At 38.1% G+C, this 72,089-nt stretch overlaps 1 pseudogene; it reads right to left on the reverse strand.

Moving 5' to 3' along the window:
- Nucleotides 1-10,703: 10,703 nt before the first annotated feature.
- On the reverse strand, nucleotides 10,704-28,975 carry LOC117078412 (annotated as a pseudogene).
- Nucleotides 28,976-72,089: the final 43,114 nt, after the last annotated feature.

A 72,089-nucleotide genomic window follows, 5' to 3' on the forward strand; every position in this document is an offset into this window, starting at 1 on the left:
CTTTGCAGTTCCTGGCATCTCCAAGCTTTTGGGTGTCACTGCATTCCCTGGTGTCAGCCATGGAAGCTTCTTATGGTATGCCTGGTCCAGCCACAGCCTTGAAGGGAGCCAGAGCCCATGCTGGCACCTGGAGCTGCCTGCCCCACTGCAGCCAGCGTGCCTGGCTGTGTGCAGCAGCTGAACCCCATGCTCGCTCACACACCCCTCATTGCTCCGTGCCTTGGAATATGTGGGATCCAGGCTGGTAGCATAAGCCAACGACAGCCTGCCAGGCCGAGTGGGCAGAATGATTCCAGCAGGCCAGAGCTAAACTCAGGCAAAGGCACCGCTGGCCACAGCGGTTACTGGCTGGTGAAGTGAGACTCGCAAAGATCCTGTAACAACTCCATTCTGCTAAAATGCAATATTTTATAATGTAATATAAGCACTTGAGTGACTCTGCCATCACCTTTGCCATATTTTATTGGTTAGAAGGAAGTCACAGGTTCTGCCCATAAGAAAAAGACTGAATTATACACGGGCATGTGCCTCATTGAGTGCCATCTTAGGGAATGCTGCCTAACACAAAATCTTTCTCCTACAATTTACTCTTCCCCAGGTTGGCTTTAGATTTTGGCTTGTAATTCTGCTATCTTGGCGAGAGTATTCTAATCTGGCCTGCCAATAATGTAGATTACATTTGGAGGTTGCAAAAGATCTTGCAGGACCAACGGAAGAGAACAGCCTCCTCACCTCCCTTTGTAGGGGCCTGGACTTTTATTGCTACTGCTTCCTGATACTGTCACATGATTTTCTCTGCTTAAAAAAATAATCAAGAAATAATAGATCAAATATGGGTCTATCGGAAGCTGGTGCTAAATTGTTGGCAAGGGCGAACTTTCTCAAGGAAGAATGCAAGGCTTACAGCCCTTGGAGACCAGTTTCTCTTTTCCTAGGTATCTCAGGAAGAGCTGCATAAGCTATTATTTTCAAATCTTGAATGTCGCTGTTGGTTTTCAGTTACTTTCTAAGAAAGGCAAAAATAAAAATGTATCCTGGCATTTTAAGCATTTCCCGGCAACTGATTTTTAAATTATTTATAGATTTGCTGTCTTATTTAATTAACGTTTTTTGTTTGTTTGGCACCAACCAAACTGTATGGTTTTTTTCTTGTCTTCCTGTTGTGCCTGAGCTCTGATATTCCAGACAGTATTTGAAATAAATCTTATAACTCTGATGTCTCAAAGTAGGCAGCAGAGATAACTGGCATGTCAGTAGTATTATTTCTTTCACTGCATAGCACTCACAAACGCTAAGCTCACTTTTCACATAACTGGTAATAATCTGTACCGTTTGTTGTGTATTATACATATAGATTAGCTATCAAGTCTCTCAGGGGATAATTCCCTTCATTTTGACATAAACTGATTTAGCGAATATAAATCTCAGCCCAAATATTCAAGTATGCAAAAAAAAATCATTTTTAAAATTTTCCTTAAACCAATTTAATGCTGACATTGAGGCCACATGTTTCGGGTTGGTGTGAAATTCCATCTCAATCATTATTGTGAGGTTGTTCTTCACTGAAAATAGTAGGAGAATTTAGAAGACTTTAGTTTGCCTCAAAAATAATAATTATAACCACCAACAACATGACCACCATCACCACCACCACCACCACAATAGCTGTTGTATATATAGCAAGTCCTTTGTGCCAGGCACTGTTGTATGCAATTTAAGTGAGGGAATGGGTGGTTCATTATTGTGGGCACTAAATCTTGTTTCAGAACTCTCTGTTTAAGAACCCTTAGACCTAACTTTTACTAACTGAGGGCGGGGCAGAATTGCTTCCTTTTCAGTGGACTTCTCTCTCTTGCTTTTCTGTCTTAGTCTGTTTGTGCTGCTTAGAACAAAATTCCATAAACTGACAACAGAAATTTGTTTCTTACATTTCTAGATTGTTGGAAGTCCAAGATAAAGGACCAAGAAGATTCAATGTCTGGGGAATGTCCTCTTTCTTGTAACTGGTACCTTCTATTTCTTTCTTCGCATATCAGAAGGGCCGAGGCATCTCTCTGAGGTCTCCTTTATGAGGGCACTAACCTCATTCATATGAAGGCACCACCCTCATGACCTAATTACCTCACCTTCTAATACTATCACATTAGGAATATGCTCCTTCCAGAGCACAAACTCTAATAAAATAGAACCTTCTTTATTTTTGACACTCGGCCTGTTTAACTTTTCTAGACAAGGACTTACACAACCATGGTGTGGTAAGTTATAGTATGTTATGTTAGGCTGATATGATGTGATTTTGAAATGAAACTTAAGACAATGAATCTGGCAAAATAAACTTTAGCATTTGTTTATGTATATTTAATTTATATATATATATATATATAATTTTCTCTGTTCTACTCACCACCCTCATCACATTTCAGCCAGTGATCATCATAGATTCTTTCAATCTTAGGTTCTTAGAGAATATGTAGCCCAGTATTTTCAGTTTAATGTTGAGAAGCTAAGATTTGAACAGTTGACCTGCTCAAGGGCGCGTAGAACATTGACTGAAGACCAGGAACACTTGGATTTCATATGAAAATGGGGTGGAGATGGGGTGGGCAAGGGAGGAAACAGTGGTAGAGCAAACACCAATTGAAACAAGTTCTTATAATGGTATCTGATGCTTTAGTTTCCCAATAACCCTGCAGCTTAATTTTATTGTGTCTATCTTAAAGATTTTAAAGCATAGAGAAAAAGAGCTAATACTCAGCGTTTGACTTATCTAAAGTCATATGGCTACATAAAAGTAGTATAGATTCTAACTTAGGTCTGTTGGGCTCTGTAATCGGCTGAATTGTATCCCCTAAAATTCGTATGTTGAAGTGTTAAAATCATGTAATTGTTTTCTGAAAGAGGAATCCACACTTGTATCAGTCACTACACATTTATAATTTTGCCTTCTTTTTCTAAAAGAACAAACTTATTTCTTTGTTCTCTTTTGAGAACATTACTATAAGCTTAGAGACATGTGAAAATCTTCAACAAGATTATGGTATACAAGCTATGTCATCCTTGTAATGATTTAGCTCTGAGTGGCTCTTGAATAAGATTTTAATCTATAGATGTGGGTGATGTGCAGTTCATTGTGTGTTATGCTTGGCAATTTTTAAAAGATACCTTAAGGTACTGCTGATTGACAAATGAGATGTTATTCATTTGAAGAAGAAAGCTGTATTAGTGTGCTGTTAATGTCAGAAGAGTGGTGGGCTATTTTTAATTACATATATAAAGAGATACCTGATAACAAGGAATGGCTAACAGAAGATGAGACTGAACCATTTACACGTATATATAAAGCTATCTGGATGGTTCAGGAATGTGTTAAAGACAAATTTCTCATTTCTGTTATTTTTGGGAACAAAAAAAGGTTGCAAAGTCATGAATTAACTTTCCAATCTGTCAGTACTATATTACAGAGAGATTTGGAAGGCTCAAAGCAATATTGTGCTCTCTGCTGAAAATCCAAATGAAGGGCACATTCCCATGCTTCTATTTCGTATGATTAGTCCAGCAGTAGAGCGTGGCATACTGTTTTTATGGTATAGTTTTAGGTGGATTATTGATGAAAAACAAGTCAGAATGCGGAAATATGAACTATAAAAGTGCTCTGATATTCTTATAAAGAACTCATTAACTGAAAGGAAGTAAATGACATTCTTTTACTATCATGGTGAAACTATTCTATTGTCTTTCTAAATCAGTTTAAAGAAGGCAGAATTTTCTACCACGTAACACTTATAGCTACCACCATGCCCTGACATTTTATTTTTATTTTTATTTTTTTCCGTATAGATTTGTTGCAGTCATTGATTGATCTATTCATTCCACAAATATTTATGAGAGCCTAAGATATTCCAGATATTATGCTGGGTTCTGGGGATTCATCAATACGTATTATAGATACAGGTTTGGAACTAATGTAATTGTGCCCTTGTGCAAAAGACTGGTTTTAATAGTCACAAGGATCAATATAAAATAACAGTGCCACATGGCATGATGCTAAGTGATATGATCAGTAGATCCCAACAGCATGATTTAAATTAGTGTCTTCATTAGGATTCTCAGAAATAATTTTCTCTTGGTGCTAGGACCCCCAAAGCAAATGCCATTTTACAGAAGACTGTTTTGTGTGGTGTGTGTGTGTGTGTGTGTGGTGTGTGTGTGTGTTTAATCTCCAGTACTTTCTCTGAATTAGTTGAAGATTTTACCTCTGAAATATGAAACTGGTTTGTGCACCTTGATTATAATATAGGTTTAATTCCAGTGTCGATTCCATATTTGAAACAATAATGAATGATTGCTTTTTAAAAATTATTTCATTGAAATATTAATGGAAGAAAGTGCACATATAATAATATATCTCAATGAACTATAAAAAAATACACATACTCATTTAACCAGCACCCAAATAAAGAAATAAAAGATGACAGAATGGAAAGCTTCACTGATTGTCCCCTCTACAAAGACACCAAATTAACAACTATCTTCACAGAAAAAAAAAACCTTCAGAAGAACCACAATTAAGGTGAGCACTCATACTACCTAGTTTTAACAATATGTCATTGAAAAAGGGACAAAAGATAAAAATCAGTCCTGAACCACAAGGCAACCAGAAAACAAATAACAAAATTACAGGAGTAAGTATTTACTTACTCCTATATATTATTCAATAGTAATGTTGAGTGGAAATGAACTAATTCTCATATAGACTGGCTGAATGGATTGAAGAAAACAAGATCTGTTGACCTGTTGCCTACAAGAAACATACTTCACCTATAAAGATACACATAGACTAAAAATAAATGAATGCAAAAAAAATTCCATTCCAATGGAAACTAAAAAAAAGCAGGAGATGCCATACTTACTCAGACAAAATTGATTTCAAAAAAGTCTATAAGAAGAGGCAAAAAAGTTCAATATAATGTTAAAGGGGTCAATTAAGCAAGAGGATATAACAATTTTAAATATATATGCACCCAATACTGGAGCATGTAAATATATAAAGGAAATATTATTTGAGCCAAATAGAGAGATAGGCCCCAATAAAATAATAGCTGGAGATTTCAACACCTCACTTTCAGCATTAGATAGATCTTTCAGGCAGAAAGTCAGTAACAACAACAACAAACATACTTAATCTGCACTATAGGCCAAATAGATCCAATAAATATTTATAGAACATTTCATCCAAGAGGTACAGAATACACATTCTTTTCCACAGCACATGGATTATTCTCAAGGATAGATCATATGTTAGGTCACAAAACAAGTCTTTAAATATTGAAAAACCTGAAATAAATATCAAGCATCTTCCCTGACCACAATGGAATAAAACTATACATTAATTACAAGAGGAATTTTGGAAACTATACAAATAAATGAAAATTAAACAGTATGCTCCTGAATGACCAGAGGTCCAATGCAAACCTTAAGAAAAAAAATTTTAAATGTCTTTAAATGAAAGTGGAAATACATTGTACAAAAACTTATGTTATATGGCAAAAGCACTACTCAGAAAAAAGTTTGTATCTATCAGTGCCTACATCAAAAAGAGAGAAAGCTTCAAATCAACAATCTAATGATGCAACTTTAACATAAAAGCAAGAGCAAACCAAATGCAAAATTGTTGGAAGAAAAGAAATAATAAAGATCTGACCAAAAATAAATAAAATGCAAATGAAAATACACAAGATCAGTGAAACAAGTTGATTTTTTAAAAGTCAAAATTGACAGATTAACTGAAAAACAAAAAAAAAAGATATAAATCAATAAAATCAGAAATTTAAAAAAGAGATGTTACTACTGATACTGCAGAAATTCAAAGGGTCATTATTGGCTACTATGAGTAACTATATGCTAATAAATTGAAAAACTGAGAAGAAATTGACAATTTCCTAGTTACATACAACTTACCATGAGTCAGAAAGAATTAGAAAACCTGAACAGACCAATAACAAGTAATAAGATCTAAGCAGTAATAAAATGTTTCCCAGTAACAGCAAGCCCAGGACATGTTAGCTTCACTGCCAAATTCTGCCAAACTTCTAAAGAAACTATAGAACTATATATGTGTCTTTAAAAGAATCCTATTTAAACTCTTCAGAAAAATAGAAGAGGAGACAGTACTTCAAAACTCGTTATACCAGGCCAGAATTACCCCGATACCAAAAACAGACAAAGACACATCAAAAAAAGAAAGCTACAGGCCAATATCACTGATGAAGATTAATACAAAAGTCTTCAACAGAATTATGACAAATATAATTAAAACATTAGAAAGATCGTTATGACCAAGTAGAATTTATTCCATGAATGCAAGGATGATTAAACATACACAAATTAATCAATGTGATACATCATAACAGAATAAAAGACAAAAACTTTATGATCAATTCAATTGATGCTTAAAAAGCATTGGATAAAAGTAAACATCCCCTCATGATAAAAAAAACCCTCAAAAAACTGGGTATGTAATAAAATCCATAGATGACAGATCACAGCTAGTGTCATACCAAATGGGGAAAAGCTGAAAGCCTTTTTCTAAGATCTGGAACATAGCAAGAATGCCCATTGTTACCACTGTTATTCAACATAGTACTGGAAGCTCTAGCTATCCTTGTTTGCAGATGATATGAGTTTACATTTGGGAAAACCTCAAAACTTCACAGGAAAACTATTGAACTGATAAACGAATTAACTAAAGTTGCAGAATACAAAATTAACATATAAAAATCAGCAGTATTTCTATATGCCAAGAGTGAACTATCTGAAAAAGTAAAAAGGTAATCTCATATACAATAACCATGCATATAATTAGATACCTGGGAATTAACTAAACCAAAAAAGTAAACTATCTCTATAACGAAAACAATAAAATAATGATGAAGGACATTAAAGAGGAGAGCAAAAAATGAAAAAATATTCTATGTTCACATATTGAACAAATTAATGTTTTTTAAATGTTCATACTACCCAAAGAAGTCAAAAGATTCAATACAATTCCTATCAAAATACCAATGACATTCTTCATATAAATTTTAAAAAGACTCTCAAATGTACGTAGAACCACAAAGTATCCAGATTAGACCAAGCTATCCTAAGCAAAAGAACAAAATGGAGGAATCACATTACGTGACTTCAAATTCCACTACAGAGATATAGTAACCAAAACAGTGTGGCACTGGCCTAAAAACAGATACATAGACTAATGAAATAGAATAGAAAACCCAGAAATGAATCCACGCACCTACAGTGAACTCATTTTTGACAAAGGTGCCAAAAACTTATGCTGGCAAAAAGACAGTTTTTTCAATAAATTGTGCTGGGAAAACTGGATATTCATAGGCAGAAGAATGAAACTAGACCCCTATCTCTTACAATATACAAATATCAAATCAAAATGGATTAAAAACTTAAATCTAAGGCCTCAAACTATGAAACAACTTTAAGAAAACATTGGGGAAAATCTTCAGGACATTAGTTGGGGCAATGATTTTTTGATCAATACCCACAAGCACAGACAACCAAAGCAAACCAGACACAGACAAATATTGCATGTTCTCAAATATTTATGGGGTCTAGAAATAAAATCAATTGAACTCATGGACACAGAGAGTAGATATATGGTTACCAGAGGCTGGAAAGGGTAGTTGGGTATTTGGAGGAAAGTGGAAATCGTTAATGTGTCCAAAAAAAGTAGAAAGAATAAGACCTACTTTTTGATATCCCAATAGGGTAATGTAATAATAACTTAATTGTATATTTTAAAATAAATAATGTAACTGGATTGTTTGTAACACAAAGGACAAATGTTTGATGGAATAGAAACCTCATTCTCCATGATGTTCTTATTTCACCTTGCATGCCTGTATCATGTACCCCATAAGTATTACACCTATTGTGTACCTCAATTTTTAAAATATAATTTTTAAAAATTAGAAAACAAGAAATAGAACATTATCCATTTCCCAGAAGCCCCCTTTATGCCACCTCTGACTATATATCTTCAAAACAAATTGGTGAGCATTTGTCTTAGAAAATTAGCCCACCAATGTCTAATCACCCTCATTGGCTCCTGAGCAACACAGTCGTTGCTTTCCTGGTCATACTTACCTGGTCAGAGGAGTAGTTTGTAGATATTTTCCCCCATTCAGAGTCAGGATGGCACTGAGCTTATTCTGTAACAGGCAGGCAGGATAGATGTCACCGTGGAGTAGCCTAAGGCGCCACGTCCATGTGGTTGATGTGGCAGTCCTTAGACCAGCTGACGGCTATTCCACCTCTGACCAAACAAGAAAGGACCCTATTTCCTTGAGAAATCATAAGCTGTGGTGATGGCTTCATCTGGCTTTCTTGGAGGTGAATGGCTCCAAACTCTAATTGGAATGGGAAATATTTGTAATCTTTAACTAATTGATTTGCTTAGGGATCCTATTCTCTCTTCTCCATACAGCCGTGAGAAGTTAAAGGTAATATCTGAGAGTGCACAATCTTTATGTGTTCCCTATGATTTTATTCTCTGCCTGAAGTTCAGCTCATTAGAAGTAAAACAGTATGTTCCTATCTCCACCAATGCAACTGAAAAATTAGTTCTTGAGCAATTTGATACACCTAGTTAGATAACTCAGGGAATAATCCTTAAGTATGACATTCAAAGTGAGGTCAGAAGGATGAGCAAACTTTAAGAAGGCAAATTGGGAGGGAAGAACATTCTATAAAGAAAAATAGCTCATGCAAAAGCCTTATGGCAGGAGAGAGAAGAGTCCATGAACAGATATTATTAGAGGAAAGAATGATGTGAGATGAAGCTGTTACAAGTTAGATGCTAGACTATGTAGGGCTTTGTAGGTCATGTAATAATTTTTCCCCTTTATTCTAAGCATAATGGAAGCCTCCTCTTTAATAGAGGAAGGAACAATTATGTGAAGTGAAGTGACCAAATTTATATTTTAAAAAAGATCAACCTGGCTACAGTGTGAAGAATACAATGTCAGGGCATAAGTGCAGAACTAGTAATAGCTAACAAGGAGGCAGTAAATGGAGGTGATAAAGGTAATAAGTATCAAAGCCAGGATTTGAACCCAGGCACACTGGCTACAAGATCGATGCATTTAAACACTGTGCAAACTATATTTGGCTAGTCATTTAGTAAGAAACGAATCACATTTAGTAAGAGATGATAGTGACTTGGATTTAAAAGGATGTGGTAGAGACAGAAAAAAGTAGACCAATTTGAAAAACTGTTAGAAGATAAAAACGATAGAATATGGTGACCAGTTAAGGAAAGGGGAGTTAGAGGTGCATAATAATGACTTTTTAGGTTTGGAATGTGCAAATGTATCTGTGCTGGTATCATGCACTGATACAGGGAATGCCGGATGAACACCAGGTTCAGGAGAGAGAATTATTTTACTCTGGAATATCTTGAGTTTGAGAGAGCCATGAAACAATTGGCAGAAAAGTGATGTCACATGAGCAATAGTCTATATGGGCCTCGGGCTCAGGGACTGAATATATCAATGTGTGAATCATCAGCATACATTATATTAATTACCCACATCTGAGACTTCAGAAACTTTAATATTGAACGTTCAGGTAGAAGAGGATAAACCTACATAAAACACAGAACAAGAGCAGACAGAGTGGTGAGAACAGGAGAGAAAGATCAGGAGAACAGGAGCGTCGTGTTAAGTCCCAGCAGTCAGAGTATGGGTGTCTGGGTAAAAAACTTTGATTGAAAAATGTCTTTATCTTATACAGTCATAGTTTGGTGAGGTGATGGGGATGCAAGTCTAACAGCAAAACTTAAGAGTGTCACAAAAAAAAGTACAACAAATTTAAAGATTTTAATTGGCTTTATTTGTGATTCTAGATTCAGGCAACATTTTATTCCATAAAATAGAGTAAGTCTTCCAATGAGCCAAGCAGAGGAGTTTGGCTTTAGAAACCTGGGAGAGCTGGAGAAATCAAAACCAGGATAAAAAGCAGATTGGTCCTTTCAAGTTACTGTCCTTGTAAGGCAGAAAAGGGGAAACGGAATCATAGAGAAACAACTGATTGGTTTACATCAGCTTTTTAAAATGCGTTTATAGATAGGGTCTCACTCTGTGGCACAGGCTGGAGTGCAGTGGTATAATCAGAACTCACTGCAGCCTCGATCTCTCAGGCTCAGATTATCCTCCCCACTCAGCCTCCCAAGTAGCTGAGAGTACAGGCACATACTAGGATGCCTGCCCAATTTAAAATATATGTCTGTGTGTGTGCGTGTGTGTGTGTGTGTGTGTGTGTGTGTGTGTGTGTGTGTTAGTAGAGACTATGGCTGGCTATGTTGCCCAGGCTGGTCTTGTACTGCTGAACTCAAGCAATCCTGCCACCTTGGCTTCCCAAAGTGCTGGGATGACAGGCATGAGCCACTGCACCCAGCCTAGGTAACCTTTTTGTTGTAAGAATTAAAGCAGAGGAAACTTCATTGTCATGTCTATTGAAAGTGGCCTGTTTGAGAAATTAGGCTGTTGTCTCTCCCTCTCTCTTCCCATCTCTCAGTTTTAGTTTGATGATGTGGAACTTCAGCATGAGTGACTCTATTCTGATTTTTCATCTGGTCTTTTTGATCCTAATGCAGAATCTAAGTCCACCACAGTGACCTTTTATTGTTTTATTTAACAGGAGTAGTTAGGAGTTGAGGAAACAAAACGAAAAAAAGTAGGCAGCTTTTGGATGTTGGCCTATGAAAGGAAGAAGAGAAATTGGAAAGTACTGAAGGATGATGATAAGTTTGTTTTAGACTGGGTGTGGTGGCTCACTCCTGTAATCCTAACATTTTGGGAGGCCGAGGTGGGTGAATCACCTAAGGTCAGGAGTTCAAGACCAGCCTGGCTAACATGGTAAAACACTGTCTCTACTAAAAATACAAAAATTACCTGGGCGTGGTGGCAGGGACTTGTAATCTCAGCTACTTGGGAAGCTGAGGCATGAGAATCACTTGAGCCCAGGAAGCGGAGGTTGCAGTGAGCCAAGACTGTGCCACTGCACTCCAGCCTGGGGGATAGAGTGAGCTGTCTCAAAAAAAAAAAAAAAAAAAAAAAAAAAAAGTTTTAGAGTTGTTTTAATGAAATACTTGAGTAGGCTTAATAAATAAAAAGAGGAAGATTTTGAATAGACACCACCTCTATTTTTTGTACTATCCTTTACCAAAGTTACATTTCTTTCCCTAATGAGTGAAAGTCATTGAAAAAATAGAGTAGGGTTGCCTGACAAATGGATAGAAAGGAGAGTTTGCCTGTTTTAGAAGACTTTAAATAATAACAATATTAATACTACTAAAAACACCACCAATGGCATCTAGGATGGTTTGGATTTTTATCCCCACCCAAGTCTCATGTTGAAATGTAATCCTCAATGCTGGAGGTGGGAGGTCATTGGATCATGGCGGCAGTTTCTCATGGTTTAATATCACTCCCCCTTGGTGCTCTCATCACAATAGTGAGTTCTTACAAAATCTGGTTGTTAAAAAGTGTGTAGCTCCTCCCCGCCCCACCCCCTTCCTCCTAGTCTGGTCATGAAAAAAGCCTCACTCCCCCTTGTTCTTCCACCACAAGTAAAAGCTTCCTCAGGCCACACCAGAAACAGATACCACTATGCTTCCTATACAGACTGTGAAACTGTGAGCCAATTAAACCTCTTTTCTTTATAAATGACTCAGTCTCAGATATTTCTTTATAGCAATGAGAGAATGAACTAATACAGAAAATGGATATCAGAGGTGGGGCATTGCTATGAATATACCTGGAAATGTGGACATGACCTTGGAATTGGGTGACAGACAGAGGTTAGAAGAGTGTCATGGGCTCAGAAGAAGTCAGGAAGATAAGGACAACTTTGGAACTTCCTAGACAATTGTTGAATAGTTGAGCAACATGCTGATAGTGATAGGCACAATGAAGTCTAGGCTGAGGTGGTCACAGATGGAGATGAGAAACGTATTCAGAACTGAAGCACTTTTGTTATGCTTGTTATGCTTTAGCAAAGAACTTGGAAACATTTGCCCCTGCCATAGGAATCTGTGAAACTTTGACCTTGCAAATGATGATTTAGGGTATGTGGTAGAAGAAATTTCTAAGCAGCAAAATGTTCAAGATGTGGCCTGCTGCTTCTGACAACCTATACCTGAAAATTCCTGAAACTGGAACGCCTATGTAAAAGGGAAGTATAGCATAAAAGTTGGAAAATTTGCAGCCTCACCATGTGGTAGAAAAGAAAAAGCCCATTTTCAGGGGAGAAATTCAAGCAGGCTCCAGAAATGTGCATGAGAAAAAAAAGAAGCCAAGTGTTAATATCCAAGACAATGGAGAAAATGCCTCAGAGGCATTTCAGAGATCTTTGCAACAGCCCCTTCCATCACAGACCCAGAGGCCTAGGAAAAAAGAATAGTTTCATGGTCTAGGCACAGGGCCTTGCTGCCTGGTGCAGCCTTGGGAAACTGCTCCCTGCACCCCGGCTGCACTAGATCCAGTTATGACCAAAAGGGACTCAGGTACAGCTCAGGCTGCTGCTTCAGAGGATGCAAGCTGTAAGCCTTGATGGCTTCCACATAGTGTTAAGGCTGCAGGTACACAGAATGCAAGAGTTGAGGCTTGGGAGGCTCTGCCTAGATTTCAGAGGAAGTGTGGAAAACCCTTGATATCCAGGCAGAAGCCTGGTGCAGAGGTGGAACCTTCATGGAGAACCTTTACTAGGGCAGTAAAGGTTCCTCATGGAGAAACTCTAGTAGAGCAGTAGGGGGAAAATGTCAGGTAAGATACCCCACACAGTGTCCCCACTGGGATACTACCTAGTGGAGCTGTGAAAAGAGGGCCACTATCCTCCAGACTCCAGAAAAGTAGATTCACCAATAGCTTGCACCCCACACCTGCAAAGCCACAGGTACTCAGTGCCAGCCCATGAAAGCAGCTGTGGGGGCTGAACCCTGTAAAGCCACAGAAGCAGAGCTGCCCAATGCTTTGGGAGCCACCCCTTGTGCCATGGCGTCCTGCATGTAAGACATGGAGTTAAAGGGGATTATTTTGGTGTTTTAAGATGTAATGACTGCCCTGCTGGTTTTTGGACTTGCGTGAGGCCTGTAGCTCCTTTATTTTGGCAGATTTCTCCTTTTTGGAATGGGAGCATTTACTCGATGCCGATACCCCCATTGTATCTTGAAAGTTACTAATTTGTTTTTTGTTGGTGTCTTTGTTTTATTTTTATTTTAGAGGCTCATAGGTGTAAGGGACTTACCTTGTCTCAGATGAGACTTTGAACTTTCGACTTTTGAGTTAATGCTGGAGTGAGTTAATACTTTTAGGGACTGTTGGGAAGGCATAATTGTATCTTGCAATGGGAGAAGGACATGAGATTTTGGAGGGGCCAAGACAGAATAATATGGTTTTGATCTGTGTCCTCATCGAATAGTTTGGTGACGTATAATCCCCAGTGCTGGAGGTGGGGCCTGGTGGGAGGTGATTAGATCATGGGGGCAGTTTCTCATGATTTAATACCATCACCCCTTGGTGCTGTCATCTTGGTATTGTGTTCTCATGAGATCTGGTTGTTTAAAAGTGTGTAGCACCTGCCCCCTCTCTCTTCCTCCTATTCTAACCATGTGAACATGTGAAGTGACTCACTCCTGCATTGCCTTCCACCATGTGTGAAAGCTACCTGAGGCCTCCCCAGAAGCAGATGCCACCATGCTTCCTGTACAGCCTGGAGAACCATGAGTCAATTAAACCTCTTTTCTTGATAAATTACTCAGTCTTAAATATTTTTATAGCAATGTTATAATGGACAAATATAACATCTATATATACAATATATATGAAAAGCATGTGAAAAGCTATGTGTGTGTGTGTGTGTATGTTTATACTTATATACAGGTACACATATATGTGTGTTTATATACACACACACATATATATATACATATAAATTTTCACATGCTTTCCCTTTATAAAATCCTCACAAGTTAATTGATAGTTTTAGGCATCATTAAATATGATTAAGAAACTTACCAAATATCACATAACTAACATATCTTTGAGTCAGAATAAAAACACTATAACCATGACTTAATTTTTTAATCAAGAACTTTTATTCATCACAAGCACAGTAAAAATGTTTAAAGTCACAAATTAAGAGAAGATGTTTTATATACATATACACACACATGCGTACACACACACACCAAAGAATCTTATCCAGAATATTTAAATAATTAGCACAATTTAATAATAAATGAAAAATGAATAGAAAAATTGGCAAAAGAACTCTTCAGAGAAGAGAAAACACAAGTGGCCATAAACATTTGAAAAGACATTCAGTCTTATTATTATTACTATTATTTATTTATTTCTTCTTAAAAAAAATAGGGATACATGTGTAGAACGTGCAGATTTGTTATATAAGTATACGTGTGCCATGGTGGTTTGCTGCACCTATTGACCCATCCTCTAAGTTCCCTCTTCTCACCCACATCCCCCAACAGGCTCTGGTGTGTGTTGTTCCCCTCTCTCTGTCCATGTTCTCATTGTTCAACTCCCATTTATGAGTGAGAACATGTGTTACTTTGTTTTCTATTCTAGTTTGCTGAGGATGATGACTTCCAGTTTCATCCATGTGCCTGAAAAGGATTTGATTTCAATCCTTGTTGTGGCTGCATTGTATTCCTTGGTATACATGTACCACATTTTCTTTATCCAGTCTATCATTGATGGGCATTTGGGTTGGTTCCATGTCTTTGCTATTTTAAATAGTGCTGCAGTAACCATACATGTGCATGTGTCTTTATAGTAGAATGATTTATATTCCTTTGGATATATACCCAGTAATGGGATTGCTGGGTCAAATGGTATTTCTGGTTCTAGACCCTTGAGGAATCACCACACTGTCTTCCACAATGGTTGAATTAATTTACATTCCCACCAACAATAGTAAGGCATTCCTATTTCTCCACGGCCTCACCAGCATCTATTGTTTCCTGATTTTTTAATAATCACCATTCTGGCTGGTGTGAGATGGTGTCTCATGGTGGTTTTGATTTGCATTTCTCTGATTATCAGTGATGTTGAGCTTTTTGTCATATGTGTGTTGGCCATGTAAATGTCTTCCACTGAGAACTGTCTGTTCATATTCTTTGCCCACTTTTTGATGGGGTTGTTTGTTTTTTCTTATAAATTTGTTTAAGTTCCTTGTAAATACTGGGTGTTAGACTTTTGTCAGATGGGTAGATTGCAAAAATTCTCTCACATTCTGTAGGTTGCCTGTTCACTCTGACCCTAGTTTCTTTGGCTGTGCAGAAGCTCTTTCATTTAATTAGATCCAATTTTTAAATTTTGGCTTTTGTTGCAATTGTTTTTCGTGTCTTCGTCATGAAGTCTTTGCACATGCCTATGTCCTGAATGGTATCACCTAGGTTTTCTTCTAGGATTTTTATGGTTTTGGGTTTTACATTTAAGTGTTTAGTCCATTTTGAGTTAATTTTTGTATACGGTGTTAGGAAGGGGTCCAGTTTCAGTTTTCTGTATATTGCTAGCCAGTTTCCCCAGCACTACTTATTGAATAGGACATCTTTCCCCATTGCTTGTTTTTGTCAGGTTTGTTGAAGATCAGATGGTTGTAGATGTGTGGTGTTATTTCTGACGTCTCTCTTCTGTTCCATTGGTCTATATATCTGTTTTGGTACCAGTACTATGCTGTTCTGATTACTGTGGCCTTGTAATATAGTTTGAAGTCAGGTAGCAGGATGCCTCCAGCTTTGTTCTTTTTGCTTAGGATTGTCTTGGCTATACAGGGTCATCTTTGATTCCATAGAAAATTTAAAATAGTTTTTTCTAGTTCTGTGCAGAATGGCAATGGTAGTTTGATGGGAATAACATTGAATCCATAAATTACTTTGGGCAGTGTAGCCATTTTTATGATATTGATTCTTCCTATTCATGAGGATGGAATGTTTTTCCATTTGTGTGTGTCCTCTCTTATTTCCTTGATCAGTGGCTTGTAGTTATACTTGAAGAGGTCCTTCACATCCCTTGGAAGTTATATTACTAGGTATTTTATTCTCTTTGTAGCAATAGTGAATGAGAGTTCACTTATGATTTGGCCCTCTTCCTGTCTATTGTTGGTGTAAAAGAATGCTTGTGACTTTTGCACATTGATTTTGTATCCTGAAACTTTGCTGAATTTGCTTATTAGTTTTATGAGTTTTTAGGCTGAGATAATGGGATTTTCTGAATATAAAATCATGTTGTCTGCAAACAGAGGCAATTTGACTTCCTGTCTTCCTATTCGAATATGTTTATTTCTTTCTCTTGCCTGATTGACCTGGCCAGAACTTCCAATACTATGTTGAATAGGAGTGGTGAGAGAGGGCATCCCTGTCTTGTACCAGTTTTCAAAGGGAAGGCTTCTAGCTTTTGCCCATTCAATATGATATTGTCTGTGGGTTTGTCATAAATAACTCTTATTATTTTGAGATATGTTTCATCTATATCTAGTTTATTGAGCGTCTTTAACATGAAGGGATGTTGAATTTTATCAAAGGCCCTTTCTATGTCTATTGAGATAATCATGTGTTTTTTGTCTTTGGTTCTGTTTATGTGATCGATTATGTTTATTGATTTGCCTATGTTGAACCAGCTGTTGATCCCAGGGATGAAGCTGACTTTAAATAACAAAATAGTAAACCTAAACCAATAGTTATAAAATACTATATTACATTGAATGGATTAAACATTTACATTTAAAAAGCAGAGAAGATTCAGAAATAAACCCATGCATTTATGGCCAATTGTTTTTGTTTTTGTTTTCACATTTACTAGTTTGTTATAAAAGATGCAACTTAGGGATAGCCAAATTGAAAAGATGCGTGGGGCAAGGCATGGGGAGGGGTGGTATACAGAGTTCCCATGCCCTTTCCAGCACCTGGGTGTGTTCTGCAACTTGGAAGGTCACTGAATCTCATTGTTCAAGAGTTTTTGTGTAGCCTGCTCTCCAGCCTGCTCTCCTCCACTTCCCAGAGGTCAATGGGGTGGGTCTTAAAGTTTCAACCGTCTAATAACTAGGTCTTTTCAGTGATCAGCCCCAACCTGAGGCTATCTTGATTGCCCACCTTGTCACCTAATTAGCAAAAACTAAGGTGTGAATGAAAGGGCCTCATTATGAACAACAAAAGACACTTTTGTCACTCAGGAAATTCTAAGAGCTTTAAAAACTCTGTGCCAGGAAGTGGGAATGAAGACCAAGCATATTTCTTATTATAACAGAGTTTACCCCTTAGTTTTTGACCATGGATCCCATGTAGCAAAATGTGAAATGTTACAAGATATATATTACTAGAGACCTATTCAGTCATTAATAATTAGTATAGTTCAACATTATAATGTATGAAAATACTTCCTAAGGAGAGTTTACTCAGGTTTGTGGGCTTCTATTTGATCTTGTCAGGTTCCGAAAGCAGAGGTGGTTTCAGTAATATATAGCCTCACCCTTTCAGGCATCTGATATGATTGAACTAAGAGGAAATGTCATCTCTTGCTCTGAACCTCTTTCGAGGTGTTAATGTAGTATTAGATTTCCCTCATTACATAGCCTGTTATTCATTCCTTTACACTTAGCAACTATTGTTCCTTTTCTCCATTTATACCCAACTTTTTAAACTTTGGAAGGCACATTAGATTTGGCCACTGTGCTGATCTAGATTGCAAATAACAATAGCAGTCTAGAAAGTTTCTTCCCTTCAGTCCGTTTTCATTTATATATAGTAGATTTACATACATACAAAACTAGTGGGATATCTTGACCTCCAGGTACCACAGAAGCATTCACTGTAAACCCCAGTTTTGCCAGATGGGGTAAAAATAAACTTGATGCATCAGTTCCTTAGGAATTCTGACATGAAGGTTTAAAAATATAGTTAGAGTTTCTTGCTTAGAAATTATTTCTGTTTTGGCATTTGTAGCTGCATCAGTTCCTGTGATCGCTGCATCAGGTAGAAAAAAGAAAGTTGAGGAAATGTGGGCAAAAAAGGAAAAAAATATAAATATAGTCATCATAGCAGCAAGCTCCATTACACCTTTCTCTCCAGTTCCACCAGGAAAGCAGAGGAATGTGTCTAATATGGATAGACCTTTGGTCTCGCTCATGTTGAGCATGAGCACACACTCATGAAGGCGTGTAAGCCAGACCTTCGTGTCTTTATCTGTCTATCTTGGCAATCAATATATTAATTTCCCATTCCTAGTCTATATCAAACTATTACCCTGAGGAGAAGATCTCACTGCCTATTGATGACCATTATGGGCTGTAAAGTGCATTTCTTGATCTAAAGACATGTGACTCGGCAGTCTAAATTGGTGCAACATCATCTGTTCTGGTTATTGTATAGCACTCTGAAAGTTTGTATTTCCTACTTGGTAAGCAAAGTCCAGTTCACTTTCAGTGTCTGTCATGGTCAAGACCCATTTATAGCTACCCTGAGGCTACTGGCATCAGTTTGACTTGTAAGCTATGTTCAGGCCTTTCCCCTGGGAAATCTGCCACATAGCCATGTGCATTCTTTCTTTTGCAGGCAGTAAAAACAAGTATTATTGTCATTTTCTACCTCAGAGGATGCAAGGGGAGTAGGTCGAGATTCAGTCCATCTCTGTACTGCTGTGGTACCTCCATATCCATTTTTCATGGACTCATGGAACACAGTGAGCACACAGGGATGTGATTTCAATCACCATTCAAACCTGAAAGGGAGTTCTGATGGACATCAATATGTTCTAATTTAATGCACCCCTCAAATGCCCATCAGGTCATGCCCCATATGGACATCCCTTTAATAGACCAGTTTTCTGACATCTTTTTGCCTGACCATATGGCCAGATAGGTTAAAAAAAAAAAAAAAATCAAAACATTGTTGCAAGCAGCACACAGTTCAGCCTACTGAGCTGATTTGTTTATACCTTCTTCTATCGAAGTGGTGGTCTTCCAAACAGGATATTATCTATTCCCTTAGAACTACTCTTCATAAACCAAGTAGTTCTTTGTAGTTTGTCAAGAGCAGTTTATAGGGCACTGTCCAATTGACAGCAGAATCCAGCAGCAACTCAAGCACTTCCAAAATCAGTCCTAGAGGTAAAGAAACTTCAAGCTCATGAGTATCTCCCCATTGCGTTCTCTCAGTAGCATAATCCTCTATAAAACATTTCAATTCTATTTGGCAATTCTTGGCAGTAATGTTCCCATCAGATAGTTTCTCTTATATCACCCAAGACTTAATGAGTATTTTGGGTTTTAGGATTATTTTTTGCCCATTAATTATAGGAGCAGTGTTAACTAATACTTATAGTAAGCTCGTAATTGCTCCTCAAATGGAAATTTTCTAGTCCAAAGTCCCAAAGTCCCAATAGTTCTCACCAGAAGTATAATATATAAGCCCCATTCCAAGCTCATTATGAAGTTACTACACAGAGAATGTGTCTGTGCCAGCACTCCAGCCTCTAATCTCTACTGGATGGGCTCAGACAATCTTATTCATTCCCATTTAGCATGCCCAGTTAATATTGCTTGAGTGGTGAATCTATACTCCTTCTGTTCTACAGAAACAGTTCCTCAGTCAGACATAATATGCAACCCCATAGTACACCCAGGTAAATGAGATACAACCCCTTCACATAAAGCCTGTTCAAATATACCAATTCCCCTCAAAACTTTCACTTTAACCCTATCAACCCTAATATTCTTAATTGTAATCTCCATTCAGAATTCATCAACAAGTTTTTCTTTACAATACTAGGTAGAAGTATTCTCCAGTCAAATGTAATATTCGTTCACATAAAACATTCAGTAAAGGAGAAATAACCTGTTCACACTGTAAATATTCCAACTTTTATAATCTTACATTTCTGTATTCTCTTAACTAAATGAAAGCCTGCATTAGGCTTTCATCAGTTGGGTTGATACCATCGTGTAAGGGGATCCCATGTAAAGAAGTCCTCAAAACTTCTCTTCCTCCTTGTGACCATTTTACCCACCCAGTGTTTACAGATTTGAGTCCCCAGAGAGGAAGTTGAGCCAAGGGATGCTGGCTCTTTTGTCAATCTTTATCTGATTAATCTGCCTGATTATTGCCCCAAGTGATTTACAGGCCAAGTTTCTCATTGCAAATTCTGCCATTTGGCTTTTTAAATTTCTCTATACTTTAAGGTATATGATGACTTTTCTGAAGCCCTTTAATATTGAGAGAACAGCAGGGATCTTTTGGTCCGCTGTATTACTCTATTTTCATACCGTTATAAAGAAATATCTGAGACTGGATAATTTATAAAGAAAAAGAGATTGAATGGACTCACATTTCCACATGGCTGGGGAGGCCTCACAATCATGGTGAAAGGCAAAAGAGGAACAAAGGCACATCTTACACGTTGGCAGGCAAGAGAGCATGTGCAGGGAAACTGCCCTTTATAAAACCATCATATCTCATGAGACATATTCACTATCATGAGAACAGCATGAAAAAAACCCACCCCCATAATTCAGTTACCTCCCACTAGGTCCATCTCTTAACATGTTCAGATTATGGGAGATACAATTCAAGATGAAATTTGGGTGGGAACACAGCCAAACCATATCATCCACTCAACCTTCAATAGTGCTGTATTAAGGTCTTTGCTTCAACCCTGTCAGTATTTGTTTGGCATATCTCATTTCTTAATAACCATTGTGAGAGGAAAATAAATCTTGGGACCTCAAAACCACTAAGCCAAAGAGAAAAGTGAAGCTGGGAACTCCTTAGGGCAAAACCTTCCTCGCATTCTATTCCTTACAAAGATGGCTACTAAGATAAAAAAGCTACATACCTCCCTCACAAGGAGTTTCCTTGCGGACAAAGGAAAGATAGAACTAAATGTTATCCATCTGCTCACTGAGATAAATGCATATCTAATTGCCTCTTTTGGAAAGGCTAATCAGAAACTCAAAAAAAGGCAACGGTTTGTCTCTTATCTACCTATAACCTGGAATCCCCCTCCCTGCTTCACATTGTTTCACCTTTCTGGACAGAACTAATGTACATCTTTCATATATTGATTGATGTCTCATGTCTTCTTAAAATGTATAAAACCAGGCTGTGCCTTGACCACCTTGGGCACATGTTGTCAGGACCTCCTGAGGCTGTGTCATGGGTGCACATCATTAAATTTGGCAAAATAAACTTCATAAATTGTCTGAGACCTGTCTCAGATATTTTGGCTTCACATTTGGCAACCATGGCGGGATTCTGAGTGGAGGTGCCCTTTACCTTTCGCAAATCTCTTATCAGTGTTTGGTATCAGATTGAGCTATCTTTATGGCTCAAACCAATAGGACAGTTTGCTGAGGACTGGAAGCACCCTCTCCAGAGAATCCCTGATATCCTAAAATTTGGTCAAGATCTAAAGTTCATTTTGCTGTACAACTCCATTTATGCCACTTTTACTTGCTTCCAACAAGGAAGGCTTCCATAATGATTAAAGGTAGGTTACTTATTTCTGGAGTTTGAGTTCTCTTCCAACAGGGAAGGTGAGTTTGAGTTATTTCCTGCTTCTAGTATAGTAGAGAGCAGTCTTTAGTCTGAGACCCATCCCTAGGTAAGCAGCTGAATTGGAGTTTTGTTTTGGCTAAAGACTAACAACCAGCTGGTCTTAGTATCTTTTTACCATTAGAGCACTCAGTAATCACATTGATAGGTTTTTGTTGTTTTTGTTTGTTCTGGTCTTTCTCTCATCAGATTTGACCAACTCTACCTGGCTTAATCAAATCTGAATGAGAATTCCAAATTATGGTAATAAGGCCTCTCTGAATTGGCTAGAATTTCTTGCAGCTGCAAAAGGGAGAACAAACACGCTTGTTTTCTGTGTTTGCTTCCTGTCTTAAATTTTTTTTTCTTTCATTTACTTTTCTTCTACTCTATAACCCCTACCCCGTTCACCATCTTCAGTGCCAAGAAAAATCTAGAGAAGGCTTCTAATGACTAGAACCCCTTAAATAACTCAGAACAAAGGTACCCCTCTCCCCTGTTGGGGTATTTGGTTTTCTCTGAGGATTTTTAAGAGTCACGGGCAGATTCTTTTTAGGTCTAAAGCTCTGCTCTCCTGTTTTACATTACCTGACCTCCTTGGCTTTGGGGGTACCAGAGAGTGCCTTGTACTGTGAGAGGATATGACATTCGCTTATGTAACGGTGGGTGAGATCTACAAAGTTACAGGTGGCTGAGAACAGTTTACAGGAAGTGTTCCTGGCTGGATTTTTTTGTCTTCTAGGATGTCATTATTTAGGATTCTAATGCTAGTTCAGAGGTGTATTGTAAATATTCATTTTTATTGCCTTTTTATACTGAAATTAATTTTGATTGGCTTGTCTGTACATTTGTGTGAGGAACTGAACTGTTGTTTTCATAAGTAAATAAGATAATGAGTTTCTTTAGCTCTGAAGAGAAAGGACATTTTGCTCCTCCTAGCCGAAAGGCACCTCTGGGTGACTAGAGGCCTAATGGGAATGTCTGAGGGGTTGGTCCCCCATGATATGCAGTGACACTACAGGGAACCCCCAACAAAATTAGTTTAGAAAGGTTTTTCCAGGAAGCACATGTAGAAACTGTTAACTCCAAATCATTTTGAGCCTTCTATGAGGTCTAGACCTCTGGAGAGAGAACCTGAGATATGTAAGAGGGAGGAAATGACTCAGTGGTGACACACTGTGGAGTCCCACCCACAACTAGCACTTTTTGACCCACTCCACTGAACCCTAGGCCGTAGTTCATTCCTCCCTTTAAAAAAGTGGGAAACAAATAATCTAAGAATGAGGAAAAACAAGGCAAATGACCCCTTTCAGGCACCCCTTTGGTTTTATGGTGCCTCTTCTTGCAAATGTTTGTGTGAAATTGATGTATGTGGTCTTTTTGTGCACAATTACATCAAGGAAAATTCAGAGCCCAAAGGTTAACCTGAAAGTATAAAGTTCCCAAGTTCTCTCTCTGCTTTCTTTTCTGCCTTCTTTAATTCTGCTGTTACATTTCTACTGAGATAAAATTTACTGTATGCATCCAACCATTTCTTTTGTTACTGCTTCTGCAGACCAATTAATTTGTAGTAATATCTCATGACTAGAGTTATGAAGTAAAAGCTAAAGGATATTTGGTTATATGAGTGTATGTGTGTGTTTATGTATACGTACATGTATTTTGTTATGTTTTTGGCCATAAGGTACCAAATTGGCTTAAAGAGTACTCATAAATTCAATAATAATCCCAAATGTTTTTCAAGTTCACATGACTTAAGTAAACTCTTTAATAAGCTAGCTTTAAAATGATTGGTTAAGTGACATTAGAAATGTCTTAAGAATTTCCAGCATACATTTTTGCTTGCATTTATTAAGATATTTCATACCTATCCCTGCCAAATACTATATGGTGTCAAAATTTGGCATAAGAATTACAAAACTATGAACCCAGCCCAAAACAGAATAATCTTTGCTTGTGTAATTTTTGATAAATAAGACATTAATATTGATTTAATGAGAATAACTAAATCTTGAATTATTTAGTAAATTAACTACATATTTAATCCTAAGATTTTTACTTAAATAAACACCTGAAATCCACAGTCTATAAAATGTCTGGCTGGAAAATAATTGTAACCACCCAACAGGTTCACCTTGTCTGTTGCCTATACAGAGCCAATTTATCAAGATGGGGGAAGTGCAATAAAGAGAAATTCATGCAGGGCCAACTCTGCAGGTGACCAGAGTTTTATTATTATGCAAACCATTTTCCTGAGAATTTGGAGATCAGAGATTTTTAAGGATAATTTGGTGAGTAGGGGTCCAGTGAGTAAGCAGTTCTGATTGGTTGGGTTGGAGATGAAATCATAGGGAGTGGAGGCTGTTCTCTTGTGCTGAGTCAGTTCCTGGGTGAGGGCTGCAAGAACAGATGAGTCAGTTTATCAATCTGAGTGGTTCCAGCTGATCCATTGAGTGCAGGGTCTGCAAAATATCTCAAGCACTAATCTTACATTTTACAGTGATGATATTATCCCCAGGAACAATTTGGAGATATTTAAAAGTTTGCAGCCTCTGGCTGCATGACTCCTAAACCATAATTTCTAATCTTGTGGCTTTAGGCAGTCTAGTTCCCAGACAGAAAAGGGGTTTGTTTTGGAAAATGACTGTTAGAGTCTTTGTTTCAAAGCTAAACTAAAAACTAGTTCTTTCCAAAGTTAGCTCAGCCTATGCCAAAAAATGAACAAAGACTGTTTGGAGGTTAGAAGCAAGATGGAGTCACTTAGGTCATATGTCTTTCACTGTCTTAGTTATACTTTTGCAATTGCAGTTTTATAACTTTAAATGGTGACTATAACAGTTTTCATAAATACTTTAGGTAATCTATTAATATAATTAGGTAAAGTACTGAGATAAATACTTGTAGACAAACTTGTCATAATTTAGAATCTAAGTTGTATTAACTTAAATAACGGAAATTTCATTAATTGGATGTTTTCCAATAAAAATATTATAGGCAAACATTCTTTCTAAAAAGAAGTGTGTATTTTTTAAAAGGTGTATGATGTTTTCTCTAATTCAAAACTTATTTGTAGGTTATGTATAAAACAAGGTGAAAGGAACCAGGAAATAAGAGAGATATAAAGAATGCTACAGAAATAAAGAGGTGTTTTGCTAAGAAAGCTTAAAGAAAAATAACTTCATATGAGAAAGAATATTGTATAGTAAATTTTTTCCTAAAATAAATGGTTGTTTAAGAAAGGTGGATGTTCAGGACAAGCCAGAAAGTCGAAGCATGTCAAGAATGGTCTGTGTAAGTCATAGTAAGAGGATTTATATAAAAAGAGAACCTTTTATATGATCAAATTATCTATAATTAAAGGGGAATTATAGTGGTCTTTCTATAGACTGGGTTTTGATTCTTAAAAAACACTTATACACTAAAGAATTGGTTCAAACTACAAATTTTCTTAAGGTTATTGCTTTACTCTTAACAAATTACAAGACATTCAATTTTTTTTATACATCAACTTTTATTGCATCTCACTGTTTTCAGCTTTCTTTCCCATTTTAAATGGACTGAAATAATAACTCTATTTTTCAATTCATATTTCAGCTCCTGTGATTTTTTTTTCTTTTGGGGTCTAACTGTAGTGGCCTGATGCTACACACACACAAAAAAAAAAGGAAAAAAAGTTTTATTCTTTGAGGCCTAAAGGAAATGTTTCCTTTCCACATAATATTTCCTATACTGAACAGCAGTCACACTGCCGAAGGTCTATTTTTTGCCTTTGGGTAACTGGCTTAATAAACAGATCATATGCTTTATTGAAATAATTTCTACATAATTATTACTAAGTTTGATTTGCTTAGAGAAAACTGAGATTAAATTTATTTTTAAATTAAAGTTATTACATCCGTGCAACTTTCTGTATGTGCTTTTAAAATTGTTGTGCCATTAAGTTACTGGGCATTAACCCCTGGGTCTAAAAAGGATACCAATCCTGCTAAATCTGAAACACCGACAGCAGTTAAAACCTCATTTTCAGACCCAGAGGAAGATGCCCATCAAAATAAACTGTGTTTGTGAGACACAGGGCCTGAAATTAAAATTATTCAACCCCCCAAGGCCCAGGGACTATTACAGAAGAGGTGGTCACATGAGATTGTAAGGGCCAATTTTGAGAGATAAAATAAGTTCAGTTTCTCCATAAATTAACCATTAATGTTGAATGCATGCTGATGCAAAACCAGCATATGGGTCTCTGTGTCAGATTAACAAGATTTTCTTGAAGCATTACCCCACTGGTTAATAAAGATTATTAAGGTTGCAAAAAGGTTTATGGAAATTCTATCTCATGGTCAAGATAATTACAATTTTATATATTGTTTATAAAATTTTGAAAAACAAATTGGCCTCATGTTGTTTTCATTAGGGCTTATTGTTTGGAAAATTAAGTCTGCTTTTCAAAGAATAAAGATTTTCACTTTTTTTTTAATCTCTGAGTTATCACTTTGATTAAATGAATGACTTATTTTACAATGGCCTGTGATCCTATTATATGATATCAAGAGTTTTAAACTTTTCATATTTGACAAACTCTCCAAAGTCAAATTCTAACTTTGGTCCTCATTAATGTTAGTCCCCTAAAGTCCAAAAGAGACATATTCAGCTTATTTAATATAATAAAATTATACAGGAAACATTGTCAAATATAAAAGTGTTTACCCTTCTTTGGATTATATTTATATAAATGTGTTATTAGTATGTGTTCCAGAATTCTGTATTTCTGTGATTCTGACATGTTTTAGTGTATGTTAGAAGCAGCAATTATGATTATTATGTAAAATTGCTGTATGCCACAGAAGTAACTAAGTTTCCTTGTCAACTCTGACTGTTTTATGACTTTTGCCATCCACAGTTGTTTTACTTTTATCGTTTTAGCATGGTGCTCTTATAATTAGCATGGGACTCTAACAGGTGCTCTGGAATGCAGGTTTTGAAGACTAAAACAGAGAAAATACTAAGACTCCCATGGAGAGCTGCAATGTTCATGAATATTAAGTAGTACAAGAGGTAACTGCATGGACAGAACTAATAAAAGACAGAAATAATACTTCTATGACTTTTTGGTAAAAACATTGCTGATTATTTCTTTGTTTTTCGGAGCAAAGTAAACTTTTCTTTTCAGCTATTTACAGCTTTTAACAATTGAGTACAGTATACTACTGTAAACAAAATTTGGAGCACATATCTCTCTACCTAATTTCTCCAAAGTTTGGAAACTGGTTGTGAGTATTCTTAACTTATGGCAATATAGTTATTTGCATAAGTGCAATAAGAATCTATTTTTTTGTAACAGGACACAATTGGAGATACTGGTTATTTTACCAAGGTTTTGACTGGAATGACTTGCTATCAGATACAGACTTTTATAAGGAATCAAAGTTGACATAGAGCCAATAAAAGCCCCTTGTGAAAGCTGACCTCATACCTTGTCTACCCATTCCCTGCATAGGTCCCTGAACTATGGTAAGTCAAGAATGTCACTTTCTGACAGGCTCAGGAGCCCCACATTTTCTTGGGACTTCGAGGTGGGAAATTCACCCAATTAATATAGGTGTTTGCAGGCACAGGCTGGGCTTAAGGCATTAAAGTCAAATTTGAGATTCCTGAAAGAATAAAGTTCCAGCAAAGCTGTTTTTTCAAGGAGGTACCTATGTGGCAAATAATTATTTTTGCTGACTTTATGCAAATTATCCATCCTAGTATAATAAGACTAAAACTTATTTGGCAAATGAACTTGTTTTTTGATTCATCTCTAGTAAAAATAAGTGCTGGAGAGAGTGAAATTATGTTTGGAAATGAACTATAGTACATCTGTTGTTCTAGTGTTGTCTAATGTTTTCCAATTTGTATTATTTTCTATGTTTTGGAAAGAATTTGACAATTTTTTCTGGCTGCAAATTTCCAAAATAATGTTTACATTTTTTTTTTTTTCTTTCTTTGCCCCGCCCCCATTTTTTCTGATTCAAAATCACTAAAATTTAAGCTGTGCTCTCTTAAAGCCATGGGAACTGAAGCTAGACAACTTAAACTTTAGAAGAAAATAACAGCATTCTATTTACATACACATGCCACTTTCATACCTGCCTACTGATGTATGGACTTCAGAATAATATAGGCTATCCTGATTTTCTGAGAAATACTGACTGGTAGTAAGTATAGCGGATAGAAGGATACGTGGGTTGGGGACTACCAGGTGTCAGGGAATTATAATATTGTTTATTGGTCTCAAGTCTTGTACAAATTTTCATCCTCTCCTTTTTTGTTTGTTTCTTTTCTTGTATTACAGAGAATATAGGGCTGTTGCAGGGGCTAGTACAGGGAATAGTGAGCCTCTTTTTGAGATAATCTTGTGTGATAGTGGCAATTTCATCTATGGCTTTCTGCCATCGAGGATATTGTTTATGGTCAAGTAGGGGTTTCTTTGCATTTATTTCAATCTTTATTGGAGTGGCTGAGAATATTTTCCCTATGTCTGTATTTGCCTGGGACCATAAGTGAGAAGGGACACCCATAAGCAAATGCTCTGCTTCTGGGTTTGAAAGGAAGATCGGGGAGGCTAAAAGGAGTTTCGCCATTCCCTGCTTTTTATTCCAAAGTTGTGGGAAGTCAGGGACCCTGAACGGAGGGACCGGCTGAAGCCATGGCAGAATAATATAAATTGTGAAGATTTCTTTTTTTTTTTTCATCTTTACTATTTATTATTACTGTTTTTGAGACGGAGCCTCACTCTGTTGACCAAGCTGGAGTGTAGTAGAACGATGTCTGCTCACTGCAACCTCTGCTTCCTAGATTCAAGTGATTCTCCTGCCTCAGCCTCCAGAGTAGCTGGGACTGTGGGGTTTTTCCAGAGCTCGGCAGCATGCGTGTTCAAGGGACTATCAATGTGGGTTCTCCTAGAAGGCTCTGGATGGAGAGCAAAATGGTCCTGACGTCATATAGGGCAGACCACTTGTCCTTCAGGACGTCCAGGCATATGTTACCCTGGGTGTCCACGTTGGGGTGGTAGCAGGGTGTGAGGAATTTCACCGTGGGCGCATTGTAAGGGTAGCCACTGGGGAACTCTAGTGAGAGCTTATACCTTAGGTCTTCATATACTGTTCCAGCTGCTCCATGGATGGTCCCTACCCATTTGAAGAGGTTGTCTGATTCAGGGAAGGCAGAAATCCCTTTATCGCCAGACATCATGAGGGTCATCAGCTCCTGCTGTAGCCTTTTGCCCACAGGACCCTGGGCGGCGCCCCCACTTGGCTCGGCTCCTTTACGGGCGGCGGTGACACTTGTGGCTCCTGGGTCGCGGTTTTGGGAAGCCATCTGGGCGGCGTTGGCAGAGAGACAGGAACTCGGAGAACATGACTGCAACTGCCAAATTGTGAAGATTTCATGGACAGTTATTAGTTCCCCAAATTAATACTTTTATAATTTCTTACACCTGTCTTTACTGCAATCTCTGAACATAAATTGTGAAGATTTCCTGGACATTTATCCCTTCCCCAATCAATACTCTTATAATTTCCTATGCCTGTCTTTACTTTAATCTCTTTATCCATCATCTTCATAAGCTGAGGATGAATGTCACCTCAGGACCCTGTGATGATTGCGTTAACTGCACAAATTGTTTGTAGAGCATGTGTATTTGAACAATATGAAATCTGGCACCTTAAGAACAGGATAACAGCGATTTTCAGGGAACAAGGGAGATAACCTTAAAGTCTGGCTGCCTGTGGGCCGGGCAGGACAGAGCCATGTTTCTCTTATTACTAAAAACAGGTAAGATAAATATCACTGAATTCTTCCCCAGTAAGGAATATTAATAATTAACAGCCCTGGGAAAAGAATGCATTCCCAGAGGAGGCCTCTGAAATGGCCGCTCTGGGGGTGTCTGCCTTATGCACATGTAGGTAGGGATGAAACACGCCCTAGTCTCCTGCAGTGCCCCCAGGCTTGCTAGAATTAGGAAATTCCAGCCTGGCAAATTCTAGTCAGACTGGTTCTCTGCTCTTGAACCTTGTTTATCAATGACAATGTGTGCACAGCTGGACATGGAAGTTAATTAGTGATTCTAGTTTCACCCTGACCTTGTGATCTCGCCATGACCTCCTGCCTTGTGATCTTTTGTCGTCCTTGAAGCATGTGATCTCTGTGACTCACACCCTATTCACACACTCCCTCCCTTTTGAAAATTGCTAATAAAAACTTGCTGGTTTTATGGCTCAGGGGGGACATCATGGAACCTGCTGACATGTGATGTCTCCCCTGGACACCCAGCTTTAAAATTGCTCTTTTGTACTCTTTCCCTTCATTTCTCAGACCAGCCAACACTTAGGGAAAATAGAAAAGAACTTACGTGAATTATTGGGGGCGGGTTCCCCTGATATTCCAATGTTCTCTCTTCTCCTCTAATATTTTTTCTTCTGTCTCCATTTTACCTTCCAAGTCACAAGATGATGTTTTAACATCGCTAGGATTAAATTGTGGTATATTACCAGGATGATTTTAATTGGATTTTTTGTTGTTGTTGTTTTTCTTTTTTTTAGTCTTCTGGTTCCAGTTCTAAAAAAGTTCACTTTTTGATGAAAAAGAGATATGGGCATTATGGATATTGTGGAGATCACAGCTCACAAAATTGACAGGGGCCCTAGGGCATATTAGGAACACATGGAACCTACTGAGTACGTCACATTTAGAGCCTTCAGAGGAAAAATAAATCCAATGAAATGGTAAGGTATAGGTTTGGATTTAAAAGATGAGATAGTTTTATTAAAAACACCTACCATGTTAATCTTTTCATTATTCCAAGGAATGGAGTTTCTAAATAAGTTGGGATTTATAACAGATATAGTTCTTCTTGTGTCAGTTAAGGCAGTTGAAAGCTCATGGTTTATTATATAATCTCTCCCAATTGTTTCTCAGGGTAGTATATTTGGAGAGGCGAAACCCTTTAACTTCCTTAGAGCACTCCGAGTCTTTCTGAATTGCACCTTCCTGCTGTTGCTTCTGTTTCAGCCTAAGTCAGTCCCTTTTAAGGTGTCCCAGTCTTTTACATTAGTAAAACACTAGGAGGGAAGAATCCTCAGACCAAGGGGGCTTAACATTTTTCTGAGGGGAAAGGTTTGAGAAATGAATTGCTTTAACTATAAATGCATAACTCAGGCAGTCTTTTGTTTTCACTATTTTAACATAGTGCAGGATAATTGATCAGTTTGCTAGTTTATTACGTCCTGCTATGGCCCAATTTGTCATGTGGCATTTGACAAGGGTGAATGAATCATGATTTAGTCCATTTTAAAAACTGGTATTTAATAATGTATCTTTATTATTTTCAAAGCAATCAGCTGGCATCTCAGATATTGTCTCTAAGTTATATCAAAAGGTATAACATAATGTAAAGCTGATTCATTTGGATTCTGGCAGCATTTGCTGGATTTTATTACAATCCACAACCCTTTGGAACACTAAGGGAATGATATTTAACACAGCAATAGCTCAATCCTATGCATTTTTACTCCTGTCTTTTGGAATTTTGGGGACTGGTTGTTGTGGCTGTGTTGGGTCTTCAGGGGTCAAGTCTGCTAAAGGGTCTGACCACTGTGCTTTTTCCGGATATTCCTTAGCTTTAGCTTCTGAGACCAACATGTGAACCAGCTGGTAAAGGTCTGAAAGACCTGGGTTATAGGTTCTGATAATGAGTTCAAATTCATGGGCAGCCCAGTTGCATCTTTATGGGGGTCAGGAAATTATTTAACTATGTTCCAAAACTCAGCCTTTGAACAAGGTTGATAGACAATCACCAGGGTTCCCGTATCTTTCACCAGTTGTTCTAGTAACAGGGTGATCATGAGAGATTTCACTCCAGGGTCCCTTTCTCTGCATCTTCCAGATAAGAGGCTGCCACTGGGGCTACCAGGGAATTGGCAGGAGGTAGGATCTTGGAAGTTAGACTCTCTGCTGCCTTCTGTTTAGTGAGTGTCAGCCTAGGAGGGGAAGATGGTAGATTGAAACATGCAGAAGAAGGAGGAAACAGTGCTGGTCCAGGAAGCTCAGAGAGATCAGGGTAAAGTGTGGGTGTAAGTTGAGGTCGGGAAGGTGCCAGGGAAAAAGTAAGGAATTCTGAGGATTTCTTTAAGAGAGATTGATATGGTTTGGCTGTGTCCCCACCCATATCTCATCTTGAACTATAGCTCCCATAATCCCCACGTGTAGTAGGAAGTACTCAGTGTGAGGTAATTGAATCATGGGGGTGGTTACCTCCTTACTGTTCTCATGATAGTGAGTGAGATCTCACAAATATGATGGTTTTACAAGGGTCTTTCCTCTAACTTGGTACTGCAGTTCTCCTTGCTGCTGCCATGTGAAGAAGGACGTATTTGCTTTCCCTTCCACCGTGATTATAAGTTTCCCGAGGCCTCCCCAGCCCTGTAGAACTGTGAGTCAATTAAATCTCTTTTCTTTATAAATTACCCCGTCTCGGGTATATTCTTATAGCAGCGCGAGAATGGGCTAATGCAGTAAATTGGTACCACAGAGAGTGATGTGCTGCTGTAAAGATACCTGAAAATGCAGAAGTGACTTTGGAACTGAGAAACAGGCGGAAGGTGAAACCATTTGGAGGACTCAGAAGAAGTTAGGAAAATGTGGGAGTGTTTGGAACTTCCTAGAGACTTGGAGGTCTCAGAAGACAGGAAGATGTGGGAGAGTTTGGAACTTCTAGAGATTCGTTGAATGGCTCTGACCAAAATGCTGAGTGATATGGACAATGAAGCCCAGGCTGAGGTGGTCTCAGATGGAGATGAGGAACTTCCTGGAACTGAAGCAAAGACTGGTAGCATCTTAGCAGAGACTGGTAGCATTTTGCCCTGGTCTTAGAGATCTGTGGAACCTTCAACTTTAGAGAGATGATCTGAAACTGTCACTTAACGTTTAAAAGGAAAGCAGAGCATAAAAGTTTGGAAAATTTGCAGACTGACTATGTGATAGAACAGAAAAACCCATTTTTTTCTGGGGACAATGGGGAGAATATCTCCAGGGCGTGTCAGAGACCTTCACAGCAGCTTCTCCCATCACAGGCCCAGAGGCCTAGTAGGAAAAAAAAAATGGTTTTGGGAGCAGGGCCCAGGGCTCTCCTGCTCTGTGCAGTCTCACTACATGGTGTCCTGTGTCCCAGCTGTTTCAGCTCAAGCTGTGGCTAAAGGGGACCAATGTACAGCTCAGGCCATGGCTTCAGAGGGTGCAAGCCCCAAGCCGTGGCAGCTTCCATGTGGTGTGCAGTCTGCAGGTACACAGAAGTCAAGAATGAAGGTTTAGAAACCTCCACCTAGATTTCAGAGGATGTATGGAAATGGTAGGTTGTCCAGACAGAAGTTTGCTGCAGAGGCATCATGGGGAACATCTGCTAGGGCAGTGCAGAAAGGAAATGTGAGGTTGAAGCCCCCACACAGAGTCCCCACTGGGACACTGCCTAGTGGAGCTGTGAGAGGAAGGCCACCATACTCCAGAACCCAGAATTATAGATCCACCGACAGCTTGCACTGTACACCTGGAAAATTTACAGACACTCGATGTCAGCCTGTGAAAGCAGCTGGGAGGGAGGATGTACCCTGCAAAGCCACAGGGGTGGAGCTGCCCAATGCTGTGGGAGGCCACCTCTTGCATCAGTGTGATCTGGATGAGACATGGAGTCAAAGGAAATCATTTTGGATATTTAAGGTTTAATGACTGCCTTATTGGATTTTGGATTTGCATGGGGCCTCTAGCCTCTTTCTTTTGGCCAATTTTTCCCATTTGGAATGGGTGTATTTACCCAATACCTGTACCACCATTGTTTCTAGGAAGTAATTGACTTGCTTTTGATTTTACAGGCTCATAGGCAGTAGGGAGTTTCCTTGTCTCAGAAGAGACTTCAGGATTTGAAATTCTGGGTTAATGCTGTAATGAGTTAAGATTTTGTGAGACTGTTGGAAGGGCATAATTGTGTTTTGAAATGTGAGGACATGGGATTTGGGAGGGGCCGGGGGCAAAATGATACGGTTTGGCTGTGTCTCCACCCAAATCTCATCTTAAACTATAGTTCCAATAATCCCCACAAGTCATAGGAAGGACCTGGTGAGAGGTAATTGAATCATAGGAGTGGTTACCTCCATGCTGTTCTTGTGATAGTGAGTGAGTTCTCACGAGTTCTAATGGTTTCATAAAATGCTTCCCCATACCCTGCTTTGTTCCGCACTTCTCCTTGCTGCTTCTATGTAAAGAAGGACGTGTTTGCTTCCCCTTCTGCCATGATTGTAAGTTTCCTGAGGCCTCCCCAGTCCTGTGGAACTATGAGTCAGTTAAGTCTCTTTCCTTTGTAAATTACCCTGTCTTGGGTATGTCCTTATAGCAGTGTGAAGCTGGAGTGATACACAGATAAAACATTAGAGAGTTCCTGGTTAACATTTCTTAGTTAATTGTTGGCCTCCTGTAATGAGATGAGGCAATCTTCCCCCTTGTTGCTACTCTCTAAGTGCCATTTTATTTTATTTTTTTTATTTTTTTTATTTTTTGAGGCGGAGTCTCGCTCTGTCACCCAGACTGGAGTGCAGTGGCGCAATCTCGGCTCACTGCAAGTTCCGCCTCCCGGGTTCGCGCCATTCTCCTGCCTCAGCCTCCCGAGTAGCTGGGACTACAGGCGCCCGCCACCTCGCCCGGCTAGTTTTTTGTATTTTTAGTAGAGACGGGGTTTCACCATGTTAGCCAGGATGGTCTCGATCTCCTGACCTCGTGATCCGCCGGTCTCGGCCTCCCAAAGTGCTGGGATTACAGGCTTGAGCCACCGCGCCCGGCCCTAAGTGCCATTTTAAATAGCTTTCCCATTCTGATTGTTTAGATTTTATGCCTGCATTTTGTATCCTAGATCACTAATTTGGGCATATCAAAAGATCCCCATCTAGGTGTTGTAACTTAGAATCCTTTTGTGTATACTGGTCCACTTGATTAAATATCTTCATGACAATTCACCATGAGTATTTTGCATATTCCCCGCCAGAGTTTCTAAAGGTAGAACTTTTTGTTCCTCAGCTCTGGAAGTTTTAGCCAGCTTTGGGGCCTCATTATCCATAATTTAAAGTTCTCCTTCAGATTTGACCAACTTGGGGAGTATGTCAGACATAAAATGTGCTGCTTGAGGATCTAACTTTTCAGGGCCATTACTCCCTGGAAAGGTTTGGTCCACCCATGTCGTGGCTACCTGGCATAGTATGTCAGAGGCTTAAGGTGCAGGAGGGGCCAGCTCCTTGTATGTACCCACTGGCCCTGAGTGTGTTCTTCTGCGGGGGGAACCTACTCAAAGCTTCTGCACTTCTTATGGAGTGTTTCTCCCAGGCACCCTCATGGGATCCTCAGTCATCTGAGAATGCCTCTACAGGCGTAAAGGAGCAAAGAGCTTTTATTTCTTTGAAGTGCAAAATTCCATGATCATAAGCTAGAGGGTTTAGAGTTGGTCAAGCCCAATTAAGAGAAGGAGTGAAACATACAAAAACAAAACAAAACCAAAAAAAGCACAAGACAGAAGCAAATAAACAAAACAGCTAAGCAAAATGAACAATGATCACGCAAATTGTACGATTTCTGGGCGCTCTACATGTAAGGAGAAATTAAGACCAGTTGGTTGTTAACACTAACTTAAATCACTAAGGAGAATTTGCAAGATGACAGTATCCCAGCTCACCTCCTTACCTAGTGTTGAGGCCCAAAGTGAAGACCACTCTCTGCTGATGTGCAGAATCAGACAAGTTCCCTTTCCTTGATGAAACTATGCAAAAATGCCCCAGAAAAAAAAAAAAAAAAAAAAAAAAAAAGCTTTTTTTTTTTTTTTTTTTTAACAGCAAATTAAACCTGAGACCCCCAACTAAAAATTTTTGGGAGGTCAGGAATTCCTGGAGGAAGGTCGTCCCAGACCTCAGGAGATCATCCTATTGGTTTGGGCTATAAAGTGCCCAGCTGAGACAAAGCACTCGCAGGAGAGCTGCTGCAGGTGGGGCCACCTTCACTCCATCTCTCCATGGTTACCGGATATCAGTAAAGGAAAATGACCAAGGCAAGTCTCAATTATTCTGGGAGGTTTATTTCACAAAGTTCAAGACTCATACCCGAGAGACAGGTCTATGCCTTTCTCCAAAGATTATTTTGAAAGCTTAAATATTTAAAGTGGGAAAGGCAGAATATTAAGAAATACACATTTTCATGTGAGAGGGGAATAGGAAAAAATAGCCATGCCCTTGTCTGGTTCGGTGAATCTGCATTTTGACATAAGACATTGTAGACAACAGGGCAGAGGAAACAATCAGATATGCATTTGTCACAGGTGCGCAGAGGGATGACTTCAAATTCTGTCCTGTGTCCCCAAACCTGTGGAGATAAGCGATGAATTTACATTGCCATGGTGAACTTTAACAGAAACACTTTAGGGTGAGGATTTGGGGATCCACAGGGTGTTTACTTGTGGGCCATATGTGAGGGAGGTGCCTTTTCGTCTTTGTGGCAATCTTATTTAGGAGCCAAAATAGGAAGCAGGTTTTCATGACCCAGTTCCCAGCTTAACTTTTCCCTTCGGCTTAGTAAGTTTGGAGTCCTAGGATTTATTTTCCTTTCACAATTGGAAAAAGAAGCAAGCCTACTTTACCTGAGCACCCACCTTTTAGAAATACTTTATCCAGGATAGCTTTCTTTTCACCTTTGGAGTGAGATAAGTAAGCCAAAAGGTGAACAGACCTAATTTTTCTTATCAATTAATTACTTAACTTTTTTTTTTTTTTTTTGCCCTGTATATAGTCTTTTAAAAGTGAGAATTAAAACATTGAAATATTTTTAGAAGCTTTTGCACATCAAGAGTCATCACTAGGTGAGACTAATTAAAGAGCCCTGATTTTTAAATGTAATTTTAAAAGTGCAGTGTTGTGCATTTGGAACGTTCCTTTGTAATTTTAAATGATCTTTAGTAGGATTTTGTGATTCCTGTGTTAGCTGTTCCTGGGACCTAATACTTACGCATGTATGGACAGGCATGGCCAGAAGGTAAATTACTCATTTCTTCAGAAATTAAGATTCTGGTTTTTACATTGATTCCTGGATTTGGCTCTCAAGTCCCCTTGATCAACTTAACCAGTGATTTTTTTTTCCTACCTAAGCACAGATTTTAAAAAGACAAAAGATATGGGACACAAAAATCCCTACTAATTTATGAGAGCTGAAGTTTGCACCTTCTGAAGTATTACCACTTAATTATAGTTTCTGTCTGATTCAATCAGACATCTGAGTCCTCCAGCTGGATCCAAGCCAGTTAATTAACAGATCCAATCTGATCCTTGCCCCAGCTCAGTTTCTGTCATGACTTCTGAACCCAGTTGAGATCACACATTTGCCCAAACTTGGATAGCTCAAAATGAAAATCCATGGAGCTTCAGAATCTCAGAGAGAACTTACCCATGATCCCTAATTGCTGCAAGAGAGCAATGGACAAAATCAGTCCTCTGGGTACCATGCTCACTAAGTGCTCCTTGGGGTAGCTAGAAGCTTTACTTCAGATCCCGCTTTGAACAACATCTGTTAAAAGACACACCTTAGACAAATTGAACAGAGTTGACTTGAGCAAAAAACAATTTGCAAATCACACAGTTCCTGAACCAGAATAGGTTGAGAGACTCCTGGCATGTGAATTGTATTTCAACACTTTTTTCAATTGTAGGGATTTTCAGAAAGGATTAAAAAAAATAAAAATCAGTTATATGCTTCCAATAAGTAAGACACTATGAAACACTGCTATGATTACAGTAAATTTATTAAGAAAAAAAAGACATGCTATATAAGCAGTAAGCATAGAATGTTTGAGAGGCTTTTTAATATAAGGTAAAATAGAGTTTATGAGAAAGAGAGTACTACCAGAGAAAAGGAGGAACATTTCATAATGATAATGAGGACAATTAATCAAGACACAACAATAAAAAGTAAGTATGCACTTAGTAACACTAGAGCCTCAAATATATACAGCAAAAATTGACAGAATTACAAAGAGTATTCAAAATTTCCACAAATATTAGGGATTTTTATACCTCTCTCAGCAATTAATGGAACAACTAGACAAAATATCAGTAAATATATAGAATACCTAAATGCTAACACCAATGGCTCTGATCCAACCTTCCACACAGTGGAATACACATTTCTTTCAAGTGTGCATGGCTTTTGTGTGCTTGAAAGAAAGCGCACAAAAGACAGACACTGAGACAGACAATATACAGAGCCATAAAACAAATTTCAATAATTTTTTTAAAAATAGAAATTATGCCCAATATATCTTCTCAGCAAAACTGAATCAAAAGATAGATCAATTATATCAAGATATGTGGAAATTAAACAACATCCTTCTAAGTAATTTATGGGCAAAAATAAAATGGCAAAGAAAATTAGAAAATATTTTGAACAAAAAGATAATAATAACACAGCATATCAAAAGTTGTTAGGCACAGAATAAACAGTGCTTAGAAGAAACTTACAGCTTTAAATACTTATATTTGAAAAAAAATAAAATCAGTGACCTAAGCTTCTACCTTAATATAGTGGAGAAAACATGAGCACTGAAATATGATTGAAAAAATATGAGCATATTTCACTTATGTTAAGTAAAATAAACCAAGCACTAAGATAAACATCATGTGTTCTCACTTATGCGTGGAATCTAAAAATTAAAAATTAAATGAGTAATTGAACTCACAAACATAGAGAGTAGAAGTAGGGTTACCAGAGACTCAGAAGGGTAGTGGATGAGATAAGTGGGGATGGTTAATGGATCAAAAAAAAAAAAAAAAAAAAAACCCAGGAAGAATGAATAAGACCTACTATTTGATAGCACAACAGGGTAACTCTAGTCAATAATAATTTAATTGTACATTTAAAAACAACTAAAAGTATATAACAGAATTATTTATAACCTAAAGGATACATGTTTGAGGGGGTAGATACCCCATTCATCATAATGTATTATTATTTCACATTGCATGTCTATCAAAACATCTCATGTACCTCATAAATATAGGTGCCTACTATGTACCCACAAAAGTTAAAAATTTAAGAATATTAAACATTAAATATATATGAGCAAATTAAAAAAATAAGTACAGGAAATTCAATGGTAATGACAAGAGCTAAAAAATATATAATATAAAGCATAAAGATAATTTAAAAATTGACACAGCCAAGAACTGGTTATTTGAAAATGTCAACAAAATGGGCAAACTCCTAGCTAGACTGATCATGGAAAAATGTGAGAAAACACAAATCACCAATATCCAGAATAAAGTAAGTGGTTATCACCACAGATCTGTCGACAAAGAGTCAAACTCTGTAAAATATTTGGAGACATTTATTCTGAGCCAAATATAAGTGACCATGGCCTATGACACAGATCTCGGGAGGTCCTGAGAACATGTGCCCAAGGTGGTCAGCATGCAGGTTGGTTTTATGCATTTCAGGAAGGCATGAGACATCAATCAAATACATTTAAGAAGTACATTGGTTTGTTCCAGAAAGGCCAGACAACTCGAAGTGATAGGGGCTTCCAGCTTATAGGTATAGCTACAAATTTTCTGGTTGATGATTGGTTGAGTTTATCTAAAGACCTGGGGTCAACAGAAAGGAAGGTCTGTGATAAGATAAAGAACTGGGGAGAACAAAGTTCTTAATTGCAGAGGAAACCTTCAGGTAACAGGCTTCAGAGAGAACAGATTGTAAAATGTTTTTTATCAGACTTAAAGTTTGCAAGCATTTATCCTTTGAGTTACAAATAATCCAGTTACACTCTTTTAGTTCTTTATAATGACAATTAAGTCATTGACTATACTCACCCTTTAGTGCTATCAAATAGTAGATCTTATTCATTCTTCTCATTTTTTTTTTTGTTTGTTTCTATTAACCACCCCTACCTCCCCCCTTAGCCCTTGACTATCCTTCACATCTGCTGGTAACCATCTTTCTACTCTCTATGTCCATTAGTTCAATTGTTTTGATTTTCAGATTCTACAAATAAATGAGAACATATGATGTTTGTCTTTCTCTGCCTGGCTTATTTCACTTAACATAATGATCTCCAGTTCCATCCATGTTGTTGCAAATGACTGGATCTCATTCTTTTTTCATGACTGAATAGAACTCAATTGTGTGTATATGTGCCACATTGTCTTTATCCCTTCACCTGTTGATGGACACTTAGGTTGTTTCCACATTTTAGCTATTGTGAATAGTGCTGCAGCAACATGGGAGTGCAGATATCTCTTTGATACACTAATTTCCTTTCTTTTGTGTATATGCCCAGAGGTGGGATTGCTGAACCATATGGTAGCTTTAGGTTTTTGAGGAAACTCCAAACTGTTCCCCATAGTGGTTTTACTAATTTACATTTTCATGAAAAGTGTATGAGGGTTCCCTTTTCTCCACTTTATCACTGCCAATTTTATTGCCTGCCTTTTTGATATAAGCCATTTTCACTGAGGTGTCACAATATCTCATTGTAGTTTTGATTTATAATATCAGATAATAAAAATTTTAAATACACATTATTTCAATAAGTGCAAATAAATAACTTGATGAAATTCAAAACCTGCACTCAAGGTAAAATTGCTCACCAAAATAGAAATAGTAGGAAGCCCTTCAAACTGAGAGGACATCCATGAAAAACTAACAGCCACTATCATGTTTAATGATGGGAAACAATTTATCCAATGAGATACTTCTGGCAAGATAAAGAATTTCTGCCATATGGACTTATTACAGAGAAGATCAAGAAAATACTGTTTACTATTATTTATTAAGAGTTGACCGAACACTCCAAGATCAATTGTGAACTGTTAGTTTTTTTCCTCTTTGCTATACACAAGCTACTTTTCTTTATTAGTATAAATGTATGTATCATACATACACACAAATATAATTAGGTGACAATATTATTTGAATTTTTCAATCTTTAACCTCAAAATATCCTTAACCTCATAAGTAACCTTATAAGGGAAGCATACGGCATTCAGTTTTTCATCTTAATTGGAACTTTACAAAGAGCAAATATAAACAGTTATAAATAAGTAAAAACTTTACATGACAACCTTTGCTATCTCTATCCCTATAAATTTTAATTTATTTAAAATGTTTACATGTCACAAAATTTTCTTAAGTCACAACATTTTCTTATTAAGTAAGCCCACATAATAGCTTTGGGTCTTAAAGTCATTTGATGGACTTGAAAATTCTATTTAAGTTGGTACAGTAGACTAACATATACATCACTGATACTAATACTTTGTCCAACTGATAATATATACAAATTTACACCAACAATGAAAGCAGAAATTGTCGGAAGTTCATGAAAACCAATAATGGATTTAGAAACACAGTAATTATAATTCAATATATTGTATAAGCAATATTCACTTATCTGTCCTGGAAAGCAGTGTTGAAATATTTAGAAAGTTTAAATTGATTAGAATTTCTATGAAAAAAACAAACTCATAGTCTCCAAAATGATTAAGTATTAACTTATAAGCAGATGCTTTGGTACCCCTCATTTATCACCTTGTCCTATCTTGGAGGTCACCAAAGAAAGTTACTGTACTTGCAGACAGCATTTTGTATCTCTGTGCCTGGGATTATTTTCTAGTTACTGGAGCATGTTCACTTTGTTTGTGGGATCAGCCAGATGTTCTGAGTGGTTAATACTTCAGGCATCACTCAACCAAGAGTGAAGGGAGCTGGTGAATATGTAGCACTGGTTCTTTGGCTCTCAGGGGGAAAATGAGATGCACTCCCCATTTCCCACTCTCTCTCAGTGTTTGCTGACATCATTTTCTAAATTAACTTCTTGCAGTCAAATTCTGTGACTCAGAGTCTGCTTTTGGAGAGGCACAAAGTAACACAGATTATATTATCTTCCACAATATATTGAAATCACAGAGAATTCATATGTGTGTGTGTTTTTTATTGTATTTATTTATCTATGGAGACAGAGTCTCCCTTTGTTGCCCAGGCTGGAGTACGGTCATGCAACTTTGGCTCACTGCAAACTTCGCCTCCCGAGTTCAAGCGATTCACTTGCCTCAGCCACCTGAGTAGCTGGGATTACAGGCGTGCACCACCACATCTGGCTAATTTTTGTATTTTTAGTAGAGATGGGTGTTTCGCCATGTTGCTCAGGCTGGTCTTAAACTCCTGACCTCAAGCGATCTGCCTGCCTTGGCCTCCCAAAGTGCTGAGACTACAGGCATGAGCCACTGCACCTGGCCCATATGTGTTTTTAAATCAAAATTATCAAACTAGTTTGATGTGCCTAAGGATTTACCTTGACTAAGAGTATTATATAAATGTAATTACGATATGGATCCAGATATAATTCTGCATTTACTTACCGAATATTAAAATTGATTCAAAGGCATTTTTATTAGTACAATTTTATGATGGCTAATTGTTAGCTTAATACCGATTTGCATTTTCCTTGTTTGATTATAAATCTGTCTTTGGAATTGTTTCCCTATATTACAGACAAATGACAGACACATGTTCAATTAATCCCCAAAAGTGGCCCCCATGAAGACATTCACAGATACATAGTGCTACTAACTCAAGTAGACCATTGGAAACGGTGAATTACTTCACCTCTGTGAGGATGAGTTAAATACTTTGTTTGTTTATAGAGCCATAGGCACACAAAAAGTAAATATAAACATAAATACAGCTATACACATTGTCAATAACTTCTGCAGGCAAAACCAGAACAAACAAAAAAAAGAAGACTCTACAAATAGAATCCTGAGAATGTACGTTTTCAAACTAATCTACTGTTTAGAAAACACAGGTGTTAACCATTCTTCAGACATAAGAGTGTTACAGACCACTAGGTGACACTAATTTTTCTTTCATCCACTCTAAAATTTGGCAGTCAGAAATCCACAGCATTTCTTAAACAAAAGAAACACTCCTAGATGTCTGCCAATCTGATACTTTACCTCACGTTTGACATTTTCCAGACTTTTAGACTCAAACACTGGTAACAAAGCTAGGACATTGTGCTCAAGTCTTCAGTTTTTAAAATGAAAGCCAGGTAACTGCTGAGGTCTTCCAGACTCATCTGCAGAGCACCTCTGGCACCTAATACATTTCTAATTGGCAGACAGTAATGGCATGTAAAAAGTGTCCAATTTTAAAAATCCTAAATTCCCTAAAACTTTGTCATGTGTGATCTCTGAAAATATGCCCAACTTGTTTTTCTCAACTCGAACACAACAGTTGGTGTCAGTAGCCCTGGAAGAGGGAGATCAGGAATGGTTCAAAGATCCTAAATGTGCTGTGGTGATCGTCATTGACTAAGGATTGATCTCTGTTCCAGTGGTTCTTCATGTGGTAATCCCATCTATGAAAAATTAACAAAACCTTAAAACATGCATCTCAAATTGTTAATAATGTAATTCTTATACAAATATGTAATGAGTGGATGTCAAAGTTTTATTCAATTTATTAATGGAGAAACTAGAAAAGTAACAGAGCTCACTTCAAAAGCATTTGAGAAATATGGACTTACATAATTACTGAGGACAGAGACGTTGAAATAAAATTGCAAGGTTAGGTACAAAACTGTTCACCATCTTACCAGGCAATAAAATTATAATTTTGATATTATATTCTCCATTACACAGAAAAAAACAATCATTCCATCCTTCAGTGTTCTACAATTTAAGGTGTCATAGAACATCTGGGCCTTGATGATCAGAAAAAGTACATTTCCTGAGAGTGTCAATAACTTTCTTTTTTTTTTTTTTTGAGGCGGAGTCTCGCTCCGGAGTCGCCCGGACTGGAGTGCAGTGGCCGGATCTCAGCTCACTGCGAGCTCCACCTCCTGGGTTTACGCCGTTCTCCTGCCTCAGCCTCCCGAGTAGCTGGGACTACAGGCGCCCGCCACCTCGCCTGGCTAGTTTTTGTATTTTTAGTAGAGACGGGGTTTCACTGTGTTAGCCAGGATGGTCTCGATCGCCTGACCTCGTGATCCGCCCGTCTTGGCCTCCCAAAGTGCTGGGATTACAGGCTTGAGCCACTGCGCCCGGCCAAGTGTCAATAACTTTCAATGGGGTCAATAGAAAATGTTCTAACATGCTATTATAGGGTCATATGATTATCTTTTTACTTTGTTGTGCAGTTTTGATTTTTTTTTTTTTTCCTGAAATATCAGAACAAGTAATTTCTGAAGAATGGTTTGGGAAAGATAAAAGCGGCTCTCAAATACTGTGTAATACACACATCCCCAGCCTAAAACACTGAATCATGAAGCGTGTTGGGATGTTTACTGTTAGTATTTGAAACAATTTGAAGGTACACCTGTAATTTCATCACGCTCATTTGCATTTGAATATGCATTCTTATGTGGAAGACAGCACCTGAATCTGAGTCTCTGAGGAGAAAAGCCTGCATCGATAGTTATTACAACCTCCCCAAGTAATCCTAGTGCGCAGCCAGGATTAAGAACTGCTGCTCTGGGCTGGGCGCGGTGGCTCAAGCCTGTAATCCCAGCACTTTGGGAGGCCGAGACGGGCGGATCATGAGGTCAGGAGATCGAGACCGTCCTGGCTAACACGGTGACACCCCGTCTCTACTAAAAAAAATACAAAAAACTAGCCGGGCGAGGTGGCGGGCGCCGGAGGCTGAGGCAGGAGAATGGCGTAAACCCGGGAGGCGGAGCTTGCAGTGAGCTGCGATCTGGCCACTGCACTCCAGCCCGGGTGATAGAGTGAGACTCCGTCTCAAAAAAATAAAAAAAAAAAGATAAAAAATAAAAATAAAATAAAATAAAATAAAGTTATCAGCTCTTCCTTTGCACTTCTTCTCCTCCCATTCTTCCCTGTGTTGCCGAAACACCTGGGGTTCAGTGTGGGGCCTGCTACTCACTGCACAGAAAGCCAATCACTGAGACAGTGTATATTTCCAGAAAGGAAGACTTTATTCAGGTGCTGCAACAAGGAGATGGGAGATCAGTCTCAAATGCATTTCCTTGATTGACTAAAATTAGGAGTTTATATAGCAGGGAAGAAATGTAATCGTGTGGGAAAACAGGAATTAGAGAACGATAAGAAAGAGGAGTTGGTCAACAGCAAGCAGACGGTCACTTAGGCATCATGATGGCTGAGGGCTCTGGCATCTCATCTTCCAGATTCAGTGATCTGGTAAGTTTCAGCTCCTTAATACTATATGGGAGGCCTGATGGTTGATTTCCAGAGAAAAAAACTCACATAAAACAATTATATCTTAAGCTTTAAGACTAGAAGGATCAATTTCTGTATTTATTCAAAGAACTCATAAACATCAGTTCTTGTGGGACAATTGAACCAGTTTCATTGGAAAACTATTGGCTTTTTCTTACCATTGAAATGTTATGCCCAGACCGTTTATTCCCCGAAGAAGACCACCAGAGTCCGGAGTCAAAGCCAAGCGGCAAGGATCTTTACTGCAAGTTCGAACTTGGTCCCTCCATTCCACAGCGTTCAAGAGGGCCTCGAACAATGCGTGCGCTTGCTTTTTATAGCTCGAGGTAAACAGGACTTGTCAGGTTACAGAGGAACAAGGCATTTCTCTAGGTTACAGCATTACAATTGGTTTACATTTTAAGTTATGCTTTTAGCAGCCTTCTTATTGGTTCCTGCGCTTTTACAAACGGTTGTAACCTTATCGGAGCTTCTCCAGGTGTTGTTTTTCTTCTAAAGTTGAGATATATGGAGGAATGTGTTTGTGTCGGGCCCAGGAAGTGGAGGCATATGGGGGGATGTGATGTGTCGGGCTCAAGGCTGTGATATATGGAGGAATGTGTTCTTTCAGAAACAGTGCCTTTCACGCCACCCATTGTTAAATTAAATGATTAATTTTTAGTTTTCATTTTGCTTGGCCCAGCAGCAGCATTTCATAACAATTACTCCTTCCTGCATTCATTATTTTGTTTACTTCGCTTCAGAAATGCATCCTCCTACCTCACTGTCCATTCTTCTTTGCTGGTTTATTTAATTAAAATAATTTATTTTTAAATCAGCAGATAAGATTGTATTTATTGCATAAAATGATGTTTTAAAGTATATATTCATTGCGGAATGGCTAACTCTAGCTAGTTAACATGTGCATTACCTCACCCAGTCATCACTTTGAGTTGAGAACAATGAACATCCACACACTTGGCATTTGTTTAAGAAAACAATATGTTGTCATAAACTATAATAACCTTGCTGTCAAATAGATCTCTGGAACTTATTCCTCCTAACGAAGTCTCTAATTGTAATTTTTTATCCTTTGTCTAACATCTCTCCAACCCCCTTAGGCTCTGGTAACCTCCCTTCCACTCTCTTCTTGTGTGACGTTTTTTACTGGTTTCTTCTCATTAATCCTACTAATAACCACTAGAGGGCCTTAGGATTTAGTCTTTGGTCCACTTCTCTATTTAACCTGAGTGAGGTGGGAAAAGAACATTAATAGACATTTTTCAAAAGAAGACACACATGGCCAAGAGGTTATTAAAAAATGTTCAACATTAGTACTCATTAAAGAAATACAAATCAAAACCACAATGACATATCATCTTACTGCAGTCAGAACAGCTACTATTAAATTAAGAAAATAACAGATGTTAGCAAGGATGCAGAGAAAGGGAACTCTTTTACACTGTTGGTGGGAATGTAAATTAGTACAGTCTCTATGGAAGGCAATATGGAGATTTCCCAAAGAACTAAAAATAGAGCTACTATTGGATCTAGCAATCCTTTTATATATCCTCTAAAAGGTCCTGGATTTTCTACAGCATAGAAATTACTCCTAAATTAATATCTCTAGTCTGATTTCTCTCTTGCACTCCAAACATTCATTTCTAACTATTTACCTGCCTTTTAAAAAACTAGGGTATCTAGTAAACACCTCAAATTTACCTGAGCTTTTGACCTCTTACACACAACCCATTTTAAGTTTTCCTTATCTCTGTAGATGGCAACACTATCCTCACAGCTGTTCAGAAAAATAACCTTGGAATTCATTGGGAGGAAAAACTTTTCCTCTACTGACTTTGGTACAATAGTTGGGGGCCTCCAAATTTAACTGACAATAGACAGGTTAACAGGAGAAAAGTCAAAGTTGAATCATATGCCTATGAAACTGCACAAAAGAAGTAGCTCACTAATAAGAGATAGAGGTTTAAGTACCTAATTTATTATTGAGTGGGGTAGGAAAGGCTTTTATAAGAAGAAATGTTTTCTTTAGGAAAGTCAAATAGGACTTTTGAGAAATAAAGGAGAGAGAAGAGAATTTGTGATTGGTAATTTAGGCAGGTGCCAGTGGTCTTTCTGGCAAGAAAAACTCGAGAGAGGATATTTTGCAATTTCACTTTCTGTCTTCTTTCTGGGAGTGAGGTGGCCCAGAAGAGGGGATTTATAACAGATGTTTCCACCTTCAGTCAGATAGAAGCTCAGATAAAGCTTTTTTCTGCATCTTTTGAATCTCATCCCTAGTTTAAAATGATCTTCATAACAATTTTGGGGATCCAAGTGGGTCCCTACACAGCCATAACTCCCTTGTTCTCATATTTCATACCTAATCTGTTAGCAAATCATGTGTTCCTTATCTTCAAAATATATTCAGAATCTGATCAAGTCTCACTAGTATAATCCTGGTCCACACCAACATTATCTTTCGGCCAGGCGCAGTGGCTCACGCCTGTAATCCCAGCACTTTGGGAGGTTGAGGCAGGCAGATCACGAGGTCAGGAGATCGAGACCATCCTGGCTAACACAGTGAAACCCCGTTTCTACTAAAAATACAAAAAATTAGCCAGGCGTGGTGGCGGGCACCTGTAGTCCCAGCTACTCGGGAGGCTGAGGCAGAATGGTGTGAACCCAGGAGGCGGAGCTTGCAGTGAGCCAAGATCGCGCCACTGCACTCCAGCCTGGGGGACAGAGTGAGACTCCGTCTCAAAAAAAAAAAAAACAAAAGAAAAAAACATTATCTTTCTTCCTAAGTAGTCTCCTTCATTCTATTCACGCCCTACAGTCCTCTCACAAGCCTATACTCTACCCATTAGCCAGAAGATCTCTTTTATAGCATTGGTCAGATCATGTCTTTATCTTTTCACAATCTTCCAATGGTTTTCCTTCTTATTCAGAGTAAAAATAAGCCTCTTGTAAAGGCCTACAAGGCCCTACATGACATTACTGCAAACTGCTTTTTTGCTTCATATTTCACCTTTCTATCTTAATCTAAGTCACACTGGTTTTCTTGTTACACTTGAGGCTCCTGCTCTTTTCTCCACGCTAAATGTTCTTCTGCCAGATAGAATGCTTCTTTCACTTGTTTTCTTTCAGTTGCTAGTAGACTGTGAAACATATTTTTTCACACAAGAGAAAAATGAAAAGTTCTATAATATGTAAAGACTCTTAAAACATCAATAATTAAAAAACAAAACAACTAAATTGAATAATGAGTGAAGATATAAACAAGGCACCCAGATAAAAAATAAGAAATTGAAAACAATATTATAAAGTATGATCCACCTTTTTATAAAGGCCTATGAACGGGAGCAAGTTAAATTTTTAAGTATCATCCATATAATGAAATATTATACATTAAATCTAAGACCTCAAACTGTAAAACTACTAAAACAATGGGGAGATTTTCCAGGACATTGAACTGGTTCTTGAGTAATACCCCACAAGCACAGGCAACCAAAGGAATAATGAACATGTGGGATCACATCAAGTTAAAAGGCTTCGGCAGAGCAAAGCATACAGTCAACCAAGTGAAGAGACAACCTGCAGAATGATGCAAAATATATGCAAACTACCCATCTGACAAGGGATTAATAACCAGAATATATAAGGAGCTCAAACAACTCTATAGGAAAAAGTCTAATAGTCCATTTAGTCAAATAATGTAGATCTGTCTATACCTACATGGAAATATCTTCGTGATGTATTATTGGCCAAATAAACAGTGGCAGAAGAACATATAAATTATGAATTTATCTTAATAATGCTTAGTGTATGTTTGTATTGTGCATCATATTATGCTACTCTGAGCTTTTTCTATGACAATGTGAAGTAGCAGGGCTCTTTTGATAGGTGCACTTGTGAGATTGGGTTCTGTGCTCTGGTGATGAGTCCTTGGGCCTACCATTTTGTTAGGAGGAAGTGTTATCAATTTTGATGTATCTGGAATTTATACCTTACATATTTTCAAAAATACTTGTGGAAGCTTATAATGAAAATAAACAGCTAAATACTTTCAAAAATGATTAGAGTAAGGGGGAAGAGCAGAACAATATAGAGGTAAAAGGTGTAAAGTTGCACTTATATTTATACAAAATTATTCTGTTTATTTATTCCTAAATTCTACTTATTTATTATGTTTTTTTAGAGGGAGTCTTATTCTGTTGCCCAGCCTGGAGTGCAGTGGCATGATCTCGGCTCACTACAACCTCCACCTCCTGGGTTCAAGCGTTTCTCCTGCCTCAGCCTCCTGAGTAGCTGAGATTACAGGCACCCACCACCACTCCAGGCTAATTTTTGTATTTTATTGGAGACAGGGTTTTACCTTGTTAGCCAGGCTGATCCCAAACTCCTGACCTCAAGTGATCTGCCCGCCTCAGCCTCTGAAAGTGCAGGGATTGCAGGTGTGAGCCACCACACCTGGCCTTATTCAGTGTAGTTTTGAGCTTCCTGTAAACCAAGACAAAATGGGATACAAATTTAAAAATAGAAAAAAAAAATCTTGACATCTTGCGTACCCCAGCAGAGTTGAGAGCCACAATTGTAATAATGGAAGTAAAAATGCTTTACACAGTATAAAGTGCCATATAAATATAAGGGACTGTTTCTACCTAGTCAGTCACCTTTTTTCTTAGGGAAGCTTCTAAACAGGCCTTCCTCTGGCCTGAATTAACCTTTGTGGACAAAATACAGTAAAGAAAGTTTTTCTAGAGTTTCTTGAACTTGGTTTTATAGCTACTTACCATTCTGCCTTTGCAGAAGTGCTCTTTTAATCAGTAGCTGTATTATGTCCAATTATGTCAGAAACTAATTAGCACATTAAATAAAAAGTTCTTGAGGAAGACATAAGTGATTTGCATAGCCACTTAAATGAATCTAATTTATAGATGAAGTTTGTCAAGTTTAGAAATCATTCACAAACCAACTGTTGTTCTTGACAGTTCACATACTTACACCATGTAGTTAATATGGTAGTGCTTGTGACTTCATTTCTGGTTGGTATGCTTAGATAAGTTGGCATCATTTGAGACTATTGATTATAAAATTCAATCAGTAGAAGAGGCAACCCAGTTCGATCTTGACTTGATTATTAGCCATTTTTTTGTTTGTTTGTTTCAAAATGAGGCTCCCAGGAGGTGTTCTACATTTTTAAAAAGAACGTACTAAATGATGATTGAAGCAGTTAAGAGCTCTTCTTTAAACTGTGTACAAACTCATTAGAAAAAGTTTGCCTGAATAGCATAGTTTCTGGAGATAATCTGGCTGGTTAAAATCCCTTTTCTCTCATTTACCAGCTGTGCATCACCATAAGCAACGGCCTTAGCAATTCAGTGACTCCGTTTCCTCCCACATAAAATTGATACAATAACAGTACCTACCTTAAAGAGTTGTGGTGAAAATCAAATGAGGTAATACCTATAATGGCCTTAGAATGATAATTTGGCTTCTAACATTGAAATTGTAGTATCACGTATGTCAGAAGGCCATAGTCTGTGCTGCAGAATCCTCTCTCTCAGGGTAGGTGACTAGGAAACGCTATTTTATCTGTTTTGTGTCAGAACCATTTCTCCAAAGAAAGCTCACCAAAGAAACAGGTACCTGGAGTGGGTTTGCAGAATACTACTGCACAAAGAAAGGGTGAGAAGAGTTAGAGAGGTTTCTTAAAGAAACCAGGGGTGATGTAAAAATCATTCAGTCCGCAGGATGGGCATCAAACTTAAAATGGGAGGCAAAGGCATAGGTTAAGAGCCAGGCAGAGGTAAAGTGAAACAGAGACAAAATTGGGAATTATGAGATAGGCCTTACTATTATTTAAAAGGCATTCGGCTCTTCTTCATTATCCTTGGTTTACCAATATGAGACCCAAACCTGAATGAATTAGGTGGCTTAAAAAGTATAGGGCTAAATCTGTGTCTTCTGATGGATGTCTTATACACTTTTGTTTAATGGAAAAACAGAATGGTAATTCAGATTGTTAGGAAAGTTAAGACACAAAGCGTTTATTTAAGGATCAGGAAATTTCAGCATGCTTTTAGGCAAAAAGAAAAGCAGTTAATAAACAGAGATTCAAAAATGCCAGAAAAAGAGGGATAACTGTCAGAGTCTGATTCTAGAGGGAGCAGGAATGAATGTGTTTCAGTTAACAGATGGAGATAAAAGTCTTAGAATGGCACAAGAACTGCTCTTGCTTTGAATTTGTTAGAAATAATTTTAAAAGTGAATGAACATATAGGAAGGTTTTGAATTAATGTGAGAAAATGAAAGAGATTGCTCTTGTGGGCACAGGGGGAAAGCTTCCTTTTTGTCCTTCATGTGTTTGCTGAAGAATCAACTCACAAAAGTCAGCTTAATAGGGGAAATGGCATACAGATTTATTAGCATGTATGAGGGGAAATATCACAGTGATTGTTCCACCACAAACAAGATGGGGTAAAGGTAATTATATACCCTTCTCCTTAGGTCAAAAAGAGATGGGGGAGTGTGGATGATTTTGTGTGTGTGGGGGGTGTAGTACATAATTTTTAAGGGAATTCAATGAGCTTGAAGAACAGTAGTCTGAGACAAAGTCTGTTGGGTCTGCAGAGCAGACAATGGTTTGCGACAAAAGTCTGTCCAAGTGTGTTAACGGACTTCAGTCTTTCTTCCTTCAACATAAGTTCAGTTAAAGAAAACTCAGGGAAGGGCTTAGAGGCAATTTTCTTCTTTAGCAGGTCCAGGCTTTAGACAGATACGGGAATATCGGAGGAAAAAATCTTTATTCTGTGCTTTGGGAAAGGCAGAGGATTGAGCAACCATGGTTGCTGGCAGGGGAGAAGATCAGAGAGACCTTGAGGCTTCCTCAGTTTACCATGTCAAAGTGCTATATTTTGAGGTAAGGTACTGGTTTCTGAGCCTCAACACTTTGGATAGACTCCATCTAAATAAGTAAGCAGCAATGTCTGCTCCTTCGAGTGACCTGGAAGGAGAGTGAAGACGTTTGAATAACAGCTGTGAGGAATGTGATAGGAAGGCAACATGAGATAAGGAAAAGGATGAAGGATTTCTGAGATTCAAGAAAGACTTAGTTGAAATTAATCAGCATGAGTGCAGTGTGGATACAGTCAAGCTTCCAGGGGAATTAATGTTTTTCTCCAATTCAGTATTTTGCAGTGGTTTGCACTTATTTGCAGTTTTTCATCTGGTTCATACAGAAATAAGTTTAGTAAATCATTGTAAGAGTTCAAAATCCCAAGGGAAGGATAAAGTAAAACTGAGGGTGAAGATGAGAGTCCATGAGGGGAAAAGTTTAAGAATGAAAGGAAAAGAGGAATTAAACATCTTAAAGACTATTTTTGGCTTTCACTAAAAGTTTAGTTCATTCAGTGTAACTAATGATAAGGACTTCTACTCTTTCGATTTTGTTATTGTTTTCTGGTTGTTTTGTGGTCTTCTCTTCCTTCCTTCTTTCTTTCCTTTCTGTCTTTTTTAGTAAAGGTAATTTTCTTTGGTGATATTATTTACTTGTTTGCTTTTTATTTTTTGTTTCTTCATTGTATGGTTTTTGGTTTCAGGTTACCATGAGGCTTGTAAATACTATCTTATAACCTATCATTTTAACAACACTGATAACAACACTGTTTGCATAAAGAAACAAACGGGAAACTAATAAAAACTTTACCCCTAAATTTTGTGTCCCCACCTTTAATCTTTTTTTTTCTATTTGTATCTTATTGTATTATGTCTTGAAAAATTGTTGTAGTTACTGTTCTTGATTGATTCATTATTTAGTTTTTCTACTTACGGTAAGAGTAGTTTGTACACCACAGTAACAGTGTTATAATATTCTGCGTTTTTCTGTGTACTTATTATAACCAATGCGTTTTGTACCTTCAGGAGATTACTATTGCTTTCTAATGTCATTTTCTACTCCCTTCAGCATTTTTTGTAGGACAGTTCTGGTGTTGATGAAATTTCTCAGCTTTTCTTTTGTCTGGGAATATCTTTATTTCCCCTTCATGTTTTCAAGTCAGTGCTGGCAATAGAAATAAGAAAAGGTTTTCTGGAGAAGCTGAAATCTGAAGTCTGATCTTAACAATTAAAGTTTATATGGTTAGCTAGGAGAACGAATGAAAGAAATTTAAGTAAAAGTCTGAGAGAATGTAATTAGAGAGAGAACCCAACCTCAAAACACCTCATGTAAGTTATAACATTCTTATAAACGTACTTATTCCATTGTATTTTTTGGTAAGTGAACAATAAAACTATCTATTTAGTTCCCCAAGGCAGAAACTAGGAGTTCTTCCAATTTCTTTTCTCTGTAATATTTCTAGCATTCTGTCAATTGAAAGTCTTGGTTCTAGTATATGTTCTTGACTCTTTATTTTTGCCCTAGTGTAGACGCTGTAATATTCATCATCTAGGCCAGGGATTGGCAAACCATGGCACATAGGAAAATCTAGTCCCCAATTGTTTTATATGGCCAGCAAACTAAAGATAATATTTATATTTTCAAGTGGTTATGCAAAAATTCTGAAAAAGGTATTTATATATAAAATCAAATAAAATTGAAAGTTTATGTTCATAAATAAAGTTTTATTGAAATATAGCTATGCTCATTCATATTAATTTTGGGGCAACACAAACATTCAGTCTATAGTAAATGCCAAGCAGATAAGTCATATCTGCTTGATATTACATTTTGACACTCATTATATCCAAATGGAATCTCTATTTTCTCAAAAAAAATGTGTTTTTTTTTTTTTTTTTTTTTTTTTTTTCGCTTTCCAATCAGAGCTTTCAGGGCAGGACTGCTGCATCAATGGGTCCAGAAAGTGGGACCTCTACGTCAGTGGGTTTGGAGGGCAGAATGTGGAACTCACAAGGGTTATAGTCAAACCTTAAGATAAGGAGTTTGCCTTGTAGTTTGGACTTACTTGTGGTCCATTGCCTCTTCTTTCCTGTTTCTCCCTTCTGAAATGAAAATACATATTCTAAGCCTGTCCCACCACTGTAATTTGGAAGCACATAACTTGTTTGGTTTCACAGGTTTACAGCTGGAGAACAATTTGTCTCAGGATTAATCATACATTGACTCTCATCCATTTCTAATTAAATAACATTTAGATAAGACTTTTGATTTTACACCCTAGAGTTAATTATGGAATAAGATTTGGGGTCTCTTGGGATAAAATAAATATATTTTGCATATAAGAAGGACATGAATTTGGGGGTACTAGGAGTGAAGTGCTATAGACTGAATGCATCTTCCCAAAGTTTATATGTTGAAATCCTAATCACCAATGTGATGGTAATAAAAGGTGAGGCATTTGGTAGGTTGTTGGGTCATAGGGTAGAGCCCTCATGAATGGGTTTAGTGTTATTCTAAAAGAGATCCCAGAGAGATCACTCACCCTTTCTACCATGTGAGGACTCAGAGAAGAAAGCAGTCCATGAACCAGGAAGTGGGTCTTTACTAAACATGTAATCTGTAGAATCTTGGACTTCCCAGCCTCTAGAATGGTGAAAAATGAATGTCTTTTGTTTTGAACCCACCCAGCCTATTTTTTGTGTTGTTATAACATTCTGAATAGATTAAGATAATATCCAAAATCATAAGACTGAATCATGAGTAAGAGACTAAGTGTATGAATTTAATGAGAACAAGAAATACATCTGTCTTATACCTAGTTATTATTTTCAGTGTTTAGCACAGAAAGTGTCATACACTAGGCCAGTGAGTCTCAAACACAGCACAGAATGAAAAACATCTGTGAACATTTTTTGTTTGTTTGTATTTATTTTAATAAAGTTCTCTAGGTCCCACACAAGCCTTTATGAGTGAATATTTTCAATGGTGGCTCTCAGAAGTTTCTAGATACTAAAAGCTCCACAGATAATTATAATGTATGAAATTAAAAATCATTCTAACTGGCATTCCGTAAATATTTGTAGAGTACGTGAATGACTAAATTCATTCACTCATAGTGCCACTAGAATTGGGTAAGAGGAAAAGGTTTTTTTGTGATGTAGCTATAATGTGAGAGTGTGAATCTAGAGGGAAAGAATGACCAGGACTATAATAACACGCATAAAATACCAGCCAAAATGAGTGAAGGAGAATGGAGAAGTTTTCAATGGAAACCTCTTTTCCTCATATACTATGTTTTTAGAGGAAAATATAACATAAAACTTGGCTATGGGTCTTTCTTTTGACTTACAGTGGGTCAGTCCATAGGCTATAAATGGGGCATCATAATTCCATCATTTTTACTGTAGACTCCATTTAAATGGCTCACTTTCTGTTCATGAGTCTAATGTGACATCTTTATTATTTCAATGGTAGAATAGGATTCGTCAACTTAATATCTGTAATCTATTCCAGAAAACCAAACATTCATTAAAACACTCACCAGAAGCCTACTTCCCAATTTTTTTCTTATCATATTTTATTTTTTAATACCTAACTATTTTAAAGTAAACAAAATATCTTCACATTCAATCTTTACTTAATTGTACAACTCTTAAAACTAAAAACATGGCCAGGTGCAGTAGCTCACGCCTCTAATCCTAGCACTTTGGTAGGCTGAGGTGGACGGATTGCCTGAGTTCAGGGGTTCGAGACCGGCCTGGGCAACATGGTGAAACCCTGTCTCTACTAAAATACAAAACATTAGTTGGACCTGGTGGCGTGTGCCTGTAGTCGCAGATACTCGGGAGGCTGAGGCAGGAGAATCGCTTGAACCCGGGAGACGGAAGTTGCAGTGAGTCGAGATCGCGCTACTGCACTCCAGCCTGGGTGACAGAGTGAGACTCCATCTCCAAAAAAAGAAAAAAAAAAAAAAATACACATAGAGTCAAATAACACTATAAATAATACCATAATGTCTAAAAATTATTAATAATTTTCTAGCATCATCTAATCCTCAGTTTTCAAATGTACCAATTTTTGCAAGAAAAAAATCTTACAGCCAGGATCTTATTCAAGACCATGTATTTTATCTGCATACTATCTCTCTTAATTCCTTTTAATAGTAGTGCAAACTCCTTTTTTTTTTTTTTTTTTTTTTTTTTTTTGAGACAGAGTCTCACTCTATCTCCCAGACTGGAGTGCAGGCGCGATCTCGGCTCACTGCAAGCTCCACCTCCTGGGTTCACGCATTCTCCTGGCTCAGCCTCCCAAGTAGCTGGGACTACAGGTGCCCGCCACCTCGCCCAGCTAATTTTAGTTGAGATGGGGTTTCACTGTATTAGCCAGGATGGTCTCAATCTCCTGACCTTGTGATCCGCCCGACTCCACCTCCCAAAGAGCTGGGATTACAGGCGTGAGCCACCACGCCTGGCTGAGCAATCCCTTTTTAATGACACCAAATAGCTGAAGAAATCAGGGTCACATTGTACATGCTAACTCTTTAATTTATTTGATTGTTTTATTGAGGGTTATGTTTTTTATCTTTGCATGTTAAGCAGTTTGTTGTGGTAAAATTGATGTGTGTTAAACAGAATATATTTAAATTGCAAAATTTGATGCCCTTTGATATAAATATATATTCATGAAACCATAAACACAATGAAGATAATAAATATATTAATTGTCACCAAAATATCCTCACAGATGCCTTTGTTATTCCTCTCTCTTACAATCTCTGACCCTGTCTGTTGCCCAGCAACCCATGACGAACTGCTTTATGTCACCATGGTTACTTTGTGTTTTTTAGAATTTTTATATAAATCAACATGTATTATATACCATTTTCAGTGGAGTTTCTTTTGTTTAGCCTAATTCTTTGTGGAGATCCATTCACCGTTGTATATAACAACAGTTAATGGGTATTCATTGCTGAGTGGTATACTAATGCATATGTAATGATTTGTTTATTGACTTGACGATATTCATTAGTTTTTTTTGCAGTTTTTCTTTTCTTTTTTTTTATTATTATACTTTAAGTTCTAGGGTACATGTGCATAACGTGCAGGTTTGTTACATATGTATACTTGTGCCATGTTGATGTGCTGCACCCATCAACTCGTCAGCACCCATCAATTCGTCATTTACATCAGGTATAACTCCCAATGCAATCCCTCCCCCCTCCCCCCTCCCCATGATAGGCCCCGGTGTGTGATGTTCCCCTTCCCGAGTCCAAGTGATCTCATTGTTCAGTTCCCACCTATGAGTGAGAACATGCGGTGTTTGGTTTTCTCTTCTTGTGATAGTTTGCTAAGAATGATGGTTTCCAGCTGCATCCATGTCCCTACAAAGGACACAAACTCATCCTTTTTTTTTTGGCTGCATAGTATTCCATGGTGTATATGTGCCACATTTTCTTAATCCAGTCTGTCACAGATGGACATTTGGGTTGATTCCAAGTCTTTGCTATTGTGAATAGTGCCGCAATAAACATACGTGTGCATGTGTCTTTATAGCAGCATGATTTATAATCCTTTGGGTATATACCCAGTAGTGGGATGGCTGGGTCATATGGTACATCTAGTTCTAGATCCTTGAGGAATCGCCATACTGTTTTCCATAATGGTTGAACTAGTTTACAATCCCACCAACAGTGTAAAAGTGTTCCTATTTCTCCACATCCTCTCCAGCACCTGTTGTTTCCTGACTTTTTAATGATTGCCATTCTAACTGGTGTGAGATGGTATCTCATTGTGGTTTTGATTTGCATTTCTCTGATGGCGAGTGATGATGAGCATTTTTTCATGTGTCTCTTGGCTGTATGAATGTCTTCTTTTGAGAAATGTCTGTTCATATCCTTTGCCCACTTTTTGATGGGGTTGTTTTTTTCTTGTATATTTGTTTGAGTTCTTTGTAGATTCTGGATATTAGCCTTTGTCAGATGAGTAGGTAGCAAAAATTTTCTCCCATTCTGTAGGTTGCCTGTTCACTCTGATGGTAGTTTCTTTTGCTGTGCAGAAGCTCTTTAGTTTAATCATATCCCATTTGTCAATTTTGGCTTTTGCTGCCGTTGCTTTTGGTGTTTTAGACATGAAGTCCTTGCCCATGCCTATGTCCTGAATGTACTACCTAGGTTTTCTTCTAGGGTTTTTATGGTATTAGGTCTAACATTTAAGTCTCTAATCCATCTTGAATTAATTTTCGTATAAGGAGTAAGGAAAGGATCCAGTTTCAGCTTTCTACTTATGGCTAGCCAATTTTCCCAGCACCATTTATTAAATAGGGAATCCTTTCCCCATTTCTTGTTTCTCTCAGGTTTGTCAAAGATCAGATGGCTGTAGATGTGTGGTATTATTTCTGAGGACTCTGTTCTGTTCCATTGGTCTATATCTCTGTTTTGGTACCAGTACCATGCTGTTTTGGTTACTGTAGCCTTGTAGTATAGTTTGAAGTCAGGTAGCGTGACGCCTCCAGCTTTGTTCTTTTGACTTAGGATTGTCTTGGCAATGCGGGCTCTTTTTTGGTTCCATATGAACTTTAAAGCCGTTTTTTCCAATTCTGTGAAGAAACTCATTGGTAGCTTGATGGGGATGGCATTGAATCTATAAATAACCTTGGGCAGTATGGCCATTTTCACGATATTGATTCTTCCTATCCATGAGCATGGTATGTTCTTCCATTTGTTTGTGTCCTCTTTGATTTCACTGAGCAGTGGTTTGTAGTTCTCCTTGAAGAGGTCCTTTACATCCCTTGTAAGTTGGATTCCTAGGTATTTTATTCTCTTTGAAGCAATTGTGAATGGAAGTTCATTCCTGATTTGGCTCTCTGCTTGTCTGTTACTGGTGTATAAGAATGCTTGTGATTTTTGCACATTGATTTTGTATCCTGAGACTTTGCTGAAGTTGCTTATCAGCTTAAGGAGATTTTGGGCTGAGACAATGGGGTTTTCTAAATATACAATCATGTCATCTGCAAACAGGGACAATTTGACTTCTTCTTTTCCTAACTGGATACCCTTGATTTCTTTCTCTTGCCTGATTGCCCTAGCCAGAACTTCCAACACTATGTTGAATAGGAGTGGTGAGAGAGGGCATCCCTGTCTTGTGCCAGTTTTCAAAGGAATTTTTCCAGTTTTTGCCCATTCAGTATGATATTGGCTGTGGGTTTGTCATAAATAGCTCTTATTATTTTGAGGTACGTTCCATCCATACCGAATTTATTGAGCGTTTTTAGCATAAGGGCTGTTGAATTTTGTCAAAAGCCTTTTCTGCATCTATTGAGATAATCATGTGGTTCTTGTCTTTGGTTCTGTTTATATGCTGGATTACGTTTATTGATTTGCGAATGTTGAACCAGCCTTGCATCCCAGGGATGAAGCCCACTTGATCATGGTGGATAAGCTTTTGGATGTGCTGCTGAATCCGGTTTGCCAGTATTTTATTGAGGATTTTTGCATCAATGTTCATCAGGGATATTGGTCTAAAATTCTCTTTTTTTGTTGTGTCTCTGCCAGGCTTTGGTATCAGGATGATGTTGGCCTCATAAAATGAGTTAGGGAGGATTCCCTCTTTTTCAATTGATTGGAATAGTTTCAGAAGGAATGGTACCACTCCTCTTTGTACCTCTGGTAGAATTCAGCTGTGAATCCATCTGGTCCTGGACTTTTTTGGTGGGTAGGCTATTAATTATTGCCTCAATTTCAGAGCCTGCTATTGGTCTATTCAGGGATTCAACTTCTTCCTGGTTTAGTCTTGGGAGAGTGTAAGTGTCCAGGAAATTTTCCATTTCTTCTAGATTTTCTAGTTTATTTGCGTAGAGGTGTTTATAGTATTTTGTGATGGTAGTTTGTATTTCTGTGGGGTCCGTGGTGATATCCCCTTTATCATTTTTTATTGCATCTATTTGATTCTTCTCTCTTTTCTTATTTATTAGTCTTGCTAGCGGTCTGTCAATTTTGTTGATTTTTTCAAAAAACCAACTCCTGGATTCATTGATTTTTTTGGAGGGATTTTTGTGTCTCTATCTCCTTCAGTTCTGCTCTGATCTTAGTTATTTCTTGCCTTCTGCTAGCTTTTGAATGTGTTTGCTCTTGCTTCTCCAGTTCTTTTATTGTGATGTTAGAGTGTCCATTTTAGATCTTTCCAGCTTTCTCTTGTGGGCATTTAGTGCTATAAATTTCCCTCTACACACTGCTTTAAATGTGTCCCAGAGATTCTGGTATGTTGTATCTTTGTTCTCATTGGTTTCAAAGAACATCTTTATTTCTGCCTTCATTTCGTTATGTACCCAGTAGTCATTCAGGAGCAGGTTGTTCAGTTTCCATGTAGTTGAGCGGTTTTGATTGAGTTTCTTAGTCCTGAGTTCTAGTTTGATTGCACTGTGGTCTGAGAGACAGTTTGTTATAATTTCTGTTCTTGTACATTTGCTGAGGAGTGCTTTACTTCCAATTATGTGGTCAATTTTGGAATAAGTGCGATGTGGTGCTGAGAAGAATGTATATTCTGTTGATTTGGGGTGGAGAGTTCTATAGATGTCTATTAGGTCCGCTTGGTGCAGAGATGAGTTCAATTCCTGGATATCCTTGTTAACTTTCTGTCTCGTTGATCTGTCTAATGTTGACAGTGGAGTGTTGAAGTCTCCCATTATTATTGTATGGGAGTCTAAGTCTCTTTGTAAGTCTCTAAGGACTTGCTTTATGAATCTGGGTGCTCCTGTATTGGGTGCATATATATTTAGGATAGTTAGCTCTTCCTGTTGAATTGATCCCTTTACCATTATGTAATGGCCTTCTTTGTCTCTTTTGATCTTTGATGGTTTAAAGTCTCTTTTATCAGAGACTAGGATTGCAACCCCTGCTTTTTTTTTGTTCTCCATTTGCTTGGTAGATCTTCCTCCATCCCTTTATTTTGAGCCTATGTATGTCTCTGCATGTGAGATGGTTCTCCTGAATACAGCAGACTGATGGGTCTTGACTCTTTATCCAGTTTGCCAGTCTGTGTCTTTTAATTGGAGCATTTAGTCCATTTACATTTAAGGTTAATATTGTTATGTGTGAACTTGATCCTGCCATTATGATATTAACTGGTTATTTTGCTCGTTAGTTGATGCAGTTTCTTCCTAGCCTCGATGGTCTTTACATTTTGGCATGTTTTTGCAATGGCTGGTACCGGTTGTTCCTTTCCATGTTTAGGGCTTCCTTCAGGGTCTCTTGTAAGGCAGGCCTGGTGGTGACAAAATCTCTAAGCATTTGCTTATCTGTAAAGGATTTTATTTCTCCTTCACTTATGAAACTTAGTTTGGCTGGATATGAAATTCTGGGTTGAAAATTCTTTTCTTTAAGAACGTTGAATATTGGCCCCCACTCTCTTCTGGCTTGTAGAGTTTCTGCCGAGAGATCTGCTGTTAGTCTGATGGGCTTCCCTTTGTGGGTAACCCGACCTTTCTCTCTGGCTGCCCTTAAGATTTTTTCCTTCATTTCAACTTTGGTGAATCTGGCAATTATGTGTCTTGGAGTTGCTCTTCTGGAGGAGTATCTTTGTGGCGTTCTCTGTATTTCCTGAATTTGAATGTTGGCCTGCCCTACTAGGTTGGGGAAGTTCTCCTGGATGATATCCTGAAGAGTGTTTTCCAACTTGGTTCCATTTTCCCCTCACTTTCAGGCACCCCAATCAGACGTAGATTTGGTCTTTTTACATAATCCCATACTTCTTGCAGGCTTTGTTCATTTCTTTTTCTTCTTTTCTTTGGTTTCTCTTCTCACTTCATTTCATTCATTTGATCCTCAATCGCTGATACTCTTTCTTCCAGTTGATCAGTCGGTTACTGAAGCTTGTGGATTTGTCACGTATTTCTCGTGTCATGGTTTTCATCTCTGTCATTTCATTTATGACCTTCTCTGCATTAATTATTCTAGCTATCAATTCTTCCACTCTTTTTTCAAGATTTTTAGTTTCTTTGCGCTGGGTACGTAATTCCTCCTTTAGCTCTGAGAAGTTTGATGGACTGAAGCCTTCTTCTCTCATCTCGTCAAAGTCATTCTCTGACCAGCTTTGATCCGTTGCTGGCGATGAGCTGCGCTCCTTTGCAGGGGGAGATGCGCTCTTATTTTTTGAATTTCCAGCTTTTCTGCTGCTTCTTCCCCATCTTTGTGGTTTTATCTGCCTGGGTCTTTGATGATGGTGACGTACTGATGGGGTTTTGGTATAGGTGTTCTTCCTGTTTGATAGTTTTCCTTCTAATAGTCAGGACCCTCAGCTGTAGGTCTGTTGGAGATTGCTTGAGGTCCACTCCAGACCCTGTTTGCCTGGGTATCAGCAGCAGAGGTTGCAGAAGATAGAATATTGCTGAACAGCGAGTGTACCTGTCTGATTCTTACTTTGGAAGCTTCCTCTCAGGGGTGTACTCCACCCTGTGAGGTGTGGGGTGTCAGACTGCCCCTAGTGGGGGATGTCTCCCAGTTAGGCTACTCAGGGGTCAGGGACTCACTTGAGCAGGCAGTCTGTCCGTTATCAGATCTCAACCTCCGTGTTGGGAGATCCACTGCTCTCTTCAAAGCTGTCAGACAGAGTCGTTCGGTCTGCACAGGCCTCTGCTGCTTTCCCTGTTGTTTTTTAGCTGTGCCCTGTCCCCAGAGGTGGAGTCTACAGAGACAGGCAGGTTCCTTGAGCTGCTGTGAGCTCCACCCAGTTCGAGCTTCCCAGCGGCTTTGTTTACCTACTTAAGCCTCAGCAATGGCGGGCGCCCCTCCCCCAGTCTTGCTGCTGCCTTGCGGTTAGATTGCAGACTGCTGTGCTAGCAATGAGGGAGGCTCTGTGGCTGTGGGACCCTCCCGGCCAGGTGTGGGTATAATCTCCTGGTGTGCCTGTTTGCTTAAAGCGCAGTATTGGGGTGGGAATTACCCGATTTTCCAGGTGTTGTGTGTCTCAGTTCCCCTGGCTAGGAAAAGGGATTCCCTTCCCCTTGCGCTTCCCAGGTGAGGCAATGCCTCGCCCTGCTTCAGCTCTCGCTGGTGGGCTGCAGCAGCTGACCAGCACTGATTGTCCGGCACTCCCCAGTGAGATGACCCCAGTACCTCATTGAAAATGCAGAAATCACCGGTCTTCTGTGTCACTCACGCCGGGAGCTGGAGACTGGAGCTGTTCCTATTCGGCCATCTTGTTCCGCCCCTGCAGTTTTTGACTATTATAGGTAAAACTGCTATGAGCATTTGGGTAAGAAATCAGTTTGTGGACATATGTTTTTATTTCTCTTGGGTAGTTAGCTAGAAGATAAATAATTATGAATCATACACCAGTTGCATGTTTAATGTTTTCAAAAACCACTAAGCTTTTTTGCAAGAGGCTGTACCATTTGATGCTGCCACCTGCAGTATATGAGAGCCTGTTTGCTCTAATACCTACACAACTTTTAAGTTTTTTTTTTTTTTTTTTTTTTTAATTTTGGACATTCTTAGAGGAGTGTAGGGGTATATCAACATGTTTTTGTTCACATTCCATAATGACTAATGGTGTTAATATCTTTCTATGTGCTTATTTCATCTCTGTATTTCTTAATTAAACTTTCTGCTCAAATGTTTGCCCATTTTAATTGGGTTGTTTATATTCTAATGTTTATATAGCATAGATACAAGTATTGGATATTTTTGCAATTTTTTTTTCTCAGTATTTGGTTTATCTTTTCATTTTTATAACAGTATCTTTTAAATAAAAAATGTTTTTTATTTTGGCGAATTTCAATGTATTGATTTTTATAAAGTTATTTATTGAATTTTATGTAATTTTAAATTTACATTTTTCTTTGACAAAAAGTTTTTTGTGTTGTATTTTTAAAATCTGTGGCAAATGCAAAGTGACTAAAATTTCCTCCTCATTTTCTTCTAGAAATTTTATACTGTTAACTTTTATAGGCTTATGAGTCATTTTAATTAGTTTGAGTACATGGTGTGATGTAATGGTTGAGGAACCATTTATTTTTTTATGTAGCAATCCAATTTTCTCAGCATCGTTTTTTGAAAATATTAATATTTCCCCATGGAATAGCCTTGGCATCTTTGATGAAAGTCAATTGATCATGTACATGTGAGTCCAGCACTGTACTCACTATTCTGTTCCATTTATATATGTCAAAATGTATGTCAGTACTACATTGTCTTGATTAATGTACCTTTATTATATATAGATATCAGGTAATATTATTTCTTTAACTTTTTATCCCATTTTAAAATGATTTTGGCTAGTCTAGGTTCTGTAAATTTCCATACAAATTTCATAATCAGCACCAAAAATTTTCTGAATGGATGCTGGAATTTTGACTGAGATTCTATTACATTTACGGGTCAATTTTGGAAGCAATGGCATTTTAACATCTCCAAATCTTTCCATCCGTGATCATAGTTTACCTGTCTGTCTAATATGTCTTCTTTATGCTTCACAGATTTCAGGGTATAGGTCTTGCATATCTTTTGTCAAATTTATCTCTAAGTGTTTAAGATTTTTATGCCATTGTTAATGGTTTCATTTTTAAAATTTCAACTTCTAATTTTTCACTCCTAGTTCACAGAAATGCAATTGACTTTTGTATGTTGACATTTTATTCTGCAAACTTGCTAAACTCATTTTCATGCTAACATGTGTATATTCTTTCGAATTTACTATAAAGATGATCCTATTATCTGAAAATGAAGACAGTTCTACTTCTTCCTTTGCAGTCTTTATGTCTTTTATTTCTTATTTTAGTCTGATCTTATAGCAAGACTCCAGTACAATGCTGAATGGAACTAGTGAGAGTAGGCATTCTTATCTTGTATTTTTTTTTTTTAATCTTCTGGTTAATTAGATTAGATTTTGCCAGAGAAAACAGAACACAGAACAAATGGAATGTGTATGTAGGGTTGTGCCTGTGTGTGTGTGTGTACACAGAGAGGGAAACTGATTGATCGTTTTAGAAAACTGTCTCCTGCTATTGTGGGGGCTGGTAAGTAAAAATCCGGCACAGCAAGTCAGCAGGTTAAAAATACTGGCTGGAGCTGATGTTACAGATGGATTCCAAAGGCAGTCTGGAGGTAGTGTTTTTAGAGAGACAACAGTCTTTTTTCTTTTAAGGCCTTCAATTGATTGGATGATCCCCACCCATATTATGGAGGGTAATCTGCTTTTCTCAAAGTCTACTGATTTAAATGTTAATCGCATCTAAATACTTTCAGTGGGGCACAGTGGCTCATGCCTATGATCCTAGCATGTGGGGAGGCCAAGGCAGGCAGATAGCTTGAGTTCAACAGTTTGAGACCAGCCTGGGCACAAGGCAAAACCCCTTCTCTACAAAAAATACAAAAATGAGTGGTTGATGGTGGCACATACCTGTGGTCTCAGCTACTTGAGAAGCCAAGGTGGGAGAACTGCTTGAACTCAGTAGATGGAGATTGCAGTAAGCTGAGATCACACCACTGCACTCCAGCTTGGGAAACAGAGCAAGACCCTGTCTCAAAAATATACAAATAAATAAATAAATTGAAAAAAAAAAATAACTTTGATAGCAACAACTAAACTACTGTTTGACCAAAAACCTAGGCACCATAGCCTAACCAATTTGACACATTAAATTAAGCATTTCATTTTAAAATATGATATTAACTGCAGGGTTTTTAAAAAAATATATAGATGCTGTTTACCAGTTTGAAGGAAGTTTCTGTCAAGTTCCTACAACTTTCTGAGAGTTTGTTCCAGGAATGTATGTTGGATTTTGCTATATGGCTTGTATTCATATTTTTATACGTTCATGCAGTTTTTCTTCTTTAGTCTGTCACTAAGGTGATTTATATTTAACAAATTTTTAAATATTAAGCAAACTTTATATACCTTTACCCATTCCTATGTCCAGGATTGTATTGCCTAGGTTGTCTTCCAGGGTTTTTATAGTTTTGGGTTTTACATTTAAGCTTTTAATCTCTCTTGAGTTGATTTTTGTGTATGCTGTAAGAAAGGGGCCCAGTTTTTGTCTTTGGCATATGGCTAGCCTTTTGTCTCAGCAGCATTTATTGAATAGAAAATTCTTTCTCTGTTGCTTGTTTTTTTCAGCTTTTCAAAGATCAGATGGTTGTAGGTGTGAGACCTTAGTGCTGGGCTCCCTATTCTGTTCCCTGGTCTATGTGCCTATTTTTGCACCAGTACCATGCTGTTTTGTTTACTGTAGCCCTGTAATATAGTTTGAAGTCAGGTAACATAATGCCTCCAGCATTGTTCTTTTTGCGTAGGATTGTCTTGACTATTTGGGCTTTTTTTCTCCTTTGATTCCATATGAATTTATTTATTTTTTCTAGTTCTTTGAAGAATGTCATTGGTAGTTTGATAGAAATAGCACTGAATTGGCCGGGCGCGGTGGCTCAAGCCTGTAATCCCAGCACTTTGGGAGGCCGAGGCGGGCGGATCACGAGGTCAGGAGATCGAGACCCTCCTGGCTAACACGGTGAAACCCCGTCTCTACTAAAAAATACAAAAAACTAGCCGGGCGCAGTGGCGGGCGCCTGTAGTCCCAGCTACTCGGAGGCTGAGGCGGGAGAATGGCGGGAACCCGGGAGGCGGAGCTTGCAGTGAGCCCAGGTCGCGCCACTGCACTCCAGCCTGGGCGACACAGCGAGACTCCGTCTCAAAAAAAAAAAAAAAAAAAAAAAAAGAAATAGCACTGAATTTAAAAATTGCTTTGGGTAGTAGGACCATGTTATGATATTGAGTCTTCCTTTCCCTAAACATGGAATGTCTTCCTTATTTTTGTGTGTCATCTCTGATTTCTTTGAGCAGTGTTCTGTAATTCTCATTGTAGAGATCTTTTACCTATCTGGTTAGCTGTATTCCTAGGCATTTTATTCCTTTTGTGGTTATTGTGAATGGGATTGCATTCCTTATTTGCTCTCAGCTTGGCTGTTGTTGCTATACAGGAATGCTAGTGACTTTTGTATGTCAGTTTTGTATCCTGAAATTTTCTTGAAGTTGTTCATCAGCTTAAGGAGTTTTGGGGCCAACACTATGGGTTTTTCTAGATACAGAATCATCTTATCTGCAAACTGAAATAGTTTGATTTTCTCACTTTCTATTTAGATGTTTATTTCTTTCTCTTGCCTGATTGCTCTGGCCAGGACTTCTAATATGATGTTGAATAGGAGTGGAGAGAGATGAGATTTTTGCTTGTGATGGTTTTCAAGGGGATTGCTTCCAGGTTTTACTCATTCAGTATTATGTTGACTGTGGATTTGCCATAGATGGTTCCTATTTTATATTATGGTCCTTCAATACGTAGTTTGAGTTTTTAACATGAAGCGATGTTGAATTTTATTGAAAGCCTTTTCTTCATCCATTTAGATAATCAAGTGGTCTTTGTCTTTAGTTCTGTTTACGTGATTGATCATGTTTATTTATTTATGTATGTTGAACAAACTTTGTATATCAAGGATAAAGCCTCCTTCATCATGATGGATTAGGTTTTTGATGTGCTGCTGGATTCAGTTTGCCAGTATTTTGTTAAGGATTTTTGCATCAATGTTAATCATGGTTATTGGCCTGAAGTTTTTGTGTGTGTGTGTCTCTGCCAGGTTTTGATATCAGGATGATGCTGGCCTCAGAATGAGTAGGGGGGGAGTCCCTTCTCCTCAATTTGTTGGAGTAGTTTTAGTAGAGATGGTACCAGCTCTCTTTGTACATCTTGTAGAATTAAGCTGTGAATTTATCTGTTTTAGGACTTTTCTTGGTTTGTAGGCTATTTATTACTGATTCAATTTCAGAGCTCATTATTGGTCTGTTCAAAAGAGGAATTTGAGGGAGGTTGTATGTGTCCAGGAATTTATTCACCTTGTCTAGATTTTCTAGTTTGTGTGCATAAAGGTATTCAGGGTAGTCTCTGATGGTTGTTTGTAGTTCTGTGGGGTAGTGGTAACATACCCTTTGCCACTTTTAATTGTGTTTATTTGAATCCTCTCTTTTTTCATTAGTCTACCTAGCATTCTATCTATTTTCATTTTTATTTCAGAAAAGCAAATCCTAAATTCATTGATCTTTTGAAATTTTTGTTTGTGTGTTTTGACCTCTGTCAGTTTAGTTCTGAGTTTGGTTATTTTTTGTCTTCTGTTAGCTTTGGGTTCTGCTTGCTCTTGATTTTCTAGTTCTCGTGGTTGTGATGTTAGGTCATTAAATTGAGATCTTTCTAATTTTTTGTTGTGAGCATTTAGTGCTATAAATCCCCCCTCTTAATACTGCTTTAGCTGTGTCCCAGAGAGTCTGGTATTTTGTATCTTTGTTCTCATTAGTTTCAAGAAACTTCTTGATTTCTGCCTTAATTTCATTATTTATGCAAAAGTCATTCAGTAACATGTAATTTAATTTTCATGTAATTATATGGTGTTAAGCAATTTTTTTAGCCTTGATGTGTATTTCGATCGCACTGTGCTACAAGAGCGTGTTTGGTATGATTTCATTTTTTTTTCATTTGCTGAGAATTGTTTTCTTGTCTGATGTGTGGTCAATTTTAGTGTGTGTGCCATGTGGCAATGAGTAGAATGCATATTCTGTTGTTTTTGGTTGGAGAGTTCTGTAGATGTCTCTTATGTCTATTTGATGAAATGTTGAGTTCAGTTACTGAATATCTTTGGTAAATTTTTGCCTCAGTGATGTGTCTAATACTGTCAGTGTAATGTCAAAGTCTCCCACTATTATTGTGTGGGAGCCTGTGTCTCTTTGTAGGTCTCTAAGAGCTTGCTTTATAAACTTGTGCTCTTGTGTTAGGTGCATTCATATTTAGGATAATTTGGTCTTTTTGTTGAATTTAACCACTTACCATTAAGTATAGCCCTTCTTTGTAATTTTTGACCTTTGAGGTTTAAAGTCTATTTTGTCTGAAATTATGATTGCAACTCCTGCTTTTTTTTCTGATTTTCATTTGCTTGGTAGATTTTCCCTCATTCTTTTATTTTGAGCCTATGGATGTCATTGCATGTGAAATGGATCTCTTGAACACAGCATACCACTAGGTCTTTCTTTTCATCCAGCTTGCCACTGTGTGCCTTATAAATAGGGCAGTTAGCCACTTTACATTCAAGGTTAGTATTGATATGCATGGATTTGATTCTGTCATTGTACTGTTATCTGGTTATTATGCTGGCTTGATTTTGTGGTTGCTTTATAGTGTCTCTGGTCTGAGTACTGAAGTGTGTTTTTGTATTGGCTGCTAGTGGTTATTTCTTTCTATATTTAATGCTCCTTTCAAGATCTCTTATAAGGCGGGTCTGGTGGTAAAATACCCCCTTAGTATTGTTTATCTAAAAGGGATCTTATTTCTCCTTTAGTTAGGAAGCTTAATTTTACTGCATATAGAATTTTCATTTGAAGATTTTTTTTTCTTTACAAATGTTAAATACAGACCCCCAATCTTCTCTGACTTATAGAGTTTCTGCTGAGAAGCCCATTGTTAACCTGATGGGGTTCCTTTGTAGGTGATCTGCCCTTTCTGTCTAGCTGTGTTTAATATTCTTTTTTTTCATTTTCACCTTGAGAAATCTGATGATTATGTATTTTGGCAATAATCTTGTATAGAATCTTGCAGAGGTTCTTGATATTTCCTGAGTGTGACTGCTGGCCTCTCTAGCAAAGTTGGGGAGGTTTACATGGATGATATACTGAAATATGTTTACCAAGTTGTTTGCTTTCTCTCCATCCCTTTCAGGGATGCAAATGATTTGTAGATTTGGCCTCTTTACATAATCCCATATTTTTCAGAGACTTTATTCATTCCTTTGTATTCTTTTTTTTTTTTTTTAATTTTTATATGACTGTCTTATTTAAGAAAGCCAGTCTTCAAGTTCTGAGATTCTTAGCTTGGTCTTTTCTGCTTTTAGTACTTGTGATTGCATTTCAAACTTCTTGTAGTATGTTTTTCAGTTTTGTCACATCAGTTAGGTACTTTTTTTATACTGGCTATATCATCTGTAAACTCCTGCATTATTTTATTATGATTCTTAGTTTCCTTGGATTTGGTTTTACAATTCTTCTAAATCTCCATGATCTTTGTTCCTATCCACATTCTGAATTGTAGTCCTGTCATTTTAGCCAATTCTTCCTGATTAAGGGAGAACTACTGTGGTTGTTTGGAGGACATAAGACACTCTGGCCATTTGAGTTGCTGGAGTTCTTGTGTTGGTTCTTACTTATGTACATGTAGCCGTTCCTGTAACTGCTGGGCTGCCTCTGGTTGAAGTGGTCAGGTGGTGGCAGGGTGGTTGTGCCAGAGTCCCAGGTTGTGCATCCCTGCCCCATGAGGGGAAATGTGGACTAGAGTTTACATGGAGAACAACCTGACTACTTTTCTGTGAGGTGGGTGCTCTGTGCTGGAGATCTGGACCAGCCCCTGGTCACCATGGACCCTCCAGTGCCTGGACACAGCAAGGACAATGGCTGCAAGGCAGCAAAGATGACAACCCACCCTTCCATTGGGAACTTTGTACCAGGGAATGTCAGAACTTCTACTGGCTTGATAGCCCCAGCGGGGTGTGGCTGGAGACTCATGCCTGGAGGACCTACCCACTGAGGAGATGTGAATTAACAACTCATGTAACAAACAGTGTGGCCACTTTTCCATAGGGCTGCTACAATTTCCTGGGCTCCACTGAAGTCCCTAGTCAGTTTGGATTCTCCAGAACATGCAGTTATCAACAGTGAAGCCTGTAAAACAGCAAAGATGGTGGTATTCCCCTCCTTCTGGGAGGTCCATCAGGGTGATACTGACCTGTTGCCAGCCTGAACACACCAGTGGGGCTGCTTGTAGACTTCAGATAGAAGATCCTACCCAGTGAAAAGAAATGAAGGATTCACATGAAAAAGCAGACTGGCTGCTTCTGTGTAGAGCTGCTGCAGAACTGTGCTGGGGGATAGCTCCAGTCCCTACTTGCCTTGGACTCTGTAGCGCCTGAAAGTAAAAATGACTAAGGCTGTGAAACAGCAAAGATGGTGGCTCATCCCTTCCCCTGGAAGTTCCATCTCATAGCAGCTGAGAAGCACTACCAGCTGTAAAACACTGGTGAGGGTGCCTGGTGACCTTGGTCGTGAGGTCCTGCATAGTGAGGAGAAGCGGATTCATGGACCTATGTTAAAAAAAAAAAAAGCAGTGGCTGCACTGAAGTAAACAACAACTAAGGCTATTGGCAGCCTGCCCTCACCCTGGGAGCTCCATCTCAGGAAGGTGTAACACTACTACCAGTGGCTGGCTGGAATTCCAAGCCAGTGGATCTTATCCTGCAATGTGCCATAGAAGCAGAGCCTATAGACTGTCGCTTGTCAGCCCCCCAGATTCATCCCCCTGCCTAGGGGCTATGTGCAGTGGCCTAACATCCTGCTCTGCTGAAGGTGCAGTTTCTTTTGCCAGGAAGCTCAGATATATAAAGCTCTGAGGGCTCCACATGTGCCTGAATGGCTGCTCCACTGAGATTCAATGTAGCTCTGCAAGTCAGACTGCAGGCCTTATGGAGTGGGTTCATGAGGGGATCTCTTGACCTGAGAGTTACAAAGATCTATGGGAGAAGTGTGGGTCCCCAAGTTCGCTCACTCACTCACTGCTTCCCTAGGTTGGGGAGGCTCCCCTGGCTCCATGTTGGGTGGTCATTCTGCCTTGCTTTTTTCCGTTTGTGGGTTGAGTTGTTTTCTTGATGAATCCCAATATATGTACCTGGATGTTTCAGTTGAAGGTGATGTATTTACTTGTTCCTTCTATTTCTCCCCATGAGAGAGGCACACACTAGCTACTTCTTAGAAGTCAGCCATCTTGACCAGTCTCGTAATTGTACTTTTAATGTCTATACCATTATATGATTATGTCCCTTTTCTTATTCCTGACATTGGTAATTTACTCTCTCTCTCTCTGTCTCTCTCTCCTAATTTATTTTTCTGAACAATATGATTCATCTCCTTAAAGAATCGGCTTTTGATTTTATTGATTTTCCTTTATTGTTTTTCTATTTTATATCTCATTAATTTCTGCTCTTACATTTTTTTGTTCCCTTTCTTTTGCTTATGTTGGATTTAATTTGCTTTTATTTTTATAATATTAAGGTGATAGCTGAGTTACATAACTATGAAACCTTTCTTCTTTACTAATAAGAGTGTTTATTGCCACAAATTTTCCTTTAAGCACTGTTTCAGCTGTACCCAATCAAATGTAATAATTTGTGTTTTCATTTTATTTAGTTCAAAATAGTTTCTACTTACTTTTGTGATTTATTCAT

Source organism: Trachypithecus francoisi, unplaced genomic scaffold (genome assembly GCF_009764315.1).
Source record: "Trachypithecus francoisi isolate TF-2019V2 unplaced genomic scaffold, Tfra_2.0 Lachesis_group6, whole genome shotgun sequence".
NCBI classification, from domain to species: Eukaryota; Metazoa; Chordata; class Mammalia; order Primates; family Cercopithecidae; genus Trachypithecus; species Trachypithecus francoisi.